The sequence below is a fragment of the Melanerpes formicivorus genome, unplaced genomic scaffold (assembly GCF_026170545.1).
Source record: "Melanerpes formicivorus ecotype bairdi unplaced genomic scaffold, bMelFor1.0.p_v2 SCAF_34, whole genome shotgun sequence".
In the NCBI taxonomy this organism is placed as follows: domain Eukaryota; kingdom Metazoa; phylum Chordata; class Aves; order Piciformes; family Picidae; genus Melanerpes; species Melanerpes formicivorus.
The window spans coordinates 3,514,249-3,580,737 of NW_027142386.1; the positions used below are offsets into that span (position 1 = coordinate 3,514,249).

Consider the following 66,489-nt stretch of genomic DNA (forward strand, 5'->3'; position numbering starts at 1 on the left):
GCAGGGGGGGTTGGACTGGATGCTCTCCAGAGCTCCCTTCTCACTCCCACCATGCTGAGACTCTGGGATACTTGTGCTCCTGAGGGACCTGCTCTAGTGCTGGGCAGGAGGCACCAAGCAGTGGTTGTGCTCTGGCAGGCACAAGGGGCTGGTTGCACAAGAGCCACTTGCCTCAGAGGGAGGTTTTGTAAAGCAAGGCTGAGTTCACTCTGTTGATGACCTGCACGGGACGACAGCAGGGATGGCAGGAAACCATCCAAGACAACACAGGCTGTGTGCATCTCTTCCAGTGTGATTGCCACCACAAAACCACCAGCCAGCCCAGCCTCCCTGCCCTCTTTTTCCTCCCCAGCTGATGAGTGATGTCCCTTCTCCATCACCATGGGAAATATCCTCAATCTCTGCACCTCTGTGCTGGCATCTCCAGCCACAGCTGCTCCTTGTGCCCCGGGGTGGCCCCTGGCATGCATGCAGGGCACAGAAAAAGAAAGGAAAGGTTTCTTCACGCTCCTCAGGGTTAAAATACAACCTGTTCCTACCGGGAATCAGCACCCTGTGCTTGAGGCTGATTCATCTCGTTCTTATTAGGGAGCACAGACCCAAGAGTGGAGGGGAAAGGGCTGGGTAAGGTAGGTGACATTAATTTCTCCACCCTCTTCTGCCCTGCCAAAAGCACTGTGAGGAGATTAGCTGCTGCTGGCTGGTGTTTATGGAGTAGAAAACCGAGATAAACGATGTGGAGCAACAGGGGAAAGTGTTCCTCTTCAGGTTTGCACTCAGGCGTTTCCTTGAGTAAAGCTCCCTCGGGAAAAGGAAGTTCTCCTGCCCCTGGGGGTGAGCATCACAGAATTGTCAGGGCTGGAAGGGACCTCAAGGCTCAGCCAGTTCCAGCCCCCTTGCCATGGGCAGGGACACCTCACACTACAGCAGGTTGCTCACAGCCACATCCAGCCTGGCTGTAAACACCTCCAGGCAGGAGGCTTCCACCACCTCCCTGGGCAACCTGTGCCAGGCTCTCACCACCCTCATGGGGAAGAACTTCTTCCTCACAGCCAATCTGAATCTCCCCACTTCTAGTTTTGCTCCATCCCCCCCAGTCCCTCCCTGATACCCTCCAAAGTCCCTCCCCAGCTTTCTTGGAGCCCCCTGCAGATCCTGGAAGGCCACAAGGAGGTTTCCTCAGAGCCTTCTCTTCTACAGACTGAGCAGTCTGCTGGGATTACCTCTGTGCACATGGCCCTCCAGCTCAAACAAATCAAACCAGCTGTCAGAGCAGGCACTCAGTGTAGTCTCTTGTGGAATCATACAATTGTCAGGGTTGGAAGGGACCTCAAGGCTCAGCCAGTTCCAAGCCCCCTGCCATGGGCAGGGACACCTCACACCACAGCAGGTTGCTCACAGCCACATCCAGCCTGGCCTTCAAAACCTCCAGGCATGAGGCTTCCACCACCTCCCTGCCTCTTAGTGGAGGCAACCAAGCTATGAGAATCCAGCTGGCTTCTGCCACTGGGCAAGCAAAGAGAAGGCTCCCGAGAGACCTTAGAGCGACCTTCCAGTACCTGAAAGGGGCTACAGGAGGGCTGGGGAGGGACTTTTTCTGAGGGCTCATAGGGATAGAATAAGGGGTAATGGATTGAAGCTTGAGGAGGGGAGATTTAGACTGGAGATTAGGAAGAAATTAATTACAGAGAGGGTGGCGAGACAGTGGAGCAGGTTACCCAGGGGAGGCTGTGGCTGCCTCCTCCCTGGAGGTGTTCATGGCCAGGCTGGATGAGGCCTTGGGCAAGCTGGGCTGGGGGCAGGTGTCCCTGCCCATGGCAGGGGGTTGCAACTGGCTGAGCTTTAAGGTCCCTTCCAACCCAACCCATGCCATGAATCTATGGTTCTAAGATGGGGAGGAGAGGAAGGAGGGATTCAGCAACTGCCATGGGACATTTCATGGTGCCCGAGGACTTGGTACAGGTTCTGCTTTCATAGATTCATGGACTGGGGCCGTCTGGGGAGGCTTTGGGGTACAAAGTGCTGCTCTACTCCAAGCAATGCCCAAATCCTACAGGAAAAATGCCACTTTTCCTTACGTAATGCCCACAATTGCCAACCTTCTTCCCCTCCCTGCCTGCCCAGCCGTGCCCCACGATATCCCAGAGGCACAGGTCAGGGTGCTGCTGGGGGTGCCCCCCCCAGAAGAACCCCCAGGGCCATGATGGGAGGTGCTGGGCTGCCTGCTCCAGGGTTCCAAAGACCCAAGGACACCCTGAGTGCTCTCCCAGCTGGGCAAGTTCTTGCAGGAGGATGCCAGGGTACGGTCACAGAGGGCTGTGCTTGCAGGGGGTGTCCGTGCCAGGGGCACGGTCAGGGAGGGGTACCCGGGGGTGCCCGCCGATGCCAGGGGCAGGGGCACAGAGTGGGACTACTCTTGCCCGGGGGCCACACTCCCACGGCTCCCCCACTGCCCGCGCACAGGCTTAGCCCCGCCCCGTGCCGGCCCAGCCAATCATAGCCCAATCATAGCCCACATCCCGCCCTCCTCTCCTCGCCATTCGCCCGCCTCCCTGCCAATCCACACTGTCCCTCTCCCTGTGACGTTACGCGCGGGGCCGCGGCGCGGCCCAACGAGGGTGGCGGGTGGCGGGCAGCTGCCTCTCGCTATTGGCTAGAGTGGGGCATGGGCGGGGCGTGGGCGGGGCGCCGTTGCGGCCTTTAAAGCGGGGCCGGGGCCGCCGCGTCCGGCCCCATCCGGTCCCCCGTAAACTGCTGTGTCCTGCCGGTACCGGGTGGATGGAGCTGAGCTGCGGAGTCGGGGGCAGCGCGGCGGCGCCTCCGGGGCCTGGGCCGCCCACCCCTGCCGCTGGCGCCGCCGCTCCCGGGCAGCCAATGGAGAGTGAGGACTACGAGAGCCTGCCCAGCGGCGCCTCGCTCGGCACCCACATGATGGCCGGGGCGGTAGCTGGCATCATGGAGCACACGGTCATGTACCCGGTGGACTCGGTCAAGGTGCGTGGAGGGCGGAGGTTAGGGGTGGCTAGCAGGACCTCCGGAATCGGCTGCCGATGTGCACGGGGGCAGATGTGCGAGCGGGGTGTCTGCACCGGCTACCGGCGGTGCTGAGCTGCGAGTGTGCATGGGGTAGCGGGAGTGCAGCGGGGGTGCCCGGCAGGACACGCACACGGGGTACCGGGGTGTGTGCGGCAGCGCAGCGGTGGTGCGTGCACGGGGGGATGCGCGCAGGGGGCACCGGGGGTGTTTGCATGGGTTACCGGAGGTGCGCAGGAGTGCACCGGGAGCGCTTGAGGGCTTGCGGTGAGTACCGGAGGTGTGCGGGAGTGCAGGGCATACCGGCAGTGTATGGGGATGCCCGGTAACGTGTTCACGGAGTACCGGAGGTGTACGGAGATGCGTGCACAGGGCACCGGAGACGTGCAGGAGTGCACCGGGGCTGCATGCACTGGGTCCCGGGGGTGCGTTCACGGGGTGCCAGGCTTTGCACTGGTGCCAGCAGGAGAACACGCACGGAGGTGAGGGAGATGTGTGAGGGGTGTTGGGGTGCACAGACCTCTAGAACGGGCTATGGTGCTTGGAGGCAGCAAAATTGGGACCGTGCTGTTAGGGAGTGTGCAAGAGGAGCTGGAGGTGAGCGAGGAAGAAGCTGCTGCAGTGTGGAAGGACCCCGAGGTGTCACCTCTGAGGTCTACAGTGGAAGCCACCCACCCTGGACCCATCCCTGCAGCTGCAGCATCCTTGGTCCCAGCCAGCTTTGCACAACCTGCGGTGTTGGAGGTGTGTGCTGGGCCTTGCAAAGTTCTTTGTGGGGCTCCCCAGAGCTGGAGCTGCCACCAGTGTCCCCCAGCGTGGGCTGCTGGGTGGTTCTTCCCTCCTAGTAGTGGAGTGTTGGACTGCCAGTCCAAGAGGGGAGAGCTGGTGGGGGTGGAGTGGTGCATCCATCTGCAAGTGGTGTGAAGGTGGCATTAGGTATGGTGTGAGCCTGACATTCGTGGTCAGGGCTTAGGAAGGGTCTTGCATGGCTGAAGATGTGCAGCTGGTGGTTGGCCTTTACTGCAGATCAGGTGCTTGAAGCTGACAAACAGCTCTTGGTGCTCAGGTGTGCAGGAGGGGAGCTCTCAGGGCATCACCTCTGTGGCAGGAAGGATCCTGAAGGGTGTTTCTTCCCTCTGCCCCCCCCCCCCCCATCACCTCTGGTGGCCTCAAAAACCAGAGAAAATAAAATTAGGAGAAGCCAGATGTCCTCAATGCTGTGGTGCTGGTCTGGGTGCAAGAATTGTTAGGGTTGGAAGGGACCTCAAGGCTCAGCCAGCTCCAACCCCCCTGCCATGGGCAGGGACACCTCACACTAGGTCAGGCTGCTAAGAGCCTGGCTTTAAAAACCTCCAGGGATGTGGCTTCCACCACCTCCCTGGGAAACCTGTTCCCATGGTCTCATTTCTACCCTGAAAGAGGAGAGGAGAGGCAATGCCTTTGCTTTAAGGCACTGGAGGTCTTGCCAGTGTGCTGTGCTAAGCTCTCAGATTCAATACTCTTTCATTTTTGGGTGGGTTTTGGGTGTTTTCCACAGGTCTGTGCTTGCTGGACCTAGCTCATAGGCTTGGGCTGCTCCTCATCTCAGGGTCCCCCCAAGCCCACCACACCAGCTCCTCTCCCAAATGAGCTGGGTGTTTTCTGCCCAGTTGTGGTCAGAAGGGGCAGTGGATGCAACCTGGAACCCAGGAGCTTCCACCTTGACAGGAGGGGAAACTGGTTTGGTGTGAGGGTGCTGGAGGCTTGGAGCTGGCTGCCCAGAGAGGTTGTGGAGTCTCCTTCTCTGGGGACTTTCAAGAGCCATCTGGATGCCTTTCTCTGTGACCTGCCCTAGGTGACCCTGCTTTGGCAAGGGGGGGTTGGAGTGGATGATCTCTAGAGGTCCCTTCCAACCCCTGCCATTGTCTGGTTCTGTGGTCAGAGCAGCATGTTGGCATTCTGGGCTTTGTGGGGGGAGCTGATGATGGCATTTCCTCTGCAAGGGAAAAGGGAGAAAGTGAAAGCTGTGGCTGGTTTCCCGGAGCAGGAGGTGCTTGTAGGGAAGTGGAGGTGCTGATCTCACCAGGCCCTTGAATTCCTTGTGTCAGAGCTGGCAGTGCCCATGTTAGGGGTTTGCCAAGGCACAGCCTTATACTGGGAACAGCCCTGCTGAGCACACTGCTGTGAGGTGCTCAGGAGCAGATAAAATACCTCAGCTGCTGGCTGGCTGCAGATCACTGGAGCTCAGCCAAGGTCACCCCACGTGTTGGGGGCAGAGTGGAAGCTGCAGGCTTTGGGTGCTGCTCTTGCTCTGTGCCCTTTGTGCCCATCTGCTGTGGGAAAAGAGGGGAATGACCCCCCCCAAAAGGGCTTTATTTTGTGGTGGGAGTAATCAAGCACCACCACCAAAGCTTGCAAGAGCAGCTGGCACTTCACCATGGGGAGCGTGGTGCTGTCCTGCAGGAGAGCAGCAGCCGAGCTCCTTCCTTCATCTGGTTGTTGGGATCAATCCTGGCTGAGCAGAGCCTATGGGAGCAGAGAAGGTCCAGGGATGTGGATGCTCCAGGGAGAGGCATTTCAGGCACTTGGCTTGAGATTGTGCTGTAGAGGAAAGGTTTTGGGTGCAGCAAGTTGTTCCCTCTGAAAGAGAAACTGAAACTGGGTTGGATTTGGGGAATGGTTTGCTTTTGGAGGCACAATTCCTGAGCTGGACAAGGCTTGGGAGAGGGCAGGCTGTGTGCTGGTGGGGTCCCATCGAGGCATGCAGTTAAAAACCAGTGCCCTGTGCACCTTGGTGAAGTTCAGGGATCGGTGTGGGACTCCCTGAGGTGCTGGGGGTGCCCCACGTGCTGGGGCATGATGGAGGAGGCATCTCTCTGGTGCCCATCTGGAGCCTCCTGCAGCTGCTGGCTGTGAGCTCCCTGGCCGGTGGCACTTTGTGGTTTGCAGCAGCGTTCAGAGGGGAAGTTCAGGACAGGTTGTAGTTGCCAACAAAAGCCTCAACTGGAGGCTTTTGTGGCTGGTGAGACTTGCTTTGATGTCTTTTCCTTCCCACCCTTTTCCTTCTGAGACCTCCTTGAGCTTCAGCCTTCCCTGCGCGCTGGCCTCTGCCTTCTCCACGTAACGCTGTGGTTGTGTTAGGTTGCAAAAGACCTTGGAGATCATCAAGTCCAACTCCCTGGCTTGGGCTGCAGGGGTTTTGATGTTTCCTTTGGTGCTTAGGCTTGTTTTGGTTTGTAGCTGCTGAGAATGCAGCTGTCCTGGCAGGCCTGACCAGCCTCCAAAGCTCTTTTGAATCATCAGCATGTTGAGGGCTACTTGTGATGCCAGCAGAAAAGGAGTTGCTGGAGGACTCCCCTGGAGCCTCCTCCTCCCTTCTCTTAAGGCATTTGGTGGCTTTTCTGCCATTCTGCTGGAGCTATGTTCCCAGGGTAAGGAAAGCAGCTGCCTTGAGGATGTGACAGAGTTGTCATCACCTGGAAACTGAGACATTGGGGACATCCCTTCCTGGCAGCGGGTGGCAGATGCACAGGTGACAAGGAGCCCTTGCTCCAGCCCTGATTATGTCTCAGGTCATCTAACCAGGGTGGTGCAGGAATCATAGAATCACAGAATTGTCAGGGCTGGAAGGGACCTCAAGGCTCAGCCAGTTCCAACCCCCCTGCCATGGCCAGGGGCACCTCACAGGGGCACCTCACACCACAGCAGGTTGCTCACAGCCACGTCCAGCCTGGCTGCAAACACCTCCAGGCAGGAGGCTTCCACCACCTCCCTGGGCAACCTGTGCCAGGCTCTCACCACCCTCATGGGGAAGAACTTCTTCCTCACATCCAATCTGAATCTCCCCACTTCTAGTTTTGCTCCATCCCCCCCAGTCCTGTCACTTCCTGACACCCTCAAAAGTCCCTCCCCAGCTCTCTTGCAGCCCCCTTCAGATCCTGGAAGGCCACAATTAGGTCTCCTCAGAGCCTTCTCCTCTCCAGACTGCACAACCCCAACTCCCTCAGTCTGTCCTTGCAGCAGAGCAGCTCCAGCCCTCTGCTCCTCCTCGTGGCCCTTCTCGGGACACCTTCCAGCACCTCCAGAAGTACGACTGAGGGTGGTAGATGAGCTGCTGTGAGCTGCTCTGCTTGGATGTAAACTTTGGGGTTAGGGATGCTTGGCTTTGGTGGGAGGTTCTGCATCCACCCCTCCCTCGAGCCAGCTCCAGGAGGAGCAGTTGCTCTTCTTTCAGCTGTTGGAGTTGAGGTGCTGCATGGCTGTGTGGCTAACCTGTTTGACCCTGCTCTCCCCTCCCCTGGGCACTTGCACATATTGGGGGGGAAGGAGGGGGGCACCTCCCCAAGTGTGTTGCCTGTCTGGTGAGCTGGGAAGCAGCCTAGCAAGAAAGAGGAGGGACTTCAGAGCTTGAGCTCTGGGTGGTGCAGCAGCAAAGCCCTCTCTGGTCAGCAGGCTCTGACCCAGTTGCTGCTGAAACGCTGCTTGCTGCCTGGTGAAGGCATCTTGTGTTCTCCAGGGCTTTTGCTAGCTGCAGGGAGCCCAGGCTGGGTGCCTGTCACACGAATGTGCAGGCTGAACTTGGAGAGGGCCTGCAGTGGGCAGGGAAGAACCCAAGGTGAATCAGATCCCAGGTTGTGTGCACAGCGGCACAGCAAACCGGCGAAGCCTTTAGGGAGAATCCACCGAACTGCAGACCTGACTCAGCAGTGCTGGAGAGCCAAACCTCTCCTGGCAGCAGGGAGGTTGGGTGCTCTTCCCCCAGACAGCATCCCTGAAGCTGGTGCTGGTCCCCCAGCACCTGGTGAGGCTGAAGCTGGGGGACTTTTGGTGTTGCTCCTGATGCCCAAACTGAAACCAGGACGATGCTTGTGGTTGCTGGGGAGCTCCTGCCTTATGCAACGAGGATTAACCTAAGTAGGTGGAGAAGTATTTCTTGGCTGGTGAACAAGAGGGGGGTGAGGCTCCTGGAGCAGCTTGTTGGCTTCAGATAGGTGGCAGGAGCCTTGTGGAGGGGTGAGGACTGCATAGCTCATCCTTCACACCACGATAAACTTCTTATCCTGCCTGGAACAGAGCTGAACCTGTTTGCAGCAGCAGCCACACAGCAGACCTTGGGTCTGGTTACTTCTGGGGCTGTTGGTCCTGTTTGTGTCCACAGAGCTAATGAAAGGTGCAAGCCTGGTGGTGATGCAAAGCGTGGGGTGCCTGAGGTGGGTCCAACACCTGCTCTGGGGGGGGACAGTGTGAGCTTCTGAACCCTTCTGGAGTGGCTCAGATGATCCAACAGACAAATAGATGTTGGTGTTTATCCATTGTGATGTGGAAGCAGCTGGACCCTTCAGTAAGGGTGGAGACACCCAGGGTTGGTTGCTAACAACACAGCACCATGGCTGTGATCCTGCATGTGTCACCTTCCTGAGGAGCTGCTGCTGCTGTGTGTTTGGAGTCCTTGGAATCACTGCCCACCAGGTTGGAAGGGACTTCAAGGATCATCTGGGCCACCCCTTTCTGGGAAAGCATGGTCATCATTTCTCCCCAACCCCTTCTGCTTCCATCTCTGGGGATGTGGTTTCCTACCCACCCAAAAGGGTTTGGGAAGGATGAAACCAAAGAGCAGCACCTCCAATCCCCCAGCCCAGCCCTGCAGGAGAGCTTGGCTGCCTTCACCTCCTGCCAGAATGCATCAGATGTGGATGGAGAAGGTGCTGCACTGGAGTGGGGGCTAAAAACCAAACCCCAGCACCTCACAACCCCCAAACTGGGGGGGAAAAGAGTGAATTAAAAATCAGACCCCCCAAATCCAGAGATTGTTTCTGTGGCACAGAGCAGCAGTGGCTCATTGCCCTTTGGAACCTTCACTGCTTTGAAGGCATCCCAGCCACAGAGTGAGGTGAGAGGGAGAGCTCCTGGGGTCACTGCTGGGGTCTGGAGGAATGGCTTCAAGGTAAAACCAGCAGAGTAACCAAAAAAACCAACCCCCAAACTAGACCCTAAGCTGCCCCAAGCCCCAGCTGGATGAGAGCAGCTCGGCAGCAGGAGGTTGTGCTGAGTCACACTGACGGTGGAGCAGCTGCTGGGAGTTTCTCATCCGGAGCTGCAGCCTCTCCTGGTGAGCATCGGTAGGACAGGAAGGTCCAGAGGCCACGTGGAGGGGGCTGCCAGACCCCTGTGGCCACTCAGTGAGGGCTGAGAGCTGGGTGTGAGGGTGCTGGAGGGCCCTGGAGCAGGCTGCCCAGAGAGCTTGGGGAGTTTCCTTCTCTGGGGAGCTTCCAACCCCACCTGGATGTGCTCCGGAGTGACCTGCCCTGGGTGATGCTGCTTTGGCAGGGGGGGGTTGGACTCATCTCCAGAGGTCCCTTCCAAGCCCTCCCATTCTGTGATTCTACAATTCCATGGTTTGCCTCAAATCTTGGTGGACTGAGAGTTGGGTTCATAAGTCTTGGGTTAAGAGTGAGGCTCAGTGGTCTCAAAAGGCCTTTTCCAACCTCGATTCCTCTCTGGTTGTGGTGAAATGCCGCAAGCTGTTGGCTCAGCTTCACAGATTGCTTTCATAGCTTGGTTTTATGGCACTGGGTTAAAGTCCTGAGTTCAGCTCTGACCTCCTCCTCGCTCTCAGAATGTTCACCTGAAAGTGCTCCTCTGTTTCCAGCAGCTCTGGAGGAGGCTTTGGAGCAGTCGAAGGTCCCAACCTGCAGCGCTTCGATTGGCTTCGTCTTGCCCGAGAGCTGAGCTGTAGTATTACCTCCTGCCTGATGGAATTGATAAGCTTGGAGGGTTGTATCCCAATGAGGAAGTGTCTTGGAGGTGGCCTGGGCAGCCTTTGCTTTTCTAAGGGTTGCTGGAGCTCTGCCAAGAAGGGAGCTGCTCCTCTGGCTCTGCCTGGGGAGGCACCACGCTGGCATTGGCACGCCGTAACAACCTGTGGACATGGCACCTGGGGGCAGGGGTTAATGGCCATGGAGGTGTTGGGTTGCACTTGATGACCCCCTCCCTGCAGAGGGTTCAAGGCCAGGCTGGATGAGGCCTTGAGCAACCTGGGCTGGTGGGAGGTGTCCCTGCCCCTGGCAGGAGGGTTGGAACTGGATGAGCTTCAAGGTCCCTTCTGACCCAATCCATTCTGTGAGCTGTGCTTTCCCAACACTTCTGTGATTCTGTTCTGTGTCCTGGTCTTCATTCTGAGGATGGGATGGCCCAGCTGGTGGGGTGGAAGGCATCCTCCTTGGCAAACCCACATGAGCTCTGAGCTGCAGCTCTCCAGCTTCTCCTTGAGAGCACTAATTGGATGGAGCCTGTTGCAGGTTGCCAAACATTCATCTCCTGAGACTCTGCCCTTTCCCAGGAGAGCCCTTCTGTGTTTGTGGTTTGGAGGTGTGAGGCCACCACCAAAAGCTGTGCTCCTCCAGCCTGGTTTTGGTGGGGTGGGATGGGATGTATCAGCCATGCTGCAGGCCAGCAGGACCTGTGGGCTGCTCAGCAGGAGGAGGAGGAGCAGCAGAGCCTTTTGCATCTCGCTGCACTTTGCTGGGCTGGTTGCAGAGGTTTAAGCCCTCCCTTGGTGCTGGTAGGAGGTGGCTGGACTCCTGCAAGCACCCACTGCAGGTTGACATCATTGGAGCACTGCTGGGGTGTGATGGCATCAGTCTGTAGGAGCTTGAAATGAGCTAAATGAAGTGGTTTGGTTTGGTTTGGTTGGTGTCCCCCCAACCAGGATGTCATGAAGTGGCAGCACTGAGGTTCTTAGGATGCTTTGGATGCTAGCAGCTGAGCTGGCTTCAAAAAAATCTGTAGGGGAAAAGCCCACTGAGGACTGTTGAGTGAGGATGCAGATGAAAATGTCCAGCTCAGGCTCTTGGTGGCTACAGGGCACCAGGAGCTGGGAGGGAAGGTGTGGTGAAGCCTGGGGGTCTCTCCTCTCCAACCTGCTGGGGCCATCATCACCAGCTGGAGCTGCTTGGGTCACTGTGCAGGAGAAGGAGGTGACCTTGCCCTGCCTCTCCTTCCCCAGGGAGGTTACTGCAGGCATCCCACTTTCTCAGCCTGCCCTTCTAGGAAACCTGTTTCCCAATCATGGCCTGAGTCTGCTTGAGGAGAGTCACAAGCAGCTGAGCAACACCAGGAGCAACAAGCTGGGGCAGAGAGCTGGGAGTGGTGTGAGCAAGAGGCAATTAAAGACCTAACTGTGTCTTCAGCAAGCCCTTGGAACAACTGCACTCGCTGCATTCCCTGCTCCTTCCACCCATAAATGGGAGCAGAGGTCACACTTCCCTCTGAGAAGCCTCCTGGGCTCCTGGTGTTGCAATGGGGTTCACCTGGCTGGTCTGGCAGGTGAAGTGTGGAGAAAGAGTGTCCTGGCCCTGGCATGGACTCAGCTGTTTACCCTTCTAATGATCTTGGAAGTTGCAGATGGTCTCAGCATGGTTAGGGGTGGGAAGAGAGCTCTGGAGCTCTTACAGCCCAACCCCTTCTGCTCCAGGAGGGCACCCACAGCAGCTTGCCCAGCAGCACAATGCCCAGGGGGGGTTGGAAGCTCTCCACAACCTCTCTGGGCAGCCTGCTCATGGGAGACCTCCAGCACCCTCACACCAAACAAGTTTCACCTGTTCAGATGGAACCTCCTGGGTGCCACTTTGTGCCCACTGCCTCTTGTCCTGTCCCTGGGCACCACTCAGCAGAGTCTGGCCCCAGCCTCTTGCCCCCCACAGCTCCTTTAGCTCTTGCTGAGCATTGCTCAGCTCCCCTCTGGGGCTGCTCTTCTGCAGGCTCTCAGCCCCAGGGCTCTCAGCCTTTGCTGCTGCCAGAGCTGCTCCAGGCCCCTCAGCAGCTTCAGAGCTGCCACTGGACTCCCTCCAGCACTTCCCTGTCCCTCTTGAACTGGGGAGCCCAGAGCTGGACCCAGGACTCCAGCTGTTGGCTCACTGGGGTGCAGTAGAGGGGGAGAACAACCTCCTTCACCCTGCTGCCCACACTCTTCTCCATGCCCCCCAGGCCACCACCGAGGCCTTCTTGGCCACCAGGGCACGTTGCTGGGTCCTGGGCACCTTCTTGTCCCCCAGCACTCCCAGCTCCTTCTCCTTGGAGCTGCTTCTCAGCTGGTCCCCCCCTCCCCTGTGCTGCTGCAGGGGCTTCTTGCTCCCCATGTGCAGTCCCCTGCCCCTCGTGGAGCCTCAGGAGGTGAGGTGCCGGAGCTCTGAGTCGCGCCGGTGGCATCCCGGGTGGGTAACCCAGGCCTCTCCCTTCGTGTGCTTTGTTGCAGACAAGGATGCAGAGCCTGCAGCCGGACCCCAAGGCCCAGTACAGGAGTGTCTACGAAGCTCTGAAGAGGATTGTGCTGACAGAGGGCTTCTGGAGGCCTTTGCGTGGGATTAATGTCACCATGCTGGGGGCAGGCCCTGCCCACGCCATGTACTTCGCCTGCTATGAGAACCTGAAAAAGTCCTTAAGTGACACTCTCCAGCAGGGAGGCAACAGCCACTTGGCCAATGGTATTTGGGGCTCCTTGCCCAGCAAACCCAACTTGCTTGCAGTTAACAGCCTGTCCTTTGCTTGCTTCCTGCCCTTAGCCCCGGCCTCCTCCGCCGTGCTCTGCTCCTGGAAGATCTGCTGTGAGAGGTCTGTGTGTGGGAGGATGCAAGATGCAACCGAGCAAAGCCCGAGCCTGCAGGTCTCTCAGCACCTATCCTCTAGCTGAGTGCTTTGTCCTGGGCACCATCCTCCTCTGAAAAACTGCTAAGCCCAGTCTTAGGACCGCTGACTGCTCGGTAGCTCTGCCTGCCAGAGGAGAGAGGTGGCCTGGCTGCCTGCAGCAGAGCAGAGGAGGTCTTCCTGGCCTTGGAAGCCTTGGTGGCAAAGTTGTTGTGCAGCCTCCAAAGCCTTGGTCTAACCTAGGTTTCTGCAGCACTCCCTCATCAGATGATTCTAGCCTTGAGTAATCAATACTCTGGACAAGAGGTGCTGAGAGAGGCAGCTGGAGGCTGCTGTGGCTGGCTTGGCGTTGAAGGCACCACCTAAAACCTCTTGAGGTTTCAAGTAGAGGTTGTTCCAGATGTCTCCCTTGGAGCTCCAGCATGGTAAAGTGCACTGCATCCTCTGGTGTGCTCACATGCTTTGGTTAAAGAGTCTGCTCCCACCAGGAAGGCTTTTGGGGGTTTAGCTCCAGCAGTACCTCTGTGGGAGCAGAAAGGCTCTGAGTGAGCAGCCCCAAGGGTGTTACAAAAGGGTTTGTGCAGAAGGCAGCTCCTGATGGGGGATGGTAAGAATCCAGCGTGGTGGTGGTGGTTGGCAGGGACCTCTGGAGATCATCCAACAGCTCTGCTGAAGCAGGGGCACCCACAGCAGCTTGCCCAGGTGGGTTTGGAAAGCCTCCAGAGAAGGAGACTCCACAACCTCTCTGGGCAGCCTGCTCCAGGGCTTCATCACCCTCCAAGCAGTCAAGACACTTGAACCTGACCCAACCAACTCACTTCAGGGTATAGAGCATGGCACCACAGAACTGTTTGTGTTGGAAGAGCAGAGCATCATCAAGCCCCAACCTTTCAACCCTCTTTTCTTGGCTGGTTGCTTTTGTGCTGCTGACCTCCTTCCCATCTTTGCCTTCCCAGCAGCTCCAGGCTCTTGGTGCCAGCAGGAAAACCTCTCTTAAGAAATGACCAAAAGTCCTGGGGGCAAGAGGGAATTTGAGGTGGAAAGCAACATCAGAGGGGAAGGTGTGGCTCCAGAGGGCCAGCTGCAGGGTGGCTGTGCAGAGAGAATCAGGGAGGAGTGAAAGGGATTCCTCATGGATCTGTGAGCCTTGCTCCTTCCCCAGCCCAGCCTGGGTGAAGCTGGTGGTGCCTTGCATGGACAAAGCCTTTTGTGAGCAGCAGAGGTGGTGGTTGGTGATCCTGTGGGGGGGTGGGGGGAGCAGATCTTGGGTTGCTTTTCAAGCTGCTCAGCCTGGGTTTTTCCTGCCTTGGGAATGAGTCACTGGCTGCTTCTTTGGGCTTGCTGCAGGGCTGGGCTGTGCTCTGTGGTTTCTCAGTGGACCTCCACCACCTTCATCATCATCATCTGATGATGATGATGCCTGAGCAATAAAAAGAAACCCCAAGGTTCAGAAGCCAGGGCTTGAAGAGGATCTTCTTGTGTCTTGCAGGTATAGCTGGGAGCGTGGCCACGCTGCTCCACGACGCAGTGATGAATCCTGCTGAAGGTAACTCCCTGTGCTGGGGAGGTGCTGCACCCACCCCCTTAGCCTGGGGGAGGCACCAAGGCCACCCTGCACCACCCTCAGCAGCTTGAGCCCTTTGTTTTAGTCTTTTTTTTTTTCCCCCCACAAGCTCAGGCCAGTTGGATGGGATAAATCCTGCCTGCCTGGTTGTCTTCTGCTTGCCTGGGTGGTGCTTGGCAGGTTTAAAATGCAGGCACAGGTCTGTGGTGCCCATTTCAGACTTGGGGGGGGGAAGCCAAGTTGGGAGCTTAAGAACATCTCTGCAGAAGTTAATGGTGTTGGGTGATGATAGTTTGGGACTTGGTGAGCTCAAAGGGTTCATTATTGTGAGAGTCTCTTCCTTGCCAAGGGCTTGCACAGGGTCTCTGTGTGGTGCATCCAGCAAGGAGAAACTTCTTTGGTGTGAGGGTGCTGGAGCCTTGGAGCAGGCTGCCCAGGGAGGTTGTGGAGTCTCCTTCTCTGGAGAGATCCCAAACCCACCTGGATGTGTTCTGTGTGACCTGCCCTGGGTGATCCTGCCCTGGCAGAGGGCTGGGACTGGCTGATCTCCACAGGTCCCTTCCAACCCCTCCCAGGGAGGTGGTGGAGTCCCCATCCCTGGAGGTGTTCAAGAGGAGATTGGATGTGGCACTTGGTGCCAGGGTTTAGTCCTGAGGTCTGTGGTGCCAGGTTGGACTTGATGATCTTTGAGGTCTCTTCCAACCTTGGTGATACTGAGGCCAGGCTGAGGGAGCTTGGAGCAGAGGAGCCTGAGGGCTGCCTTCATTGCAGGGGATGAAGATGTGCAGGGCTGGAGCCAGGCTCTGCTCAGGGATGTCCAAGGACAGACCAAGGGGCACTGGGGACAAGCTGGAGCAGAGGAGCTGCCAGGGGAACAGAAGGGAAAACTTCTTCATTGTGAGGGTGCTGGAGGCCTGGAGCAGGCTGCCCAGAGAGGTTGTGCAGTCTCCTTCTCTGGAGAGATCCCAAACCCACCTGGATGTGTTCTGTGACCTGCCCTGGGTGATCCTGCCCTGGCAGGGGGCTGGGACTGGCTGATCTCCACAGGTCCCTTCCAACCCCTCCCATTCTGTGCAAGTGTAGGAGTGAAGCATTCCCATCTCAGCTGATTTTCATGTCTCAAGAGCTCAGGCTGAGATTATCCTATGGGATGTGTCTGCAGCAGCTCAGGAAAACAAGAGGCACAGAAACCCTGGAATGCTTGGGGTGGGAAGGGACCTTTCAAGCCCACCCAGTCCAACCCCCCTGCAGCCAGCAGGGACATCCCCAAGCAGAGCAGGTTGCTCAGAGCCCCAAGCAACCTGCCCTGCAATGGTGCCAGGGATGGGGCAGCTCCAACCTCTCTGGGCAGCCTGGGCCAGGCTCTCAGCACCTTCTTTCCTTCCTTCTCTCCCCTCTGAATCTCCCTCTTTGAGTTCAATCCATCCCCCCTTGTCCTGTCACAACAGGCCCTGCTCAAAAAGTCTCTCCCCAGCTTTAAGCAGGGAGGTTGGAGTGGATGATCTCCAGAGGTCCCTTCCAACCAACACCATCCTGGGATGGAGGCTCTCCAGGAGAACTGGTGTCTCCTAACATCAGGCTGCTGCCACTCTGCTCCTGCAGTGCTTGTGGGGGCTTTTTGATGAAGCTTTGAGCTGCCTAAACCAGGGGGAGCTTAGTCCTGTTGTAGAACAAGTGCAGAAGCCCCTGGGGGCCCTTGTGTGGCTTTCCCTGGCTAGGGCAGGTCTGGCATGAAGAGGACCAACAGCAACATGCAGCTGAAATGAAGATAATTAGCTGCACTGCCAGCTGGCTGCTGGTAATTGTGGTACCTCTGAGCTGGCCTGAAGTTGAGGTTTTTCTGGAGGGGAGGGAAATATCTCTGGGGTTCCAAATCCTTTGAATTTTCTCCTGATTCAAGGGATTACATGAACTGGAAAGTCCTTAAGTGAAGGACTTCACTTCAGGACTTGGCACTTTTAGGTGGAGTCTCTTCCACTTCCCAGGTCTGGAAGGTTGGTTTCAGGTCAGCCAGGAAGATTTCAGGGCAAGGTCAAGTGCCAGGTTCTGTACTTTGGTCACAGCAACCCCAGGCAGTGCTACAGGCTGGGGACAGAGTGGCTGAGAGCAGCCAGGTAGAGAGGGACCTGGGGGTAGTGATGGACAGCAGCTGAACATGAGCCAGCAGTGTGCCCAGGGGGCCAAGAAGGCCAATGGCATCCTGGCCTGCATCAGGAAGAGTGTGGCCAGCAGGAGCAGGGAAGTCCTTGTGCCCTGTGCTCAGCACTGGTTAGGCCACACCTGGAGTCCTGTGTCCAGTTCTGGGCTCCTCAGGTTAAGAAGGACATTGAGAGACTTGAAGGTGTCCAGAGAAGGGCAAGGAGGCTGGGGAGGGGTCTGGAGCACAGCCCTGTGAGGAGAGGCTGAGGGAGCTGGGGTTGCTTAGCCTGGAGAAGAGGAGGCTCAGGGGAGACCTTCTTGCTCTCTGCAACTCCCTGAAGGGAGATTGTAGCCAGGTGGGGGTTGGGCTGTTCTCCCAGGCACCCAGCACCAGAACAAGAGGACAGAGTCTCAAGCTGTGGCAGAGGAAGTTTAGGCTGGAGGTGAGGAGAAAGTTCTTCCCAGAAAGAGTTATTGGCCATTGGGATGTGCTGCCCAGGGAGGTGGTGGAGTCCCCATCCCTGGAGGTGCTCAAGAGGGGATTGGACGTGGCCCTTGGAGCCATGGTTTAGCTGTCAGGAGGTGTTGGGGGATAGGTCATAGGTTGGACTTGATGCTCCCTGAGGTGTTTTCCAACCTGGTGGATTCTATGATTCTAAGTTTCATCTCCTTTCTGCTCTTGGCCTCTTGTTTCTGCACACCAGCTCTGCATCCTGAGGGTCAGAGAAGCATTTTGGGTTAGAAAAGCCTTTCAAGATCATTAAGTCCAACCACTGAGGTCTTTGTCAGTCTGTCTTAATGACCCTCTAGCTAGAAGACAATTTCCTTAATTAAGCTTGAGGAGAGGAGTGAATCAGCCCATAGAAATGGAGAGCTGTTGAAGCAGGGCTGAGCTCTGACCTGCTTCCCTCACTTGCTGTGTTGGGTGGTTGGGAGGCACTGGGAGGCTGGGAGAAGGTTGGATGCACACAGCTTTGTGGTGAAAACCTGGCCCATGAGGATCTCCCCACTCCAGAAGTGCCTGGTTTGTGTGCTCCAGCCCTGGAACAGGCTGCCTGGAGAAGTGGTGGAGTCTCCATCCCTGGAGGGGTTTCAGAGCTGTGGAGATGTGGTGCTGAGGGCCATGGGTTGGTGCAGCCCTGGGTTAATGGTTGGACTCTGGAGGAGAGCACAGAGGAAGCCAGGAAGATGATCAGAAGAGGGCTGCAGCACCTCTGCTGTGGGGGCAGGCTGGGAGAGTTGGGACTCTTCAGCCTGGGGAAGAGAAGGCTCCAGGAAGACCTTCTGATGGCCTTCCAGTACCTGAAGGGGCTCCAGGAGAGCTGGGGAGGGACTTCTGACAAGGGCTGGATGTGTGTGGACAAGGGCTGGATGAGTGCCAGGATGAAAGACAATGGCTTTGAGCTGGGAGAGGAGAGACTGAGACTGGAGATGAGGAAGAAATTCTTTGCAGTGAGGGTAGGGAGAGACTGGAACAGGTTGTCCCCTTCCTGGAGGTGTTCAAGGCCAGGCTGGATGAGGCCTTGAGCAGCCTGGGCTGGTGGGAGGTGTCCCTGCCCATGGCAGCAGGGCTGGAACTGGCTGAGCTTTGAGATCCCTTCCAACCCAAACCATTTTATGACTATTTTAAGGGTCTGGGAGCAGGGTTGGGGTCTGGCTGGTTGGGGTCTGGATGGTGGGGTCTGGGAGCAGGGTTGGGGTCTGGCTGGTTGGGGTGTGGCTGTTTGGGTCTGGGAGCAGGGTTGGGGTGTGGCTGTTTGGGTCTGGGAGCAGGGTTGGGGTCTGGATGGTTAGGGTCTGGGAGCAGGGTTGGGGTGTGGCTGTTTGGGTCTGGGAGCAGGGTTGGGGTCTGGATGGTTAGGGTCTGGGAGCAGGGTTGGGGTGTGGCTGTTTGGGTCTGGGAGCAGGGTTGGGGTCTGGATGGTTAGGGTCTGGGAGCAGGGTTGGGGTGTGGCTGTTTGGGTCTGGGAGCAGGGTTGGGGTCTGGATGGTTAGGGTCTGGGAGCAGGGTTGGGGTCTGGATGGTTAGGGTCTGGATGGTTAGGGTCTGGCTGGTTGGGTCTGGGAGCAGGGCTGGGGTCTGGCTGGTTGGGGTCTGGCTGTTTGGGTCTGGGAGCAGGGTTGGGGTCTGGCTGGTTGGGGTCTGGGAGCAGGGTTGGGGTCTGGCTGTTTGGGTCTGGGAGCAGGGTTGGGGGTCTGGATGGTTGGGTCTGGATGGTTGGGTCTGGGAGCAGGGTTGGGGTCTGGCTGGTTGGGGTCTGGATGGTTGGGTCTGGGAGCAGGGTTGGGGTGTGGCTGTTTGGGTCTGGGAGCAGGGTTGGGGTCTGGATGGTTAGGGTCTGGGAGCAGGGTTGGGGTCTGGATGGTTAGGGTCTGGATGGTTAGGGTCTGGGAGCAGGGTTGGGGTCTGGCTGGTTGGGGTCTGGATGGTTGGGTCTGGGAGCAGGGTTGGGGTGTGGCTGTTTGGGTCTGGGAGCAGGGTTGGGGTCTGGATGGTTAGGGTCTGGGAGCAGGGTTGGGGTCTGGATGGTTAGGGTCTGGATGGTTAGGGTCTGGCTGGTTGGGTCTGGGAGCAGGGCTGGGGTCTGGCTGGTTGGGGTCTGGCTGTTTGGGTCTGGGAGCAGGGTTGGGGTCTGGCTGGTTGGGGTCTGGGAGCAGGGTTGGGGTCTGGCTGTTTGGGTCTGGGAGCAGGGTTGGGGGTCTGGATGGTTGGGTCTGGATGGTTGGGTCTGGGAGCAGGGTTGGGGTCTGGCTGTTTGGGTCTGGGAGCAGGGTTGGGTCTGGCTGCTGTGGTGAGCAGGCAAGATGTTCCTCAGCTAAGAAGCCTTTCTGTGTGCCTATGTGTGTCCTGCCTGGGGCTGGCTGTGCCCCTCTCCTGGAGCAGTGGTGAAGCAGAGGATGCAGATGTTCAACTCCCCCTACAAGTCTGTCCTGGCCTGCGTGAGGACGGTGCAGAGGACGGAAGGCTTTGGGGCCTTCTACCGCAGCTACACCACCCAGCTGACCATGAATGTCCCCTTCCAGGCCATTCACTTCATCACCTATGAGTTCATGCAGGAGCAGATCAACCCCCACCGGGACTACAACCCCCAGTCCCACATCGTCTCCGGCGCCGTCGCCGGGGCTGTGGCCGCCGCCGCCACCACTCCCCTGGACGTCTGCAAGACCTTGCTCAACACCCAGGAGAACATGGCTCTGAGCTCTGTGAACATCAGTGGCCACCTCTCGGGCATGGTGAACGCTTTCAAGACTGTCTACCAGCTGGGAGGGCTGCCAGGGTACTTCAGAGGGGTGCAGGCTCGAGTCATCTACCAGATGCCTTCGACGGCCATCGCCTGGTCCGTCTATGAGTTCTTCAAGTACTTCCTCACGAAGCACAAGCTGGAGAGGAGAACATCCTTGTGAAGGACTCGGCCCCAGGAGTCAACACCAGCCCCCTGGGGTCCTCCTCTGTGTGTGTCTGCATCTGCCTGTGTGCCTGCAAGCCAACCAGCCCTGGAGCTCTGCTTGCGGGCTCCTGGTGGCCTGACGGCTGATGTCCACGGGGCCAAAGAGCTCTGGAGATCTGTTTGAGGGCTGCTAGTGGCCTCACAGTTGATGTCCACAGGGCAATCCAGCCCTGGGGTCTGTGAGGGCTGCTGGTGGCCTCACAGCTGATGTCCACAGGGCAATCCAGCCTTGAGGCTCTGCTGAGGGCTGCTGGTGGCCTCACAGCTGATGTCCACAGGGCAATCCAGCCTTGAGGCTCTGCTGAGGGCTGCTGGTGGCCTCACAGCTGATGTCCACAGGGCAATCCAGCCCTGGGGTCTGTGAAGATTGCTGGTGGCCTGACAGTTGATGTCCACAGAGCCAACCAGCCCTGGGGTTCTGCTGAGGGCTGCTGGTGGCCTCACAGCTGATGTCCACAGGGCAATCCAGCCCTGGGGTCTGTGAGGGCTGCTGGTGGCCTCACAGCTGATGTCCACAGAGCCAACCAGCCCTGGGGTCTGTGAGGGCTGCTGGTGGCCTCACAGCTGATGTCCACAGAGCCAACCAGCCCTGGGGTCTGTGAGGGCTGCTGGTGGCCTCACAGCTGATGTCCACAGGGCAAACCAGCCCTGGGGCTCTGCTGAGGGCTGCTGGTGGCCTCACAGCTGATGTCCACAGAGCCAACCAGCCTTGAGGCTCTGCTGAGGGCTGCTGGTGGCCTCACAGCTGATGTCCACAAGGCAATCCAGCCTTGAGGCTCTGCTGAGGATTGCTGGTGGCCTCACAGCTGATGTCCACAGAGCCAACCAGCCCTGGGGCTCTGCTGAGGGCTGCTGGTGGCCTCACAGCTGATGTCCACAGGGCAATCCAGCCCTGGGGCTCTGCTGAGGACTGCTGCTGGCCTCACAGTTGATGTCCACAGAGCCAACCAGCCCTGGGGTTCTGCTGAGGACTGCTGGTGGCCTCACAGTTGATGTCCACAGAGCCAACCAGCCCTGGGGTTCTGCTGAGGGCTGCTGGTGGCCTCACAGTTGATGTCCACAGAGCCAACCAGCCCTGGGGTCTGTGAGGGCTGCTGGTGGCCTCACAGCTGATGTCCACAAGGCAAACCAGCCTTGAGGCTCTGCTGAGGGCTGCTGGTGGCCTCACAGCTGATGTCCACAGGGCAATCCAGCCCTGGGGCTCTGCTGAGGACTGCTGCTGGCCTCACAGCTGATGTCCACAGAGCCAACCAGCCCTGGGGTTCTGCTGAGGACTGCTGGTGGCCTCACAGCTGATGTCCACAGGGCAATCCAGCCCTGGGGTCTGTGAGGGCTGTTGCTGGCCTCACAGCTGATTATCCACTTCTCCCTCTCGAAGCCTTAAGTGATCCTCAGCCCTGGGCCCCTTCCTCCTTTGCTGCAACAACCAAACAGCTTCTAAAGACTGGAAAACCAAACCCCACCTAACCTCTTATTTAATAACTTGATTTTGGGGCAGGGAAATTGCTGACTGGTGGTGGTTTGGTGGTGGTTTTGTGTTGCTCTGAAGGAGCTGGGAAGATGATGGGGCTGACTCCTCACCAGAAGGTGACCCCAGCCTAGCCTGGGGGGTGGGGATGGGGGGAGTTGGGTTGGTTTAGGTTGGGTTTGGCTTTTCCTCTTTAACATCAAAGCAGCAAAACATCCTCAGAACTTGACCTTTTTTTTCTTCTAGGAGTATAAAATAGATGGATAATGTTTATCCTTTATTTTTCTATGTAGGCCTTGGGGGGGTGTGGATCTTTTGGGGGGGGGGTGTGTGTATATATATTTTTATTGAGATGCTGTGAGAGCTGCAGCTGTTGGGGGGTGGGGGGGGAAGGAGGGGGAAAGGGCTGGATTCTTCCCTCCTGTGTTAAGGGAGACACCAAACCATTTTGTTTTGATAGCCAGATTGGCTTTGATTGCACAGCAATTCCCTCCCCACCCCCACCCCACAAAGAGTGAGCTGAGTTCTGCTCTGGGTGGGCAAGGTACTTGGTGTAGCCCCTGGAGACTTGATGGGGGATGAGGGGAGAAGGAATTGGGGGTGGGAGGATACCACTTTGGGAAAGTGCAGGGCACACCCCCACAATCCTTGGTCACTTTGGGGAGGGGGGAGGAGAGGCTGGGGAGAGGGCACCTCAACTCTGTTCTCCTTTTTACAAGGAGGCTCTTGAAAAATGGAGATTGTAGAGAATGTTCCTCTTGGGCTTGCTTGGCAAAGGTACTTTGGTGTGGGGGTAGGAGAGCTGAGCAGCCCCCAGCCTCCCTCTCCCTTTAGGGGCTTGTGCTTCTGTGTCACCAAAGCCCTGATCCTGCTGAAGGAGCAACTCTGCACCCCTCAGGAGCTGGTGGCATCAAAGAGGGCTTGCACAGAGCTGCTCAGCTCCATGGAGGGCCCAGGGCTGCTGTTTACAGCTCAGCTCTCCTGGGTCACAAAGGGTCACAGCCTGGCCAGCACCAAACCAGCAGCAGGCAGTGAAAGTCTTCCTTGCAGAGCCAAGGCCACCTCCCAGCACATGCTTGGCAGTAAGCTGCTGCTCCTCTCTTTCTTGAGGAGCAGAAACCCCAACCTAGAGCCATGCTGGACAATTAGCTGCTGTTTAGTTCTCTCTTGAGGAGCAGAAAACACAACCTAGAGCCATGCTGGACAATTAGCTGCTGCTCCTCTCTCTCTTGAGGAGCAGAAACCCCAACCTAGAGCCATGCTGGACAATTAGCTGCTGTTTAGTTCTCTCTTGAGGAGCAGAAACCCAACCTAGAGACATGCTGGACAATTAGCTGCTGCTCCTCTCTCTCTTGAGGAGCAGAAACCCAACCTAGAGCCATGCTGGACAATTAGCTGCTGTTTAGTTCTCTCTTGAGGAGCAGAAACCCAACCTAGAGCCATGCTGGACAATTAGCTGCTGCTCCTCTGTCTCTTTGAGCAGCAGAAACCCAACCTAGAGCCATGCTGGACAATTAGCTGCTGTTTAGTTCTCTCTTGAGGAGCAGAAACCCCAACCTAGAGCCATGCTGGACAATTAGCTGCTGTTTAGTTCTCTCTTGAGGAGCAGAAACCCAACCTAGAGCCATGCTGGACAATTAGCTGCTGCTCCTCTGTCTCTTTGAGCAGCAGAAACCCAACCTAGAGCCATGCTGGACAATTAGCTGCTGTTTAGTTCTCTCTTGAGGAGCAGAAACCCAACCTAGAGCCATGCTGGACAATTAGCTGCTGCTCCTCTGTCTCTTTGAGCAGCAGAAACCCAACCTAGAGCCATGCTGGACAATTAGCTGCAGCTCCTCTGTCTCTTGAGGAGCAGAAAACCCAACCTAGAGCCATGCTGGACAATTAGCTGCTGCTCCTCTCTCTCTTGAGGGGCAGAAACCCAACCTAGAGCCATGCTGGACAATTAGCTGCTGCTCCTCTCTCTCTTGAGGGGCAGAAACCCAACCTAGAGCCATGCTGGACAATTAGCTGCAGCTCCTCTGTCTCTTGAGGAGCAGAAAACCCAACCTAGAGCCATGCTGGACAATTAGCTGCTGCTCCTCTCTCTCTTGAGGGGCAGAAACCCAACCTAGAGCCATGCTGGACAATTAGCTGCTGCTCCTCTGTCTCTTGAGGAGCAGAAAACCCAACCTAGAGCCATGCTGGACAATTAGCTGCAGCTCCTCTGTCTCTTGAGGAGCAGAAAACCCAACCTAGAGCCATGCTGGACAACTAGCTACTGCTCCTCTGTCTCTTTGAGGAGCAGAAACCCAACCTAGAGAGGTTGCTCAGGCCATGGGTTTGATTTTGCTGCTGCAGGAGCTTGGTGGTGGCCAGCAAAGCTGTGCATGCTCTGGAGGGGTGCCAGCCTTGCTGCACCCCCTGCTCCCCCTGGGAGAAGCCTTTCCAAACCAAAATGCCTCCTTCAGCCAATCCCTGGGGGGTGGGAATCAGGAGCTAATGAGAGGATTTAGGAGCCTGGATGTGTGGGACCCCAGCTGGCAAACCTTGTCCCTGTAGCAGCTTGATGTCTCAAGCTGGCTCCAGCTCCTTACTGGAGATGTGGCTTGTCTGGGGTCTGTGAGGGACAACTCTTTGGGCTGCCACATGTCCCTGGAGGGGTCCAGCAGCCAGGTGAGTTGTGTGGGATGCCACTAAGCAGAGCTCCTCCTCCTCCTGCTGTTGTCACCTGGAGAAGGTGAGTGGAGGAGCAGCTCTGTTGTGCCTTGTGCTGATGAACCTCTGTAGCACTGAGGGTGGTGGCAGCAGCTTCTTGGTGCCTTTTTGCCACTTCAGGTGGCTGTGTCACTGTGCCACATGCACCTTGTTTGTGCCTTAAAGCCTAACAGCTGTGAGCCTGAGGCCCCCTGGGCTTGGTGGGGCAGCTGGAGGGAGACCTCTCTTGCACATGGAGGCCCTCCAGGCTGGGGGTCTCAGAGCTGGCTGGCTGGCAGCCTTTGGAGGCCTTTTCCTGTTGACTTGAGAAGCTGGGGAGTCACTAATGAGGAACCACAACCTGCCCCACACGTTCCACTGGAGGTGGGCATGAACACCTAGGTGGAAATTTTGGGTCACTTTACTACTAAAAGAGGCAACCTAGCATGAGGTGGAGGGTGACAGCTTTGCAGGGTGGCTTCAGGAGCTAGGAGTCACTCAGCAAGAGGTCCCCAGCCCACCCTCCTCTTCCTCTGGTTGCTTAGCTTTAGTTTTGCCTTCACCTTGCACCTCCTGGGAGTGAACTTCACCTCCCATTGGGAGTAGCCTGTGAGTAGGTCTGGGCACAAAGGCTGGGCTTGCCCCAGGGTCTGTGGGCTTTGGCCAGCCTGAGCATCATTCATGGGGGAGGGAGGTGGTGCCCAGTTTTGCTCCCTAGCTGGGGGATAAAAGATGTGGTGTTCTGAGCACAGCAGCCATTATCAACCAGGTGCCCCTGGGAACCTGCTCTGCCTTCCAGCTGAGAGTGGCTGAGGAGCACCCAGGAGCTGCTGCAGCTCCTTGGGGTGTCTGATAAACCCAGACCAAGCCTTCTGCAGCTGGGGAGGTGCAGAGAATTGGCAGAGGTCTCCTAGATGTTGACAATGTTTCCTGCTGTCTGTAATGCTGGATCCCAGGTGCAAGGCCTTCCCCTTCCCCCCTTCCTCCCTCTCCCTCTGCCTTCCCCTTCCTCCCTCTCCCTCTGCCTTCCCCTTCCTCCCTCTCCCTCTGCCTTCCCCTTCCTCCCTCTCCCTCTGCCTTCCCCTTCCTCCCTCTCCCTCTGCCTTCCCCTTCCTCCCTCTCCCTCTGCCTTCCCCTTCCTCCCTCTCCCTCTGCCTTCCCCTTCCTCCCTCTCCCTCTGCCTTCCCCTTCCTCCCTCTCCCTCTGCCTTCCCCTTCCTCCCTCTCCCTCTGCCTTCCCCTTCCTCCCTCTCCCTCTGCCTTCCCCTTCCTCCCTCTCCCTCTGCCTTCCCCTTCCTCCCTCTCCCTCTGCCTTCCCCTTCCTCCCTCTCCCTCTGCCTTCCCCTTCCTCCCTCTCCCTCTGCCTTCCCCTTCCTCCCTCTCCCTCTGCCTTCCCCTTCCTCCCTCTCCCTCTGCCTTCCCCTTCCTCCCTCTCCCTCTGCCTTCCCCTTCCTCCCTCTCCCTCTGCCTTCCCCTTCCTCCCTCTCCCTCTGCCTTCCCCTTCCTCCCTCTCCCTCTGCCTTCCCCTTCCTCCCTCTCCCTCTGCCTTCCCCTTCCTCCCTCTCCCTCTGCCTTCCCCTTCCTCCCTCTCCCTCTGCCTTCCCCTTCCTCCCTCTCCCTCTGCCTTCCCCTTCCTCCCTCTCCCTCTGCCTTCCCCTTCCTCCCTCTCCCTCTGCCTTCCCCTTCCTCCCTCTCCCTCTGCCTTCCCCTTCCTCCCTCTCCCTCTGCCTTCCCCTTCCTCCCTCTCCCTCTGCCTTCCCCTTCCTCCCTCTCCCTCTGCCTTCCCCTTCCTCCCTCTCCCTCTGCCTTCCCCTTCCTCCCTCTCCCTCTGCCTTCCCCTTCCTCCCTCTCCCTCTGCCTTCCCCTTCCTCCCTCTCCCTCTGCCTTCCCCTTCCTCCCTCTCCCTCTGCCTTCCCCTTCCTCCCTCTCCCTCTGCCTTCCCCTTCCTCCCTCTCCCTCTGCCTTCCCCTTCCTCCCTCTCCCTCTGCCTTCCCCTTCCTCCCTCTCCCTCTGCCTTCCCCTTCCTCCCTCTCCCTCTGCCTTCCCCTTCCTCCCTCTCCCTCTCCCATGTTTGAAGCTGGTTTGTGAGCCATGCCCTGCTGCTTTGTCTGCAACCAACGCACAGAGTATTTAAGGGGAGGGGGGTGGGAGGGGGTTTGAGCAACTTTGCCGTTTTGGGGGGGTGGGTTTGGGTGGGGGTTTGTTTGATTTTGGTGGTTTTGGCCTGCCTTGGAAATTTCCTGTTGCCTTCACTGTGTCTTTAACACTGCAGGAGTTGCCTGGTGAGATGCTGCTACAGTTGTACCACTGGAGCTCAAGGAAATAAAGTATCCTGGTATTTTGGGGAGGGGTGTTGTGGTCCTTTCAGGGGGGTGGGGGTGTTTTTCTCAGCTGGGGGGGTGAGGCTGAGCGGCAAGGAAGGAGCCTGGGGGAGGGCTGATCCCTGGGTGGGGGGAGCGCTGATCCCTGGGGGGTGAGCGGTGATCCCTGGGGGAGTGCTGCCTTCTGCTGGTGCAGGGACACCGGGCAGGCTCAGCACCTCCGGCTGAGGCAGATGAAAGCCTTGCCTCGGCAGGCTGGAGGAGGGGACAAAAAGCTTCTGGGAGGGGTTTCTGCCAGCTCTGCACCCTGGGCTTGCAGTCCTCTAGGAGCCGCTGGAGCGCTGCTGGCCCCGAGGTGGCTCCGCAGCTCCCCACAGCAGTCCCCCAGGCTGAGGGCTTCCACACGGGGAGCTTCCAACCCCCACCCCTGGGGGGAAAGGAAAAAAGCCCTCAGGGGGTGAAGGGCAAAGAGGGCCTTTGGCCACGGCAACCCCAGGCAGAGCTACAGGCTGGGGTCAGAGTGGCTGAGAGCAGCCAGGCAGAGAGGGACCTGGGGGTGCTGATTGACAGCTGCCTGAACATGAGCCAGCAGTGTGCCCAGGGGGCCAAGAAGGCCAATGGCATCCTGGCCTGCATCAGGAACAGTGTGGCCAGCAGGAGCAGGGAGCTCATCCTGCCCTGTGCTCAGCACTGGTTAGGCCACACCTGGAGTCCTGTGTCCAGTTCTGGGCTCCTCAGTTCAAGAAGGACATTGAGAGACTTGAAGGTGTCCAGAGAAGGGCAATGAGGCTGGGGAGGGGTCTGGAGCACAGCCCTGTGAGGAGAGGCTGAGGGAGCTGGGGTTGCTTAGCCTGGAGAAGAGGAGGCTCAGGGGAGACCTTCTTGCTCTCTCCAACTCCCTGAAGGGAGGTTGGAGCCAGGTGGGGGTTGGTCTCTTCTCCCAGGCACCCAGCACCAGAACAAGAGGACACAGTCTCAAGCTGTGCCAGGGGAAGTTTAGGCTGGAGGGGAGGAGAAAGTTCTTCACTGAGAGTTGTTCTCCCTTGGAACGTGCTGCCCAGGGAGGTGGTGGAGTCCCCACCCCTGGAGGTCTTCAAAGAAGGCTTGGATGTGGCCCTTGGAGCCATGGTTTAGCTGTCAGGAGGTGTTAGGGGATAGGTCACAGGTTGGACTTGATGATCCCTGAGGTCTCTTCCAGCCTTGGTGATTCTGTGAAGAGGTGAAGCTGCTGGAGGTCTCACCGTCCCCCTTCAGGAAAGAGGAAAAGGCAGCTGTGTTGGTCCAGGTTCTGCAGAGCACTGGGCTGGGAGCAAGGAAGTGCTGCCCATAAAGCTGGGCTGAGCAGCATGGGGTTAATCAGAGCTACTGAGCTGCCCCCAGGGCTCTGAAGAGGGAAAAGTGTCTCTGAAGCAAGATGCTCCTGAGGGAACTTAACTCTGCTGCTACCCAAAAGGGATGGAAAGTTGAGCCCGGTTCTGGGCTCCCCGGTTCAAGAGGGACAGGGAACTGCTGGAGAGTCCTGGGCAGGCTGGGAGGATGCTGAGGAGCAGCTCTGTGAAGAGCAGAGGCTGAGAGCCTGCAGGAGAGCAGCCCCAGAGGGGAGATGAGCAATGCTCAGCAAGAGTTAAAGGAGCTGTGGGGAGCAAGAGGCTGGGGCCAGACTCTGCTGAGTGGTGCCCAGGGCCAGGCCAAGGGGCTGAGGGCACAAAGTGGTACCCAGGAGGTTCTGTTTGCCCCTGAGGAGAAAGTTGTTTGGTGTGAGGGTGCTGGAGGCCTGGAGCAGGCTGCCCAGAGAGGTTGTGGAGACTCCTGGTGTGGAGAGCTTCCAACCCCCCCTGGGCACTGTGCTGCTGGGCAAGCTGCTGTGGGTGCCCTGCTGGAGCAGGGGGGGTTGGACTGGGTGCTCTCCAGAGCTCCCTTCCAGCCCCCCACTAGGCTGGGATTCTGTGGTTCTCTCAAGCAAAGCCCTGAGGGCATCCCCCCAGCTCCTCCATCACCTCCCAGCTTCCAGGAGGGTTCCCTGGGCGGAGGAATGAGCTGCTGGAAGTGCCACCTGTGGGCGTGTGGCCCTTGCCAGGAGCTGTGACAGCGCTGTCCCCATCTCCCTGAGGGCTGGGTGGCATTTTGGCCCGGGGAGGCACCCCACTCTCTGAGTGACACTAATGGCTCCTTTGGAACCAGTTCAGATGCTTGGGTAAATACCTCTGGAGGGGATTACTTTTTGCTGTCTCCTATTTACTTGCAGGCCATGGCAACTCCTTCAACCTGCAGGGCCTTCTGCTGGGGAGACCTGCAGGGTGATGAGGGTCTCATAGATATCTCAAAGCCTTGGCTTGGTAGCAGCAACAGGAGGGAATTTTCCCTCCTCCTGTGCAGTCCATGGTTTATAAACTTCCCCACAGGGGTCTCTAAATATAGAGGACAAAGTGGGGGGGAGGGGGGGAGGAACCACCACAGAACACCTGAGCAGCAGCTTAATGTTAATGATACTTAATAGCTGTTGTTTATTAGTAGATTTTTCCTCTCTCTTAATATCTCTTGGTGAAAAATTGAATAGCCAGCTGGCAGTTTGCATAGGTGAAAGGATGGAGGAAGAGCTGAGGGCTGTGTGCTGGGGAGGGGAAGATGCACCCTAAGCATCAGACGTGGTCCCAGCAGGCTCACGTGGAAAAGAGCCTCAGGATCCTCCTGTCCAATCATTCTCCAGCTCTGCCCAGGCTGGGGCTGAACCATGTCATAGATGCATAGAATGGGTTGGGTTGGAAGCCACTTCCAAACCCCTGCCATGGGCCCATGTACAGGGACACCTCCCCCTAGAGCAGGTTGATCAGAGCCTCATCCAGCCTGGCCTTGAGCACCTCCAGGCAGGGGACATCCACAGCCTCCCTGGGCAGCCTGTGCCAGCCTCTCCCCATCCTCACTCTCAAGAATGTCTTCCTCACCTCCAGTCTAAATCTGCCCTCCTCAAGCTTCAGTCCATTCCCTCTTGTCCTGGCACTCCCAGCCCTCCTGCAGCCCCTTCAGGTACTGGAAGACTGCTCTGAGCTCTCCCTGGTGCCTTTTCCAGGCTGAACAGCCCCAGCTCTTCCAGCCTGTCCCCATAGGGGATGTACTCCACTTCTCTGGAACCCCCTCCCTGGGCAGCCTGTTCTAAGCCTTGAAGATCCTTTCAGTGAAGAAGTTTCTTCTGCTGTCCAACCTAAACCTCCCCTGGTGCAACCTGAGGCCATTTCCTCCCCTCCCAAAGGGATGAATCCTCCCTGGGGTGCTGACAGTGGCCACGTTCTGGGACAGTGCCTGGAGCTACCATCCAGGGGGACCATCTGGCAGAGGGGTTGGGGGACAGCAATGAGTGCAAGGCCCCCAAAGGAGAGGGACCTGGGAGTGCTGGTGGATAACACATTATCCACAGGCCAGCAATGTGCCCTGGGGGCCAAGAAGGCCAATGGGATCCTGGGGTGTGTTAAGAAGAGTGTGTCCAGCAGATCCAGGGAGGTTCTCCTCCCACTCTACTCTGCCCTGGTGAGATCTTATCCTGAGTCCTACATTCAGTTTTAGGCTCCCCAGTTCAGGAGGGACAGGGATCTGCTGGAGAGGGTCCAGCAGAGGGCTATGAGGATGATGAGGGGGCTGGAGCACTGCCTGGGGAGGAGAGGCTGGGAGCCCTGGAGTTGGTTAGTGTGGAGAGGAGAAGGCTGAGAGGGGATTTAATAATGTCTCTCAATATGTGAGGGCTGGGGGTCAGGAGGGAGGGGACAGGCTCTGCTCAGCTGCACCCTGGCACAGGCCAAGGGGCAATGGATGTAAGCTGCAGCACAGGAGGCTCCATCTCAACACAAGGAGGAACTTCTGCACTGTAAGGATCACAGAGCCCTGGAGCAGGCTGCCCAGAGAGGTTGTGGAGTCTCCTTCTCTGGAGACTTTCAGGACCCATCTGGATGCGTTCCTGTGTGACCTGAGCTGGATTCTCTGCTCCTGCTCTGGCAGGGGGCTTGGACTTGGTGATCTCAGGGGAGACCTTCTTGGTCTCTACAACTCCCTGAAGGGAGGTTGGAGCCAGGTGGGGGTTGGTCTCCTCTCCCAGGCAACCAGCACCAGAACAAGAGGACACAGTCTCAAGCTGTGCCAGGGGAAGTTTAGGCTGGAGGTGAGGAGAAAGTTCTTCCCAGAGAGAGTTGTTCTCCATTGGAATGTGCTGCCCAGGGAGGTGGTGGAGTGCCCATCCCTGGAGGTGTTCAAGAGGGGCTTGGATGTGGCACTTGGTGCCATGGTTTAGTCATGGGGTCTGTGGTGCCAGGTTGGACTGGATGACCTTTGAGGTCTCTTCCAGCCTTGGTGATACTGTGATCTCTTTGGGTCCCTTCCAACCCCTGACACCCTGGCATCCCCTAGGTGCTCCATGGGCCGTGGGTGCTCTTCCCTGGCACCATCCCAGCCCCAACCTTTCCATTTCTGACTGCAGCCCTTGGATTAATCCAGGATCTGGGCTGTGTTTGTTCACCGCATCTGATTATTATCTTTGGTGCTCTTCAAATATTGTTTCTGCTCCAAGGGGCAAGGAACATAAAGGCACACACACACACACCCCAAAAGAAGAGAGCAGCTCTCACCTTTTCCCTCTTGAAACCTCATTACCCTGTCTTGTTTACCTTGGATGCCAAGATGCAGCCCCGTGAGGAGCGAAAGGTTTTTCCGGCCCCACCTTCGCCTCCTCTCTCAGTCTGCCCACAAAGGGAGTGAAAACATTTGCCTTTAGCCACCAGCCTGAAGGTGCTGAGAGAAGGGAGCCTTTGGCAGAGCAGCTGAAGTGCTCTCCCCTGGGCTCTGCAGGTGCAGCCCTGGTGTGGTGCACAGCAGCAGGGCTGAGCAGGAGCTGGATGGGATTCTCCCCCCAGAAGCCCAGGATGGGTTGGATGGAGATCTGCCAGTCTGCACATACCCCCACCCCCTCCACCTCTGCTCCAGCAGGGCACCCACAGCAGCTTGCCCAGCAGCACAATGCCATGGGGGGGTTGGAAGTTCTCCACACCAGGAGACTCCACAACCTCTCTGGGCAGCCTGCTCCAGGCTCCAGCACCCTCACAACAAACAACTTTCTCCTCCTCTTCAGGTGAAGCCTCCTGGGTGGGAGTTTGTGCCTATTACCCCTTGGCCTGGCCCTGGGCACCACTCAGCAGAGTCTAGCCCCAGACTTGCCCCCACACAGCTCCTTTAGCTCTTGCTGAGCATGGCTCAGCTCCCCTCTGGGGCTGCTCTTCTGCAGGCTAAGCAACCCCAGCTCCCTCAGCCTCTCCTCACAGGGCTGTGCTCCAGACCCCTCCCCAGCCTCCTTGCCCTTCTCTGGACACCTTCCAGCATCTCAACATCTTTCCTAAATGGAGGAGCCCAGAACTGGACACAGGACTCCAGGTGTGGCCTAACCAGTGCTGAGCACAGGGCACAGTAACTTCCCTGCTCCTGCTGGCCACACTGCTCCTGACCCAGGCCAGGATGCCATTGGCCTTCTTGGCTGCCTGGGCACACTGCTGGCTCCTGTTCAGCTGCTGTCCACCACTACCCCCAGGTCCCTCTCTGCCTGGCTGCTCTCAGCCACTCTGACCCCAGCCTGTAGCACTGCCTGGGGTTGTTGTGGCCAAAGTGCAGCACCTGGCACTTAGATGTGTTCAATCTCCTGCCCTTGGACTCTGCCCATCTGTCCAGCCTGGCAAGGTCCCTCTGCAGAGCTTGCCATCACTGGAGGTGTTCAGGAGGAGACTTGACAGGGGGCTTGGTGCCATGGGTTAGTTGATTAGGTGGTGTTGGATGACAGGTTGGATGTGATGATCTTGAAGGTCTCTTCCAACCTGGTCTATTCTATTCTATTCTATTCTATTCTATTCTATTCTATTCTATTCTATTCTAACTCCTACTCCCAGCTTGGTGTCACCTGCAAACTTACTGATGATGGACTCAATCTCCTCCTCCAGATCATCGATTTCTTGAACACCTCCAGGGATGGGGACTCCACCACCTCTCTGTACAGCCTGTGCCAATCAGAGAATCACAGAATTGTCAAGGTTGGAAGGGACCTCAAGGCTCAGCCAGTTCCAGCCCCCCTGCCATGGGCAGGGACACCTCACATCACAGCAGGTTGCCTACAGCCACATCCAGCCTGGCCTTCCAAACCTCCTTGACCACTCTTGCAGCAAAGACATTTTCCCTCATCTCCAACCTCAGCCTCCCCTGGTGCAACTTGAAGCTCAACAGGGCTGTGGGAACCTGATCTAGGTGAGGATGCCTCCTGCTTACTGCAGAGGGATGACCTTTGGAGGTCCTTTTCCAACCCAGACCCTTCCGCGCTTCCCTCCGAGTGGCGAAACTCAGTCAAGTCACTGCCTGGAGGAAGCTGAACCCTCCAAACCCCCTGCTCCTAGGTGTTGCTCTGCAAAGAGGCAGCCCAGCCACTGAGGAACCGAATCCTCAAGTGTCTTAATCCCCTCCTGTTTTCCATTTTCTGTTATGCTATTTGCTTTCCAGGATGGTTTAGGGCAAGTGGTACACGAGGAGCGTGCGGCGATCGCTGCCCCCGGGGCTGCTCCGCAGGGCAGGCGAAGCCTCCCGGAGAACGAGAGTGTGGTGGATAAACAAATAGAGCAGTAATTCCTCCTCTCACCAGTGCAAACAGAGGATGAGGAGGGTTGGAGGTGCTCTCAGCACTCCCAGCACTCACACACACACACAAGCCACTCAGAAGGAGGGGTGGAAATGTTGACCCTTCGTTAAGCAATACCCAGCGGATGGGAGGCTGAGGATGGGGAGACCTGGGAGCGGGAGGGAGGCTGCAGAGTGCTGCTTCCATTGCTGGTGGCAAGGTCTGGGTGGGCATTGAGTAGGTCTTGGTGTCACCAAAACAAACAAATCAATCAATCAATCAATCAATCAATCAGTTCTGTAGTCCCTCTTCTGCAGCCTGAGAGCTCCAGGCCCTGGATTAGATGATCACAGACTCAGGGGATGGCTCAGGTTGGAATAGAGCTCAGAGATCATCTGCTCCTATTTCCCTGCCATGGGCAGGGACAGCTCTCAACTACATTTGGTTGCTCAAGGTCTCATCCAGCCTGGCCTTCAACACCCCCAGGCAGGAGGCAGCCACAGCCTCCCTGGGCAGCCTGGGACAGGCTCTCACCACCCTCACACTGAAGAGCTTCTTCCTCAGCTCCACTCTAACCCTGCTCTGCCTCAGCTTCAAACCATTCCCCCTTGGCCTGGCTCTAGACACCCTCAGCAAAAGTCTCTCTGCAGCCTTCCTGCAGGATCCCTTCAGCTCCTGGCAGGCAGCTCTGAGGTCCCCCCTGGAGCCTTCTCCTCTGCAGGCTGCACAGCCCCAGCTCCCTCAGCCTGTGCTCACAGCAGAGCTGCTCCAGCCCTTGGAGCATCTTTGTGGCCTCCTCTGGCCTCACTCCACAGCTCTGTGTCCTTCTCCTGCTGGGGACCCCAGAGCTGGAGGCAGGATTGGAGGTGAGGTGTGAGCAGAGCAGAGCCCAGGGGCAGAATCCCCTCTGCTGCCCTGCTGCCCACCCTGCTCTGGCTGCAGCCCAGCACACAGCTGCCTTGGGGCTGCAGGAGGGCACTGCTGGCTCCTGGGGAGCTGCTCAGCACCCTGCACCCCCAAGGCTCTTTCTTCAGGGCTGCTCTCAACCCATTCTGCCCCTAGCCTGGATCTGCATCATGCCCTGGTGCTTTGCTGACCCTCTGGTACCTAGGCATGGAGCCAGATCTTGCAAAGCCTCCTCAAAAGCTCCCCAGCTCCTGCTCCAGGATTTTTGCCCTAAAATGCTCTATTTGCCTTCAGGTTGAGATGAAAAAACCCAACCCAAACCCAAACCCAAACCCAACCTAGCAAACCCTTGGTGCTTCCAGGCTGCCTCTGGTGATGGGGGCAAGGCTGTGGCTTTGGGGTGCAGTCCTGGCTCTGGGAAGTTTTGCTGCTGCCTTTAGTGGTCCCCATGGCCTCCTGCTCCTGAACTGAGGTAGGGGAATGACCCAAACCATCCTGAATTTGGTACCATTTCCTGCTCCTGTCCTCATGGTTCTGAGGAGCAGTGAACTGAGCCCCTGTGGTGGTTTTTTAATGGATGCCTGGGGGCTTCCTGGGGACCTGCTGCAGGATCAGTGCAGGATTGGTGCTGACTTGCAGGTTATGTCCATCCCTTCTTTTTTCAAAGGCTGAAGGATGAAGCCTGAGGAGTGGAAGCTAGTTCTGGGAGACAGAGCTGATGCAGAGAGTTGCTTGCTGGGGACCAGGATGGATCTCCAGGCTAAGACAGTGGTATTTGGGGGGGAAACCCTCAACTTTATCATGGCAGAGCTGATGCAGAGAGTTTCTTGCTGGGGACCAGGATGGATCTCCAGGCTAAGACAGTGGTATTTGGGGGGGAAACCCTCGACTTTATCATGGCAGCTTGCCTGGGAGCTGAGCAGCCTGCATCCCCCAGCCTCCTACGTGACCATACCTAGCACCAAACAACCCCACGAGGTGCTGGCAGGGCTCCCAGCCTCTCAGAGTCCAGAATAAAAGGATTAATATTATCTAGCTGGTACAAAGGGAGCCCACAGCCTGCCTGCTCCAGACCTGGCTCCGGGGGAGGGGGGTGGTGGGGAAACATCTGTACATGCTCCAGGGGAACGCCTGGAGCCTCCTGAAGCCTCTGGGTTCTTCTCTACACCCAGGCTGGGGAGGAAGCTTCACCCTCACCAGTTGGCACAGCCATTGGGCTGATGTTTGCCAAGCACTGGGACATCCTTCTGCAGAGGAAGTTCTTCTGGGTGGACCTCAGGGTTCCTCTGTCCTCTGTAAATCCTGCAAACAACCACCCCAGAAGCCTGGGCGCTGCCAGCCCCCATGAGAAAGTGCCTCCAAGATTACAAACTGCTTCTCCAGGGCTCTGCTGCTGCCTTTCCCCAGTTAGCCCAGTCATTTATTCTCAGGGGAGTGGTGAGGAGCCCTGTGTGCCCCCACCCAAGCTCTGTTTGCAGAGGGACTTGAGCTAATCCCTTTGCTTTCCGGCGTGGCGCGAGCAGGACCCCGCGGTGCTGCCTGGGCTGGGCCATTCCCTGCCTGGTGGAAAAGTACCACAGGAGGCTTTGCCCAGAGCTGAGATCCCTGATTTTTACCCCCTTGGGATCAAAGGCTCTTCAGGGTGGGGTCTTTTCCCCCCTCTCTGCCCTGTTGCCACTGAGAGCCCTGGAATCAGAGAGCTGTTGAGGCTGGAAGCTGTCTTTGGCCAAGCACACGATGCCAACACTGCCACTGGAGCACAGCCCTCAGCACCACATCCACACAGCCTGCAAACACCTCCAGGGGTGGTGACTCCACCACCTCCCTGGGCAGCCTGTTCCAGGGCCTGAGAACCCCTTCTGGGAAGCAATTTTTCCTGATACCCAGCCTGAAACCTCCCCTTGGGGCAACTTGAGGCCACTGCCTCTTCTCCTGGCACTTGTTGCGTGTGGGAAAAGACCAACCCCCACCTGGCTCCAGCCTCCTCTCAGGGGGTTGTAGAGAGCCAGAAGCCCTCCTCTCAGCCTCCTTTCCTCCAGGCTGAACACCCCCAGCTCCCTCAGCCCCTTCTCTTGTTTTCCAGACCCTTCCCCAGCTCCCTTCCCCTTCCCTGGCCCTGCTCCAGCACCTCAATGTCCTTCATGGAGCAAGGAGCCCAACCCTGACCCCAGCACTCAAGCTGTGGCCTCAGCAGTGCCCAGCCCAAGGGCACAATCCCTGCCCAGCTCCTGCTGCCCACACCATTGCTGCTCCAGCCCAGGCTGCTGCTGCCCTTCTTGCCCACCTGGGCACCCCCTGGCTCATCTTCAGCCTCTGTCAACCAACACCCCCCAGGTCCTTCTCTGCCAAGCAGCTCTCCAGCCAACCCTCCCAATCTTCCACCCTGATCCAGCCTCAGGCGATGCAAACTGTTGGACACAGGGGATGTGGCATCAAATTGTCCTGGAAATGGATGAAACCTGGGAATATCTCTCTGGGAGAGGCTCAGGCTTGGCAGTCAGGGCTTGATGGGGGCAGCCATGGCCTCACCCTGACCTTATACCACCCTGAGGCTAAAACCTTTCTTTCCTGGCAATCTCTGTGCCTCAAAAGGCTCTGGGTGAGAAGAAGAGCTGAGGAGACCTTGCCTGGTGGGAAACCCAATCCCTAGTGCTGGGAAAAGCCCAAAGTGGGAGCAGAACTGGGCAAAGCCAACAGCTACAGCACTGCACACCTCCCCTGCTGACTCTGCAGGGATCCCCCTCCCCCCCTCCCCCCCCCCTGCTGTCCTCTGGGAATGTCCTGTCAGGGCCAGAGCCTCCCTGATGGCCTTGGTGTCCCTGACAGCTCTGGGAGCCAACTCCCCCATGCAGGGCTGGAGGCAGAGCCCAGCTGCTGCAGCTCCCTTCTGTGCCTCTCACAAACCCAGGAGGACATTGCTGGGGGGGGTCTATGGTGAGGCTGTGGGGAGGTGACCATGGATACCACACTTAGTGCCCCTCTAACCTTCCACTTGCCCATCTGGGGCTGGGGGGATAAAGCAGCAAGCCTGAGACACCTGGCAGCTGGCTCCAGACTCCTTTTTCTTTGCCCCATTTCCTTTTTCTTCCAGGGCTGGAGCCTTTCAGCACAAAGCCACCCAGGTTTGCTGCCCCCTCCTGACCCCTCTTCCTGCAGAGCTGCTTCCCTTATCTCCTGACTTTCCCTTCTGGGAGTGGGCCGCCATCCATCACTGCCAGCAGGCAGCTTTGGAAGCACTTCCAGGGCTGTTTGCTGTGGATTTCGCTCTGCCTTTGCTTGTTCTTCCTAAATGGTGCCCAGACCAGGGCAGAAGGCAGAGGAGGAATGTGCCTTGGCTTTTTGTGAGGAGCAGGGAAGGAGTTTCCCATGGGAACACGAAGCTCTGGAGCTCTCTTTCGCCACACCTCCAAAATACTTCTCTTTCCTGGGGTTTTTCTTTGGTTATTCCTCTCCTCTTTTCCTTTCCTTTCCCCCATGGTCTCTGCATTGTGGTGAAGATCTGCCTCAGTGACTCTGCCACAGGGCTTCCCCCTGGGCTTCCCTGACCTCCCTCTGACTTCCCTGACCCCCTGCTAGGATGACCATCAGCTGCTCCAGCACCTCAAGGTGCAACTCTGCTGCAGGACAGCCTTGCCCCCGAGGCTCTGGCTGAGTTAGGAGGAGGAGAAGCACAGAAACATAGAGTCAATAAGGTTGGAAAAGACCTCAAAGATCATCAAGTCCAACCTGGCACCCAACACCATCTGATCAACTAAACCATGGCTCCAAGGGCCACATCCAAGCCCTTTTTGAAGACCTCCAGGGATGGGGACTCCACCACCTCCCTGGGCAGCACATTCCAATGGCTGACAACTCTCTCTGGGAAGAACTTTCTCCTCACCTCCAGCCTAAACCTCCCCTAGCACAGCTTGAGACTGTGTCCTCTTGTTCTGGTGCTGGGTACCTGGGAGAAGAGACCAACCCCCACCTGGCTACAACCTCCCTTCAGGGAGTTGTAGAGAGCAATGAGGTCTCCCCTGAGCCTCCTCTTCTCCAGGCTAAGCAACCCCAGCTCCCTCAGCCTCTCCTCACAGGGCTGTGCTCCAGACCCCTCCCCAGCTTTGTTGCCCTTCTCTGGACACCTTCAGGAGTCTCAATGTCCTTCTTAAATTGATAGGCATCTCTGTGGGGGAGAAGAGAATCCATTCTAGGAGTAAAAATGTTTAAAGCCCTCAAGGGTTTTGAAGAGTGCTTTGGGGCTTAGTTTGCCTCTCCCCTTGGGGACCATCCACACATCCCAGGGAGCAGCTTGCCCAGGGATGTGGTTGAGGCTCCATCCCTGGAGATATTCAAGAGCAGGCTCCAGAGGTCCCTTCCAAGCCCTACCATGCTGGGACTCTATGGTTCTGCACTCACTTTGTTTCAGAAGGTTAAATTGGATCCAGCAGAGCCAGCTGAGAAAAAGCAGTTGGTGTTGCTGGGGGAACACTGGAACAGGTTGCTCAGGGAGGTGGTGGAAGCCTCATCCCTGGAGACACTCAGGATCAGGTTTGATGTGACCCTGGGCAGCCTGATCTAGTTGGAGATGTCCCTGATAGCTGCAGGGGGCTTGGACAAGATGATCCCTGAGGGTCCCTTCCATCCTGATGCCATCTGGGAATGGTCCTTAGCTATTTTATCCAGGTCACCTCTCCCAGGCTGATGCAATCTGTGACTCTGAACCCCAAAGGCACATCCCAGGAAGGACATGGAGCTGCTGGAGAGGGTCCAGAGGAGGGGCACAGAAATGCTCAGGGGGTTGGAGCAGCTCTGCTGTGAGGACAGGCTGAGGGAGCTGGGGGCATTCAGCCTGGAGAAGAGAGGGCTCCAGGGAGACCTAATAGCAATCTTCCAGTAGCTGAATGGGCTCCAGGAGGGATGGAGAGAGACTGTTTGCAATGGGCTGCAGGGACAGGACCAGGGGCAATGGCTTCAAACTAGAGCAGAGCAGATTGAGATTGGATGTGAGGAACAAGTTCTGCACCATGAGGGTGGTGAGAGCCTGGCACAGGTTGCCCAGGGAGGTGGTGGAAGCCTCATCCCTGGAGATATTCAAGGTAAGACTCAAGGAGGCCCTGGGCAACCTGATCTAGTTGGGCATGTCCCTGCTGGCTGCAGGGGGGTCAGACTGGCTGAGCTTTGGAGGACCCTTCCCACCCAGACCATTCTGTGATTCTGTGGTTCTAGGATTCTAATTCCCTGATTCTGATTCTCTGCCTCTGATTATCTGATTCTGATTCTCTGATTCTCTGAGTCTCTGATTCTCTGAGTCTCTGATTACCTGATTCTGCTTCTCTGATTCTGCTTCTCTGATTCTGATTCTCTGATTCTTATTCTCTGATTCTGATTCTGATTCTGATTCTCTGATTCTGATTCTCTGATTCTCTGATTCTGATTCTCTGATTTTGATTCTCTGAGTCTCTGATTCTGATTCTCTGACTCTGATTCTCTGACTCTCTGATCCTCTGATTCTCTGCTGAGAGACCCCCTGCACTTCCCCCCTCCACACCCCCTCACCCCCAAGCCTCTTGGCTACCAAACCTGGGGGGGGGGGGGGTGGAAATACAGCTCTGATGCGGGCTGGCCCTTGGGGGTGCCTTGACCTTTCCCACCCCCTCTCCACCTCTCTGTAGCGAGCTCCTTCCCACTGCTCTGCTTTGCACATGTGGTGCAGGGCAGGCTGGAAGGTTTCTCCTGGCTGCAGCCCCGAGGCTGCCTGCCAGCTCTGTGGTTTTGTTGCACGCAAATGTTGGCCAACAGTTACGCTCTCCCAAGGCAGCCTTGCTTCTGCTCCTCCTCTCTGCTTCCCTGGCTGCTTTTCTGCCTTTTCTCTCCTTTCCTCTTTTTTTTTCTGCTTTCCCTTTCTCCTGGCCTGATCTCAGTGCTTTGGCACAAGGCAGTGTAAATGTTGTGGCAGCCTCAGCCACTCTTGAATGTGGCTGGATCTGCTGGCGGCGGAGCGCGGGCGCTGACCGACAGAGGCGAGGGGATGCTGCCTCGCTCCTAGCTGCCCCCAAACAGCAGCTCTGCTCCCTTAAGCCTGCTTCAAACTCCACTTCTCACAGCCAGGATGGGATGGGTTGGGGTTTTATTTGGTCTTGGGTTTTTTTCCCTTTGGGCTGTCCTGTGTCAGTCAGGGGATGTTTAGCACCGGAAAACCTGCCCTGCTCCTTCCCCTGGGGGTGATTAATGCTCCCAACGAGCTCTTGGGTGGTGTGGTTATCCCACTGGGGCAGCCCTTGGCTTGCCCTCCTGCTTTTGTGCTCGGGGAGGAAGGGAAAAAGAGGGGAAAACCCAACTGGAAGTCTGTTTTCTGTCCATAAAGAAACGGGAAGGGGAGGAGGAGAGGAGAGGAGAGGAGAGGAGAGGAGAGGAGAGGAGAGGAGAGGAGAGGAGAGGAGAGGAGAGGAGAGGAGAGGAGAGGAGAGGAGAGGAGAGGAGAGGAGAGGAGAGGAGAGGAGAGGAGAGGAGAGGAGAGGAGAGGAGAGGAGAGGAGAGGAGAGGAGAGGAGAGGAGAGGAGAGGAGAGGAGAGGAGAGGAGAGGAGAGGAGAGGAGAGGAGAGGAGAGGAGAGGAGAGGAGAGGAGAGGAGAGGAGAGGAGAGGAGAGGAGAGGAGAGGAGAGGAGAGGAGAGGAGAGGAGAGGAGAGGAGAGGAGAGGAGAGGAGAGGAGAGGAGAGGAGAGGAGAGGAGAGGAGAGGAGAGGAGAGGAGAGGAGAGGAGAGGAGAGGAGAGGAGAGGAGAGGAGAGGAGAGGAGAGGAGAGGAGAGGAGAGGAGAGGAGAGGAGAGGAGAGGAGAGGAGAGGAGAGGAGAGGAGAGGAGAGGAGAGGAGGCCTCACTACAGGGCTGAGCCACCCAAGAGGCTGTGGAGGAGCTAGAGCTGCTGCCTGCATCCCTACCTGCAGCCAGCACCCATGGCAGTGCCAGGACCTGGGTGCCAGTTTGTGCCCATTGCTCCTTGTCTTGTCCCTGGGCACCACTCAGCAGAGCCTGGCCCCAGCCTCTTGCCCCCCACAGCTCCTTTAGCTCTTGCTGAGCATTGCTCAGCTCCCCTCTGGGGCTGCTCTTCTGTAGGCTCAGCAGCCCCAGGGCCCTCAGCCTTTGCTCCTCCCAGAGCTGCTCCCATTTTTTAAGCATCTTTAGCATTTTTGTCATCAGCATCCTCCTGGCTCTCCACTGGGCTCTCTCCAGTAGTTCCTTTTTCTTCTGGAAGTGGGGAGCCCACAATCTAAGGCACTAGGAGCTCCCCTAGGACCTCATTTGGCTTTGATTTTTAGAGGGTTTCTTTAGTCATCTGATTTTAAAGCTACCAAACTGGGAGCAGTGGTTGCTTCAGCTCCCTTTCCACTGGGCAGCAGTGACTCCTGCCAACAGCAGAGGTGAGGGAGTGTGTGGATGGCCAGGCTGGGACCCAAGGTCAGTCCCTCTCCACCTCCCTCTGAGGGAGGATGTGTTCACCAGGCAGCTCCCAGGAAGAATTCATCTTCTTAGGGTGCTGTGGAGCCCAGCACTGCCCCTGGCTGTGCTGATGTGCTGCAGGGCTGGAAAGCACAGGCAGAAATATCAGCTGGGACCCAGTGCAACTCTGGAGGCCACTGGGATTGGGTTTAAGTGGGACTGGGGGGGGATGGAGCAAAACTAGAAGTGAGGAGATTCAGACTGGATGTGAGGAAGAAGTTGTTCCCCAGGAGGGTGGTGAGAGCCTGGCACAGGTTGCCCAGGGAGGTGGTGGAAGCCTCCTGCCTGGAGGTGTTTGCAGCCAGGCTGGAGGTGGCTGTGAGCAACCTGCTGTGGTGTGAGGTGTCCATGCCCATGGCAGGGGGGTTGGAACTGGCTGAGCCTTGAGATCCCTTCCAACCCTGACAATTCTGTGATGCTGTGAAATATCAGCTGGGACCCAGTGCAAGTTTGGAGGCCACTGGGATTGTGCTGAAGTGGAGGGACTGCACTTTGGGGGGGACCCAGACAATACTTCCCTCTAGAAACTCTTACTTTGGGCTAGAGTCAGCTGCTTGGTGCTTGGGCAGTAAATGGGACTAGAGGCTGCTCAGTGGGACTCCATCCCGGGCTGGATGAGTGGGGGGAGCAGCACTGGGTGCTGAGCACCTAGAAGCAAGTGCTGAATGTTGATTCACCACCTGCAGAGCCCTCAGGAGCTGCTAGGGGCTGTGACAGCTCCCTGGAGCCCAACATCTGCAGCAGCTGCTGATGTGGGAAGCTGCTGCTGCTGCTAGAGGAACACTTGGGGTCACTTGGTGGCAGAAAGGAGGACTGAAGGAAAATCCAAACCCAGGGCTAAGAAAGCCACAGAGGCAGCTTGTTGGTGCTAAAGCCTCTGTGCTCTTCATTTTCCAGAGGACAATGCATGGCAGATGATAGTATCATGGTAGTATCAGTCAGGGTTGGAAGGGACCCCAAGGATCATCCAGTTCCAACCCCCCTGCCATGGGCAGGGACACCCCACACTAGATCAGCCTGGCCAGAGCCTCATCCAGCCTGGGCTTAAACACCTCCAGGGCTGGGGCCTCAACCACCTCCCTGGACAACCCATTCCAGGGCTTCACCACTCCCATGGGGAAGAACTTCCTCCTCACCTCCAGCCTGAATCTCCCCACCTCCAGCTTCATCCCATTCCCCCTAGTCCTATCACTCCCTGAGATCCTGAGCAGTCCCTCCCCTGCCTTCCTGTAGCCCCCTTCAGATCCTGGAAGGCCACAATGAGGTCACCTCGGAGCCTTCTCTTCTGCAGACTGAACAGCCCCAACTCCTTCAGTCTGTCCTCACAGCAGAGCAGCTCCAGCCCTCTGCTCATCCTTGTGGCCCTTCTCTGGACACCTTCCAGCACCTCCAGATCCCTCTTGTCATAGGGGCTCCAGAACTGGAGGCAGGACTCCAGGTGGGGTCTCAGCAGGGCTGACTAGATGGGGAGAATCACCTCCCTTGCCCTGCTGGCCACACTTCTCCTGATGCAGCCCAGGCTCTGCTTGGCTCTCTGGGCTGCAAGTGCACACTGAGAGCTCCTGGTGAGCTTCTCCTCCCCCAGCACCCCCAAGTCTCTCTCCTCAGGGCTGCTTTCCAGCCAGTCCCTGCCCAGCCTGGATTTGTGCCTGGGGTTGCCTCGACCCAGCTGCAGGACCCTGCCCTTGGTCTTGTTGAACCTCCTGAGGTTGGCTTGTGCCCACCTCTCCAGCCTGTCCAGGTCCCTCTGGATGGATCCCTTCCCTCCAGTGTGTCTGCTGCACCACACAGCTTGGTGTCATCAGCAAACCTGCTGAGGGTGCACTCAATGCCACTGTCCATGGCACCCACAGAGATGTTGAACAAGCCTGGGCCCAGGACTGATCCCTGAGGAACTCTGCTTGTCCCTGGCCTCCACTGGGACATGGATTCATGGGCAGCCACTCTTTGGGTGCAGCCATCAAGCCACTTCTGTATCCATGCAGTGGTCACCCATCACACCCATGTGTCACCAGCTTGGAGACCAGGTTTGTCAGGCAGGATTTGCCCTTGGTGAAGCCTTGCTGACTGTTCCCAGGTTAAATAATATCCCCCCCAAACACCCCCCAAAGAATGTGCAAAAAGATCAAGTACTTGCACTGGGTTTGCTTTGTGGCAGCAAAGTTCAGGGCAAGCAGCTGGGTGTGGAAGAGACCAGAAGGATATTTCAGGTTGCAAACCATCAGCAGGGTGGGAAAGGGGAGGGGGAGGGGGAAATAAAGCAGCTGTGACACCAAAGCAGCAGCCAAGAAGCTCAGTTGATGTCTAATTTGGGGTTAGACCTGAGTTCCCCCCCCAGCCCAGCCCAGTCCTTCCCACTCTCCCAGAGGCACAGAATATCTTTGGCTGGAAGAGACCTCCAAGAACTTCTAACCCAACCTTCAACCCACCCCTGCTGTCTGTGTGGAGGACACAGAGTGACCCCTGCCCAGGGCTGGGCAGAGCTGCTGCTCCAGCCCTGCTTAGTGCAAATGTTGTGTCTCTGTGCTGCTTTGAGCAGCATCCCAAGGAGCTGGGTGAGCCCAGGGGATTCCAGCAGCACCTCCTGCCCTCAGGGGGTTGGGGGGATAGGGGAATGGGGGGGGATGCATGGCCTAGAGGGGCTCAGCTTTGAGGCCAGAAGGGCTTTCTGTTGGGTTCCCAAGCAGGGGATAAACAAAAGTGCAGAGTGGGTGAGCTCAGGGCTGGGTTTGAAGCACAGAATCCCAAAATCAGGGAAGTGATCACAGTGGGAAAAGCTCTCTGAGATCACCCACTCCAACCATCAGCCCAGCACCACCACAGCCCCTAAACCACAGCCCACAGTGCCATGCCCACAGGTTTTTTGATCCCCTGCAGGGATGGGGACTCCACCACCTCCCTGGGCAGCCTGTGCCAGTGGCTGACCGCTCTTGCAGGAAAGGAGTTGCTCCTTGTGTCCAACCTAAACCTCCCCTGGGGCAACTTGAGGCCATTTCTTCTTGTCCCATCGCTTGACAGCAGGGAGAAGAGACCAACCCCACCTTGCATGTGGGAAAAGATCAACCCCCACCTGGCTGCAGCCTCCTTTCAGGGAGCTGGAGACAGTAGTGAGGTCTCCCCTCAGCCTCCTTTGCTTGGGTTCCCCCTGTCCCCCCTGCTCTCCAGGCAGGGCAGTGGTGCAGGGGAGCTGCCTCCACCCAAGCTGCAGCTGGGAGGGAACAGGCTGGAGGGGGCTGCTCAGCATCCCAGAGCAGGAAATTGTTATCTCAGATATTAAGAGTTACTTTCAGGCAGTTAGAAAGCAACTGGTTGTCCTCCAAGCAGCTTTGATAGGAAGAACAAGGAGGCATTCACCACAAAGGGGCTCAGCTTTGTGTTCTCCTCTCCCTGCCCTCCCTTCCCCCTCATCCACATCCCCCCTCCCCCCCAGCAGCCAAAGGCTCTCTGGGGCTGTGTGCTTGCAAGATCTGGAGCTGCTGGCAGAGCAAAAGAGCAGTTTGCAAGTAATCTGCTTACAAGGGACAGATCTGAGCAGCTCTGTAAGCCTTGCAGAGATGTGGTGCTGAGGGGAATGGAATGGAATGGAATGGAATGGAATGGAATGGAATGGAATGGAATGGAATAGAATAGAATAGAATAGAATAGAATAGAATAGAATAGAATAGAATAGAATAGAATAGAATAGAATAGAATAGAATAGAATAGAATAGAATAGAGCAGAGCAGGTTGGAAGAGACCTTTGAGATCATCCAGTCCAACCTATCACCCAACACCGTCTGATCAACTCAACCATGGCACCAAGCACCCCATCCAGTCTCCTCCTAAACACCTCCAGTGATGGTGACTCCATCACCTCCCTGGGCAGCACATCCCAGTGGCCAATCACTCTCTCTATGAAGAATTTCTCCCTAACATCCAGCCTAAACCTCCCCTGGCACAGCTTGAGACTCTGTCCTTTTGTTCTGGTGCTGGCTGCCTGGGAGAAGAGACCAACTCCCACCTGGCTACAACCTCCCTTCAGGGAGTTGGAGAGAGCAAGAAGGTCTCCCCTGAGCCTCCTCTTCTCCAGGCTAAGCAACCCCAGCTCCCTCAGCCTCTCCTCACAGGGCTGTGCTCCAGACCCCTCCCCAGCTTTGTTGCCCTTCTCTGGACACCTTCAAGTCTCTCAATGTCCTTCTTGAACTGAGGAGCCCAGAACTGGACACAGGACTCCAGGTGTGGCCTGACCAGTGCTGAGCATCAGACTTGGGAGAGGCAGAGGATGGTTGGGCTCAATGATCTTGAAAGACCTTCCCAGCCAAAGCCATTCTGTGATTTGCTTGCCTGGATTCCCCAGCTGCAGGAGAGAGGTTTGAGACCTCTGTGATGTTTCATGGAATTGTCTGAGTTGGAAGAGACCTCTCAGATCATCAAGTCCAACCTTCAACCTTTTAGTTCTCTTCCACAACCCCAGGACCATTTCTGGAGGTCCCCAGGGAGAAAAACCTCCTTGTAAGAAGCAGCCTCAAACCCACCTGGATGTTGTGAGCCTGGAAAACCTGACCCAGGTGCCCCTGCTTGAGCAGGGAGCTTGGGCTGGAGGATCTCCAGAGGTCCCTTCCAAGCCCTACCATGCTGGGACTCTATGGTTCTGAACTCACTTTTTTTCAGAAGGTTAAATTGGATCCAGCAGAGCCAGCTGAGAAAAAGCAGTTGGTGCTGCTGGGGGAACACTGGAACAGGTTGCTCAGGGAGGTGGTGGAAGCCTCATCCCTGGAGACACTCAGGATCAGGCTTGATGTGACCCTGGGCAGCCTGATCTAGTTGGAGAGGTCCTTGATAGTTGCAGGGGGTTTGGACAAGATGATCCTTGAGGGTCCCTTCCATCCTGATGCCATCTGGGAATGGTCCTTAGCTATTTTATCCAGGTCACCTCTCCCAAGCTGATGCAATCTGTGACTCTGAACCCCAAAGGCACATCCCAGGAAGGACATGGAGCTGCTGGAGAGGGTCCAGAGGAGGGGCACAGAAATGCTCAGGGGGTTGGAGCAGCTCTGCTGTGAGGACAGGCTGAGGGAGCTGGGGGCATTCAGCCTGGAGAAGAGAGGGCTCCAGGGAGACCTAATAGCAATCTTCCAGTACCTGAATGGGCTCCAGGAGGGCTGGAGAGAGACTGTTTGCAATGGCCTGCAGGGACAGGACCAGGGGCAATGGCTTCAAACTAGAGCAGATTGGGATTGAGATTGGATGTGAGGAAGAAGTTCTGCACCATGAGGGTGGTGGAACACTGCAACAGGTTGCCCAGGGAGATGGTGGAAGCCTCATGCCTGGAGATATTCAAGGTAAGACTCAAGGAGGCCCTGGGCAACCTGATCTAGTTGGGCATGTCCCTGCTGGCTGCAGGGGGGTCAGACTGGCTGAGCTTTGGAGGTCCCTTCCCACCCAGACCCTTCTGTGATTCCATCTTTTCTCTCTTGGGAATCTCCTTTAGATCCACATTTTCTCCTGTGCTGGGAGTTGGAAGGAACCTCCAGACATCATCCAGAGTCCAACCCCCCCCCTTGCCAGAGCAGGGTCACCCAGGGCAGGCCACCCAGGAACAGCTCCAGGTGGATCCTCAGTGGCTCTGAAGTTTGGAGTTATGATTAGTCACCCCAAAAAAGCCCCAAACCAAACACCAACTCTTTGCCCTTCTGCTGGTGGAGATATTTATCTCACTACAAAACATATTAGTGCTGGAGAGGAGATCCCTGATGCCTCCCTGCTGGGAGTGGGGCTGGCTCCAGGGGCAAACTGGGAGCTTGGTGCTTTGGAAGGTGCTGGGCAAGCTGAGCTCTTGGAGCTGCTGTAAAGAGCTCAGGATGGGAAGGTTCCAGCAGCCTCACACCCGGATATGCAAAACTCATCTGTCAGTGAGCTATTGTCCCTGTTCCCCAGGCTTGCTGGCTTGGCATCTGGGCTGTGGAAGGGCAGAGGGAGGGGTTTGGGTGGGGGCAAAGCTGGCACAGCTCCAGCCCAGCCGGGGCAGCCAGCTGGTCCCAGCCTCCTTCCCCCTGGTCTCAGCCACCTTCCCCCCCTGTCCCATCTGCCTTCCCCCCAGTCCCAGCCTCCTTCCCCTGTCTCAGCCACCTTTCCCCCTGTCCCATCTGCCTTCCCCCCAGTCCCAGCCTCCTTCCCCTGTCTCAGCCACCTTCCCCCCTGTCCCATCTACCTTCCCCCCAGTCCCAGCCTCCTTCCCCTGTCTCAACCACCTTCCCCCCTGTCCCATCTGCCTTCCCCCCAGTCCCAGCCTCCTTCCCCTGTCTCAGCCACCTTTCCCCCTGTCCCATCTGCCTTCCCCCCATGTCCCAGCCTCCTTCCCCCTGGTCTCAACCACCTTCCCCCCTGTCCCATCTACCTTCCCCCATGGCCCAGGCTCCTTCCCCCCTGTCTCAGCCACCTTCCCCCGGTCCCAGCTTCCTCCCCCCCGTCCCAGCCTCCTTCCCCCTGGTCTCAGCCACCTTCCCCCCTGTCCCATCTGCCTTCCCCCTAGTCCCAGCCTTCTTCCCCTGTCTCAACCACCTTCCCCCTGGTCCCAGCCTCCTTCCCCCCTGTCCCAGCCTCCTTCCCCCTGGTCCCAGCCACCTTCCCCCTGGTCCCAGCCTCCTTTCCCCCCATGCCAGCTCCCCCAGGCACTTCAGGTTGTTGGTGCTTGTGGCAAAAAGGGCTTCGATTCCCACCCCCCACCACCTCCCACCCTCCCTCAGCCCTGAATAGAGGCTGCCTGGCAGCAGGCTGAGATCTTGAAGGGGCTCTAAAACCCTCCTCTGGGGCCGCTAGGGCTGGAGGCACCAATGGTCACAATGCCAACGAGCTTGATTGTTTCCTCTCCTTAATGTGATTTTTAGTTTAAGCCTCATTTGGAGATGATTCATCAGCTGCTGGCTGAGCTGGGCTTAGGAGAAACTTCCCCACTGAAAGGCTTCGGAAAGCCTGGAACTGGCTGCCTGGGAGCAGAAAGTTGCTCTTTTCCTGCTGGATCTCAGCAAGGGGAAAGGCTTTAGGGAGGGGGGCGGACGGGGTAGGGTGGGAGGAGGCATAGGTGATTTAGGAGAGGTAGAGAGAGGCAATCGCTGTCCTCGGGGCTGGAATTGCTCTCTCCAGGGCTGGATCTTTCCTTTCTGACCCCAGCTTCCCCCACGAGAAGGGTAAAATAATAGGGGAAAGGTCTAAGGAAGGAGGGGGGGGAGGGGGACGACACACAAGGGAGATGCAGGTGGGGGGAGGCAAGGGAGATGCGGGGGGGGGGGGGGGGGGGGGGGAGGCAAGGGAGATGCAGGTGGAGGGGGGGATGGATGCCATATCCCTTTAAGTGTTGCTTCATCCCTGACAGTGTTCACGTTCAGGCTGGGCAGGGCAGGGCTTTGAGCAGCCCGGCCTGGGTGCCCCTGCCGGTGGCAGGGGGCTTGGAACCGGCTGATCTGTAAGACCCTTCCCAACCCGTTCCAGGCTTCTGTGAAGGAAGCTGCAACGTGTTTTCCAGCCCCAGAGCGGTCAAATCAGTCGGTTTCCAGGCACGTCCGGCTACGATAGCTTTTTGTGTTCAGAAGGAGACTTGCTGGGGTGCTTGGTGCCATGGGTCAGCTGTTTGGGTGGGTTGGATTGGTTGATGGGTTGGACACGATGATCTTGAAGGTCTCTTCCAACCTGGTTTGGTTTATTCTAATAAAGTTTATTCTATTCTAATAAAGCGTTGGAGGGGTTTGGAGGGGGATTTTATTGTTCTGCTCTTTCAACTGTCGGCGAGGAGAGGTTGGGGCAGCGGGCGGAAGGTGCTGCTCCCACCGCCGGGCGGGGACCTCTCCCTCTCCTAATTAGCACTACAAATTGCCACTCGGCATGACAAAACTACGCCTTCGAAAGAGAAAAATAATATCCACGCTTTGCTTAGGAAAAAAAAACACCCCAAACCCAAATAAAACAAAGGCCAAAACCCCCCCAAGCAAAAGCAGCCCCCCGCAAAAGCCATCACCACCACGAGGCGCTCCAGCCGTTCAAGTAGTAGAGGCAGGGCAGGTACTGCCAACCCCCCCGCAGAGCCAGCAGGGATGCTCCTGGCAGCTCCGCTGCCTTCTGCCCGGCCAGCCCCGGGTCCAGTCTGCTGAGTTCCGAGGCCACCTGTTTCCTTTTGGTCTTGTACCTCCTGTTTTGGAACCAGATTTTCACCTGGGTCTCGGTGAGCTGCAGGTTCTTGGCCAGGTGGGCTCGCTCGGGGGCCGAGAGGTATTTCTGGTGGCTGAATTTCCTCTCCAGTTCGATCACCTGGCTGTGGGAGAAGGCGGCTCGGGAGCGCTTGGGCTGCCTGGGGGGACGCTGGGGGCCGGGAGGGGATGGCAGGGGCGGCGGCGGCGGGGCGGCGCAGTCGGGCGGCTGGGACTCCGGTGCGGCATCTGTGGGAGGGGAAAAGAGGGTTTAGCCGGTTGGAATTTGCCCGGATCGTTTGGGGTTTCCCCTTCCCGGAGAGCAAAATAGTCATGGTACAGCGGTGAGGAGCAGCTGAGGGACCTGGAAGTGTTGAGCCTGAAGGAAAGGAGGCTGAGGGGAGAGCATCTGGCTCTCTGAAAGGAGGCTGAAGCAAAATAGTCATAGTGCAGTGGTGAGGAGCAGCTGAGGGACCAGGGAAAGTGCTGAGCCTGGAGGAAAGGAGGCTGAGGGGAGAGCTTCTGGCTGGAGACCTTCTGGGTCTCTGAAAAGAGACTGGAGCAAGATATTCATAGAACACTACTGAGGAGCAGCTGAGGGACCTGGAAGTGTTAAGCCTCAACAAAAGGAGGCTGAGGGGAGAGCTTCTGGCTCTCTGAAAGGAGGTTGGAGACAGATGGGGGTTGGTCTCTTTTCTCAAGGAACAAGTGATAGCAACAAGAGCAAACGGCCTCAAGCTGCCCCATGGGAGGTTTAGGTTGGACACCAGAAGAAACTTCCCCACTGAAAGGGTTCTCAAAGCCTGGAACAGGCTGCCCAGGGGGGTGGTTGAATCCCCATGTCTGGAGCTGTTTTAGAGCTGCAGAGATCACAGAATTGACAGGGTTGGAAGGGACCTCAAGGATCCATCTAGTTCCAACCCCCCTGGCACAGGCAGGGACTCCTCACACCAGAGCAGGTTGCTCAGAACCACATCAATGTGGTGCTGTGGGCCATGGTTTAGCCTCAGCCTTGGTCTAGTTAGGGAGTGGTTGGGGTGAATGATCTGAAAGGTCTTTTCCACCCCAAAATGATTCTGTGGTTCTGCATTAGTGGTCATGGAGGTGTTGGCTAGAAGGTTGGGCTTGATCTTAAGAGATCTTTTTCCAACCTTACTGATTCTGTGATTCTTTATTCCACCCATAGCTATCACACAATCTCTCTCTATAGATATACTCATACTATATCAATAGGTATTCACATGATAGCCACCTAGGTTCAGCTACTCACACACTCTGTTATCCCCATGCATTATTCTCCACACCTGGAAGTGTTCAAAGCCAGGCTGGATGAAGTCTTGAACACCCTGGGCTGGTGTGAGGTGTCCCTGCCCATGGCTGGGGGGGGTGGCAACTGGATGCTCTTTAAGGTCCCTTCCAACCCTTTCCATGATATTGATTCACTCTTCCTCTGTGTTCAGCACTCTCCTTTTCACTTCAGGGAGTCAACACCACCTTGAAGCCCTACAAGGGAGCTGTGGGGTTCCCCCTCCCTTCCTAACTCACACTTTCTCGACTGAGATCAGCAGCTGTTGACTTAAGGGCATGCACCCAAGGGGCTAAACTGCCACAGAGCAGCTGATTTTTGCAGGGCTGCTGGAGCCTCGTGGTGCTGTCCTTGCTCACATTATGGCCAGGAGAGCTCTCGAGGCTTTTAGTGCAGAATTCCTGCCACTAGGCACATCCTTGGAACATCCTCTCTGCCGTGCCTAGGGGAAAACCCCTGATCTCCCCAAGGGAAACCAGCTTCAAGCTATGGAAAAATAGCTCTGAGATGGGAACTCAGAGCAGAGTAAAGCAGGCTGCAGCTAGAGAGCAGGGCTGGGGGGGGGTGGGAGGGTGTAAGTCCTCCCTTTTTCTTGGTGGGTTTTTTTTCCCATGACTCCAAGGCAATGCCATGAAATGTTGGGGCAGGTTTTAAAACCTGCAGACCCGGGCTGGAGTTGCAGCTCCAAAGCAGCACAGAATCAGGCTTGGAAGGGACCTCAGGGATCAGCCAGTTCCAATTCCCCTGCCATGGGGCTTTTTAAAACTCTGCTTTGACTAAGAGACCTTAGCCCTCAGCAGCAACAGAAGATCATCTGCTGTGAGCTATGGAACCACAGAACTGTCAAGGCTGGAAGGGACCTCAAGGCTCAGCCAGTTCCAACCCCCCTGCCATGGGCAGGGACACCTCACACCACAGCAGGTTGCTCACAGCCACATCCAGCCTGGCTCCAAACACCTCCAGGCAGGAGGCTTCCACCACCTCCCTGGGCAACCTGTGCCAGGCTCTCACCACCCTCCTGGGGAAGAGCTTCTCCCTGACATCCAGTCTGAACTTTCCCATTTCTCAGCCTTTGACTTTTTTTCCTCATGGCACCATCCACACTGCTGGACCCCAGCCCAGGAAGGTGCTGAGCTCCCTGGGAAGTGTCACCTGGACGTGTTGAAACTTCTTCAGGTCCATTTATTTGGGCTGATAGCTCCTCCTCTTTAATTTTGCTATTCATTGCCCAGCTCAGGATGGAAAGAAGCCAATTTGTTGCCCTCTGCTAGTGATTCCTTAGTGTATTCTCTTTGGGTGTGGACATCCTGCTCAAGACAGAGACAAGAGGCTTCGTTCCCAGTTTGTGGAAGTCCTGGGTGTCCCAGTGAGAGTCCCTGGACCAAGGCTGAGCTACACTCACCACTTGCTGGGGGATTTGGTGCAGCTTGAAATGATTTTGATGATCAGCAGCCTGATGGCTGCTCCTCAACTTGCTTTTATGTAGGAGCTTCTTTTAATAGAATTGAGACCCAAAGCCAAAATTCCCCTGGCAAAGGCCCTCCCAGCGAGCAAGAGCCAGCCACTGGAGACTTGAAAATTGCTTTTTTGGCTGTTGCAGCTCAGCCCAGGACAGTTTGGGCATGGGAAGGGCTGAGCACCCTCCTTCAGCCCCAAAGCAAGAGGCTTTGGTCAGCCAAATGACTTTGGGCTTGGTTTCTTTGGTGTCCCGCTCCTGCAGGTGTTGCCTGCAGTGTATTTAGTGATGGGGTGCTGGGGCCAGAGGAGCAGGATCGGTGCTAGCACAGCACAGTGGGACAGGCAGGAGCACCCCATGAAAGTGGTGCTGAGCAGGCTGGAGGTGCTGAGCCCTGCTGCCCACAGCACAAATTCAACCCAGGGTCTTCCTAAATATCCCCAGGTTGGGGGCAGCGAGGGGCTTGGCACAGCACACAGGGTGGGCACAAGCTGCCTCTCTGAGCTGGCACCCAAAGGTGTCCTTGCTGGGGACCTTTTCTGCTCGGAGGAGAACTTTATTTCCCAGGATATCACAGAAAGCCATCGACTGGGGGGGGGGTGGGGGTTAAATGGTGATTTAGGCAGGTTCAGCCCTCTGGATTATTTGAAGCTCCTGGTGGAAGGTTTGCAGGCAGCTGCTCTTTCCCTTGCTGTCCTACTGCATGGGCAGAGATATTCCCTGGCATTTAACCCGGGATCATTTGGCCCCAGGGTGCTCAAGGCAGCCAGGTCTGGACCTTGGCTCCCCCAAACACATCCCTCGCTGATCCCTGCCCCGGCCAGCAGCTTCCACTCCCTTACCTGCATCCTCCGTGTGGGGTGTTCCTCGATCTTGGGGTGCTCCTGGGGGATGAGTGCTCCTGGGGGGATGCCCTGGGGCAGCTCCTGGGTCCTCGCTGCCCTCCACCGCGGTCGCCTCCGTGTCCGTCGGGCTGCCAAAGCCCCCGCTCTTGCCGCGCTCTGGCCGCACTCCACCCCAGAGGATATCTTGGATAAGGAAGGACGTCCGGGGCCTGGAGGAGACAGGCAGGGTCTTCTGGGCTGCCATTGGGGTCTGGCTCATGCCCTCTGGGGTGCTGCTGGGTGCTGTCTGCCGCCTCACGGGGAGCACCCCGGCGCTCATCCTCCTCTTCCTCGCCCTGCCCGGAGGCACGCTGGCTTCCCAGCCTCCTGGCTCTGCACTTATAGGGCAGCCAGCCAAGCCTCCCGGGCCTGATTGGAGATCCCTGGCAGGAGTCTACGCCCTTCGGTTGTGTCTTGGCTCCCGTGGGGTTTTCTGCCTGCTTGGTTCTCTCCCACTCACTCAGGATGCTCTTCCCCACGGCTCCTTGGGGTCACAGCCAAACCCCAGCCTCCCTCTTTGCCCTCTTGTTGCTCCCTTGCTGCTAAGTCACCTCCTGAGCTTTGGAGATGAGGAGAAAGCTGCCTAAGAGAGTTCAGCCTTTTGGGGGGCATCAAAACCCCCTCAGGGTGGAGGGTTTGGGGAGAGGAGGGGGGAGCAGCAGCATTGCCTTGGAAGGATGCTCTGCAAGGGGACAACTTCTGTGTCCCCCTGCCCCAGCCCCAGTGAGCTGGGACTCTGCTTGCTCCTGGTTGTGGAAATCAATTGTACCCAGGGCTAATTCCTAGAGGGGTGTTTCTGGGGGGAGAATGCTGTTTTCAGAGGGGAAAAGTGAAGAAAATAGAAGGATTTGGGCTACTTGCTTTATTTTGAGGGGTTTCTTCCAGACTTCCCACCTGGAGGCACTTTCAGTTTGCTGGGAAAAGGGGACAAATGTCAAAAGATTTCCAGCAGCTGTGCTGAGAGGTTTAAAAGGAAAGCTGAGCTACCACGGGGAGGGGGAGAAAGCTGCTCCAGAGGTGAATGCTTGCACAGAAAGGGGCAGAGGCTTCACCTGAATATTTCAGCCTAAACCTCAGACTGATTCCTCAATCAGCTGTGGGATGGGACAGCCTCAGTTCCCTCAGAGCCCACCCTGCAAGGAGCAAAAGCAAGGGGCATAAAACAGCTCCCCTTCCTGAGTCCAAGAGGAGCCCTGAGCCAAGCTCTCTGCTAGGACAGGTTTCTCTTCAGTGAGGATCTGTTTGATTTGTAGCTGCCCTTCTAGGGTTTCTGTTTGGAAAACAGAGCTCCCAGCTCGCCACACAAACAACCACAACCCCCCCAGATGTGATCAGGACATGATGAAAAAATCACCTTGCCCCATGGCAAGGCAAAGCAATCTGGTGGGGCAGGCCCCTCGGGAACAGGACTTGGCAGTGTGGCTACAGAGGAGCACCCTCTGAGCGCTGGGACTCCCAAACTCCTCTTGCTGCTGGGGCTAAGGGTGGCTCTCCTCAGCTCCTCCCATCCCCAAGCCCTCACTCAAACCCAGCCCCTCGTCCTCAGCCAAGAAGTCAAGGCATGTGTGGGGTGGGTTTTTTAGGTGGTTCTTTTAACCTTAACGAGAGGAAACCACATCCCCTGAGGACTTGGCTGCTTTTATAGGGGGGTGTTTGGTCACAGCAGCCCAAAGCTCGGAGCAGGTTGTGCCCCAAATTCAGCTTTTTAACCTTTTCCTCTCATTCTTTGACCCTCTGGGTCTCCTGTCTTAGAAAACACTCCCTCTGCCTTAGAAAATGTTCCCCTCTACATTCCAAACATCCCCTCTGCATTCACACTGGCTGCTTGGAAAGCTTCAGCAGCTTCAGTAACGCCACCTCGCTGTCCTCCTCTAGTCTGAAACCCACAGAAAGGGAGAAGGACATTTAGAAAGATTTATGAAGCAACTGGAGCCCCAAAGTATTATAGCAGCCGTGCCCCAGCCACTGGACCCCTAACCTCTGGATCTCTCCTGCAGAGCAGATTAGGAGCTGGTGGAAGGTGCTGGTGTGGCCACGCTGGGTGGGCTGCCTGCCCACCTGCTCTAGCACTTAATGTGGGTCCCACTGTGCTGCCCAGGGGGGTTGGGACAGAGTGAGAGCCCCCCAGTCTTAATGACTGTTGGATTCTAAGGCTTGATTCTGACCCTCAAAAGGAGCTCTCAGCCTTATCAGGACAGCCCTGGGGATGCTGACCTTGGCCCAGGGCTTTCCTTGATGCTGGCAGCACTGCTCAGTGCAGGGACCCTGCTGGATCCCAGAGTGGGAGCCCCAGTCTTAATGATTCTTTGATTCTATGGCTTGATTCTGACCCTCAAAAGAAGCTCTCAGCGTTATTAGGACAGCCTTGGGGATGCTGATCTTGGCCCAGGGCTTTCCCTGATGCTGACAGCACTGCTCAGTGCAGGGACCCTGCTGGATCCCCTGGCTGCTCCACAGGCAGGGCAGAGACCTGAGACTCAGCTGATTTGGGGGTAGATATCCCCGAGTGAGTGTGGATGGATGAAGAGGAGAAGGGGCAGCCCCAGCACGACTCTCCCCTCACCCAGTCACTTCCAGGATCTCGGTGGGGCTGCAAAGCCTTGGGGCAGCAGGGCAGTGAGAAAGATATCAACCTGAGAGGGATTTTCTGGCTTGATTTGGACGTCAGGGGTGTCCCATTTGGGAAGTGAGTGACCACTGGAGTGATGGGGCTGAGTGGGATTAGAGATAAAAGCTTTAATTGCCTCCTGCAAGTCTCTTTTAGCCAAGCTCTGGGAGGATAAGAAGCTGTTGGGAGAGGAACAGGGAGGAGTGGGCATGGAGGGGAGCGAGGGGGGAGATGGTGCCTGTCCCATGGGCTGGGATTTGTCTGCAGGTTGCAGCCTGGCTCCATCACTGGAGGGTCTTTTGGCACTGTAGTGAAAAGGTCTCTCTTAGAGCAGCATTTGAGCTTTGTGTGGTTTTCCCCCCTCCCCACCACAAGTAAAGCCTACACTGGGGGGGAAGCTGTGGGCAGTCCAGTGAGTGGACACAGTCTGGGAAGGTCTCCTTGGGTTTGTTCTGTAGGGGTGAGGCTGTGGACTCCTGCTGCCTCTTTGGGATGTGGTGGTGCTCCCCAAAGGGCAGCATCCTGCCCTCCTGCATTTCAGCAATGCCTATCAAAACAAGCATAGGGAAAATATAGGCCCAGCTCTTCCACCCTGCTAAGCTCCTGGTGGTGCTGGATCCTGAGCTGGGGGTCCTGCACCTCACCCTCTTACCTGCAAACCTGTTTTCCCAGTAAAGGAACAGCAACAGGGAGCTGGGAAGAGCAGCAGGGAGCTGGGAAGAGCAACAGGGAGCTGGGAAAAGCAACAGGGAGCTGGGAATGCTTGCCAAGAGTTAGGGAGGGGGCCAAGAGTTAGGAGGGGGGGTGAGGGGAGGTTAAACCTGGGGAACTCCCCCCAGCTGGAACCACAAAAGGGATTCTCTCTCTGGGTTGATTATCAGTATTGAGATTGGCTTGGGTTGGCTGCTTGCTTGGAGGTTTTTGTGGTTTGGATGCCCAGGTGGAAGCTGTGGGTGGGAAAAGTCAAAGCAGCCAGGGAGGGAGCTGGGGAGCACATTCATCAATTAGGCTTTTATTTGCAAGTAATAATTAATAATAACCACTCAGAATGAAGACAGAAGCAAAGAGCTGTGCTGGCAGATATTCAGCCCCAGGAATCAAAGGATCTCAGAGGCACTCAAAGCATGAAATCCTGGCCTTAGAGAAAAAAAAGAGAAGGCACAGTGATGTGCACAAGCCCCTGCTTCCCAGCTGCCCTGAGGAGCAAAAGCAGAGGCTGTCCCTTCTTGGCATCCTGCAGGAGCAGATCCTCTTGGGTGGGTGGTCAGGGAAGGGCCAAGCTTCCAAAGGTTTGTGTTCAAATAAATAAATGCCCTCAGCCCTTGGCTCCCCAAAGTCACAGTGCTGGAGCGGCAGCGTCCCCCTCGCTCCTGCCCTGCCTTGGTCAGAGGTGTGGGAGGGATGCTCTGGAGAGGTCCTGCTGGCCGAGGTGGCAGGCACACTTTGGGTTAGGCTCCCATCCTGAAGAGGCTCTGGAGCAGGAGGGGGTTTCCTTCAGTGCTTTTCAGGCAGTCACAGAATCACAGAATTGTTGGAAGGGACCTCAAGGCTCAGCCAGTTCCAACCCCCCTGCCGTGGGCAGGGACACCTCACACTAGATCAGGCTGCTCTGAGCCACAGTCCTGCTCTCCGTGGCCACCTACCAAGCCCTGATGCCTGTTTGCACGGTGGCTTGCAAGCAGGTGGGCTGGTGCTGGGCACCACCGGCTGTGCCGAAGCTCACGTTCACAGCAGGGCTGCCGGGGGTGGCGCCGGGGGGCACCCCAGCGTAGCTCCCCCCATAGCCAGCGCCATAGGGGCTGCTGCTGTAGGCACCGTAGTAGGAGCTGTAGGGGTAAGGGCTGGCGGTGATGCTGTACGGGGCTGGGTAAGGCTGGGAGCCCCCCAGGCAGGGTTTGCCGTCCCTGACCAGCACGGGCACCGCCACCCTGCGCGGGGGCGGCGGGCGGGCAGCCAGCTCCAGGGATTTGTCCTGCCGTTGCCTCTTGCACTTGTACCTGCGGTTCTGGAACCAGATCTTCACCTGGGTGGAAGTGAGCTGGAGCAGGCTGGCCAGGTGCTCCCGCTCCGGAGCTGAGAGGTATCGCTGCTGCTTGAAGCGGCGCTCCAGCTCCAGCACCTGAGCCTGCGAGAACAAAACCCGAGGCTTCCTCCGCTGCCGCTGCCGGGGGTGGTGGTGGTGGCAGGGCTCGGCTGGCTTCTCCTCTGCCTCCAAGGGGTGGCCGAGAAAACGTTTTCCTGCCGCGAGAAAAACCCCAAAGCGAAGTGAAACCCAAGTCCGGTTCTGTTCCCAGCATGGATGTGATTCCTAAGGAGGGGTCAAAGCGGGAATGGGATGGAGTAGGAGTGATTCCATGGGGGCTGAGGCACCTGGAGGTGTTCAGCCTGGAGGAAAGGAGGCTGAGGAAAGAGCTTCTGCCTCCCTGGAAGGAGGTTGGAGCCAGGTGGTATTATAAAACGGAGCAGGGTGAGAGCTGGAAAACTTCACGTGAATTTTCCTGTGATGTTTAATGGGAATCCAAGGAATTCCCTGGTCTGGAATGGAATTAGTTCATGATATGGATTTTGGATGATGTTTCCTCCTGATCCCCGCTCTGCTGGTGGTGGTGATAGCCTCAGCCCCCAGCGTGGTACACAAGATCCACGTACCCCAAAATGCAAATCCCCTTCCCCATTCTCCTGCTCGGGAGGGATGGAAGCGGTGGCAGTCAAAGCTCCAGTGGGGTTTACCTCCAGCTCCCATGGGGAAGGGGTATCCACAGCTGGGGGAGTTTGGACAGACCCAGGAGAAAGAAGCAGCTGGGAATGGGGCAGGAAAGGTTTGGAGGTGAAAGTAGAGGTTGAGGGCTTTGGGTTTTTTTCTCTTTCGTTTTGCTCTGCAGTGGGGGCAGCTGGGGGTCCTGGGGGACTGAGATGCTCTTCGGTACCCCAAGGACTCTGGGGAGGGGGTAGAGAAATGGGATGCTGCGGGGCTCTGTCTGCAGGGGTGAAGCGGCCAGGAAGCTGTTCCCGGGCTCCTCTCACCCTTCCCGCGCTGCTTCCACCCTTCCCCATCTCTCTAGCTCTGTGTTCCACTGACTCCCAGTGCTCATGCCCTGGACTTACTGGTTTCCCCGTTCGTCCGGCGTTAGGGAAACACGAGCGAAGAAAACTTGGTCAGATTTGGACAGCGGGGAGAAGGGTCCCATCCGACCACCCCCACCCCGACACACACTTCGACAGCCGCATCCCCGCTGCCGCCGCCGGCTCCGCGCCCCTGGGATCGGTCATGCCTCAGCGCCTCTGCCCCTGTCCCCAATTTACGGAGCATCGATTCCGGGGGCGGGGGGGTTGTCTGTCACCGAAAACGGTGCCGAGTTGTGCTTTTGGGCAGAAAGAATCCCAACACGGCTGCATCCAACCTCCAGCCGCGGCCGTTTCGTTTCCCCGAGGGCAGCGGGGACAGACGGGGTGGGATGCGCGGCTGCAGCGTGGCTTGCTGGGATGACTGGGAATGATCCGAACACTCCCAAAATCACCAGATATGGTGGGGGGAAAGGGGGCGGGGGGTGTGGAAAAAAAACCATGAAGGTGGGAGAAAAAAGGTTGGGAAAAAAACAGTGTGTATGTGGGAAAGAGAAAAAGGTGGAGAAACAAAAGGTGGGAAAAAAAGAGGGGGGGAAAGGTGAGGGGGGAAAAAGGGAGTGGAGGGAAGAGAGGAAGAAAGGTGTGAGGGGAAAGGTGGGGAAAAAAAGGGGGAAGAAAAAGGTAGGGAAATGAACGGTGGAGAAACAAGTGAGAAAAAAATGCGGAAAAGGAGGGGGGGGAAGATGGGAGAAGATGGTAGGGGGCGGAAAAAAAGGTGGGGAATAAAAGTGAGAGTGGGGGGAAAGGTGGGGAGAAAGAAAGGTGGGGGGAAAAAAGGAGGAAAGCGGCGGCTGGAGCCGGGAGCATCGCGGGCGTCGGGCCCGCGGGCGGCCGGGGCAGGGATGCCACGGGCGGCTCCTACGCCCTCGGTTTTCCATCCCGGGGGAACGAGAACGGCTCCAGCCACCCCTTCTCTCCACCACCACCACCACCCCCCCAGGCCCACTGCCCCCCAGGGCACTTACGGGACGCAGCCGGTTCGATCTCCCCACCTGGGCTACAGGCGGTGCCGGGGGCGGCGTGGGGACCCCCGGCTGCTCCCAGTCGCTCCAGCTTGAGGATGTCCTTCACCGAGAAGGGGGTGGGCAGCATCTTTCAGGGCTGGGGGGATGGGTTGGTGAGGGTGTTGGGGGGGTGCCAGGAGCCCGCAGCGGGTTTGTGTGCTCCGGGACCCGCTCCCGGCTCTGAGCCTCCTGCTGTCGCCGGGCCAGGCACCACCCCCGGTCTCCGAGCTCGGCAGGGGGGGTCCCCTGGGGTTGGGGGCAGCAGGAGAAGGCGGGTCGGTCCCCTTTGGTGGGGGTTTCCCTGCTGGGATGCTCTATTCCGGACACGGCTGCCCCTCCATTCAGCTCCAGGCCCCTTCCCATCTGTATCCAAAACAGGGGGAAGCGAGAAGAGGGGGGGGGGGGGGGGGTTAAAGAGGTGGGAGGGGGTGTTTGGACTAAGCGGCAATAAAGCAAATCAAGTCGATTTCAGCTCCATTAAGGTCACATTAGCGAGTGGCTTTGGGAGATAAGGGCTGATAAGGGACACAGACCACCAAGCTCCTGCGGACAGGGCTGGGGCGGATGCTGTAGGAGCCTCGGCCAGCAGGAGCTGCCCACCGACAGCAGCTCTGGGCCCCACCTCCCTCCCAGTGCTGCCCTGCTGGATGGGCACTGAGCTGGCAAACCCTTCGCTGGGTCAAGGAGTAGGGGCCAGGGACTCCTGGGGCACGCTGCTAAGCCCTGGGTAGCCCCTGTGGGGCAGTGGGGAGGCAGTGGGGGAGCCCCAATAGTGTCTGTGGGGTGATGCTGAACCTTATCTGAGCCCAGGGAGCAGCTCTTTCAATTAAAATTCCTGGCTGGCCTCAGGGCTGGTGTTTGCTGATGGCCCTGACAGAGCAGAGCTCAATTTCGTCTGGGTTGGGTCGGTATCTCCTGCACCACCAAAATAGCCAAACTGGAGGCTGAATAAATAAACTCCCCAAATGCAGGCAAGGAAGTGAGGGGCTGGAACAGGAGGGAAAAATAAATAACAGTGGCTTGAGGGGGGGGGGGGGTGGGCTTGGGAAGTGCTGCCAGCACATCTCCCAGAGGGCTGGGTTCACTTCCCAGCCCTTGCAGGATGTGTTTTAGCTTCATGCACTGATGGCCATGGGACATCCCTGCACGTGGTGCCTTGTTTTGCCCTGTAGAGTGGGAATTGTGGCTGAACACATCAGGAGAGGCACTGAGCTGACCCTCCCCAGAAGGGTTTCTCAGTGGGTGGTGATGCCTCTGCAGAGCCACAGCTCAGCCCTGCTCCAGCATCTGTTAAAGCCCTTTGGTGCGGGCACAGCTCAGGCCCTCCTTGGGCCATTTCTTTCGTGCTGCCCTTCTAGAGAGTCCTCACTCCCCCCACCCCGAGATGGCTTCAGGGTCTATAGTCCCTTGTTGTGGGCCTGATCCTCCTCTTTCCACCTTTGCTAGGGGAGTGAACTTTTCAGTGTGTGACTTTAGCCTGCTGAAGTCTGGAGCCTGCTGAAGCTGGAGCCTGCTGAACCTGGAAGTGAATGTTTTTATACTGTGGGTTTGGGGCACTTGCTGCTCAGACCCCAACATCTCTCTTCCAATCCAGGAGAGACACTGCAGCCACCTAAACCAGCACAGGCTCCTTCACCTGGAGCTTCCTGCCCATCGCGGGCTCATTGCAGCCCCTCACCATGATCCACATGGACACGGTTAGCTCCTGCCAGCCCCTCCAGGGTTGTTCCCTATTCCCAAAGCCCTCTCCCAGTCCCTGGCTGAATTCATTGCCATGTCTAAATGGCTTGTTTGGGGCTGGACACGGCAGAAAGCAGAGCAAACAGAGTAACCTTACACCTTGGCTGGTGGCGGAGGGAGGGAGGGAGGCAGCCGGCGCCGAGGTGAAATGCTTGGCTGGGATGGAGAGGAGCAGGAAGGAATTGGGGGAAGGAGCTGCCTCTGCCCCTAATGACTCGGTGTGGCTGAGATTAATGGACAGCCTGGAGTGTGGCTCTCAGGACCTGTGGAGAGAGGAGGCACTGGATGGGTCACGTTGGGTAAAAGGGAAGGCAAATGGAACTTCAGAGCAGGCAGCTGGCAGCGGGGCAGGATTAGTGCTCACCATGGCTGTGGGGCTGTGCTGGCTGCTCTCCATCCCACTCTGTGTGTCCCCACGGGTCACATCCAGCCCTTTCCTGATGGCAGAGCAGTGGAGCCCAGCCTCCAAAGGCTTGCCTGAGGCTTGTAAATCATCTCTGCAGGCTCTCCCCTCCCAAAAGCTGCCATCAAGCCAGCCCCAGCCCCAGCCCAGCTCCCTGACCTATTTCCAGAAGCTTTCCTAGTGCCTGAACATCGACACCCATGAGGGCTCAGACCCTCTTCATGGCGCTGGGGATGGTTTGTGGCTCTTGGCTGTTGCATTTTGGCAAGAGGAGGCCACTGGGGGATTCCTGGGGAGAAGACTAAGAGGGTCTCTCAGAAGTGATGATAAATCATCAGCTTCTTTTGGACCAGCAAGTTAATTTGGTTACAAGGCCCTGGGGGCATTACTCCTCTTGTTAACTAGGTTAGATGAAACCAGGAGAAAGCTGCTTCTGGCCACCATCAGATGTTTGGGCAGGGGGATTTCTGTGGCTGCAACACAGCTCCCAAAGTATCCAATTTCTGGCAGTTATCACTGGGATGCATCAGAATCCTGCTGCGATGGCGGAGGAGCATCCGAGGCCCTGGAAACCTGACTCTGCCTGCTGGGAGCAGGATGGGGCAGGCAGCATTGCAAGGCACTCCTTGCCCTCCCAGGAGGTTTTGGGGGTTTAAAGTGCTGAGTGTTAGGGAATAATGGGAATATTAACTCCTGGGAATAATGGGAATGTGATGGGAATGATGGTGGATGCAGGAGGGGGCTGTGAGCACAGAGCATGTGTAGAGACATCTCGAAGGAGCTTGTGAGTTCTGGAGCCTCTGTTACAGGAAGGATCTGGAAGGTGCCCAGAGAAGGGCCACAAGGGTGAGCAGAGGGCTGGAGCTGCTCTGCTATGGAGACAGACTGAGAGAGTTGGGAATGTTCAGTCTAGAGAGGAGAAGGCTCTGAGGAGACCTCATTGTGGCCTTCCAGGATCTGAAGAGGGCTGCAGGAAAGCTGGTGAGGGACTTTGGAGGGTGTCAGGGAGGGATAGGACTGGGAGGGATGGAGCAAAACTAGAAGTGGGGAGATTCAGCTTGGATGTGAGGAAGAAGTTGTTCCCCATGAGGGTGGTGAGAGCCTGGCACAGGTTGCCCAGGGAGGTGGTGGAAGCCTCCTGCCTGGAGGTGTTTGCAGCCAGGCTGGATGTGGCTGTGAGCAACCTGCTGTGGTGTGAGGTGTCCCTGGCCATGGCAGGGGGCTTGGAACTGGCTGAGCCTTGAGGTCCCTTCCAACCCTGACAATTCAGTGATTCTATGACCTTGTTTTGTTTTCTCTATTATTCCCAGATTTCTGGGGACCTGTTGCAAGGAATTCGATGGAGAGAAGGTTTCTCAGCTGCTGCTCCAGCAGCACCTGCTGGCAGGCGACGTTTCCGGCGCTGGAAGGACTTCGGGATGGATTTAAGCCCCGCTCCTGTGAGCAGAGCTCCGGCTCAAACCATTAGGCAGCAGTGCCCTCTGCTTGGACGCCGGAGATGCGCAGCTTGGCTTCCCTCGATCCCAAAGCTGAGCCATGAAAAGGGGGACCCGTTCCCCCATGCTCCTTCACCCGGGGTCGTAGAAAGGAGTGGATCAGTGGTGGCTCCAGGAAGGAGCTGCTGGGGTTTAAGCGTTTGGTTTGTTGGGTCGCACCTGAGAGGTGAAAAGCCTGGCTGGGGTTAAAAGTGCTCTCCCAAACCTCTGGGCAGAGGAATGGCTTTCAAATGGGATTCTTTGATGGAGCATCAGGAATAATTCGATGTGTGTGTGTGTGTGTGTCCCCAGTGCTGGCAGGGATGAACTCAGAGAACTCCTGTCTGGGCACTTCTCTCTCAGTCCTCATAACGAGACAGCTGTAGGGAGCATCCTGCACCAAACCATGGTGCTCCCTGCTCCTTCCCCTGGGTACTTCTGGGATGAAGAGTGCAGAGGGCAGGAAAAAAACATGCTGCATTTGTGCCTGTGATCACATCGATGTGCAGGGCTGGTTGACAGGGCTGGAGGCAGCCATGGAATGAAGATGCTGGGCAAGAGCAGAGTCTCCCCGTGGAAGGTTGGAAGCAGCTGGGTTGCCCCTTCCCAGCATTTGGCCCTGGCAGATTTAGGCTGATGTTTGTGTTTGACCATCAGAAAGGTCTTTCCCAAGCTGAATGGTTCTCTGAATGGCTCTTCAGGGCTTGAAGGGGGTGATCAGCACTTGCAGCCCAGAAAGGCAGCTACATCCTGGGCTGCAGTAAGAGAAACATGGCCAGCAGGGCCAGGGAGGGGATTCTGCCCCTCTGCTCCACTCTGCTGAGACCACAGCTGCAGCTCTGGGGCCAGCTCTGGAGCCTCTGTGCCAGGAAGGATCTGGAGGTGCTGGAAGGTGTCCAGAGAAGGGCCACGAGGAGGAGCAGAGGGCTGGAGCTGCTCTGCTGTGAGGACAGACTGAGGGAGTTGGGGTTGTGCAGTGTGGAGAGGAAAAGGCTCTGAGGAGAGCTCATTGTGGCCTTCCAGGATCTGAAGGGGGCTCCAAGAAATCTGGGGAGGGACCTTTTAGGCTGTCAGGGGGTTGGGGGAGGCAGAAAAAACTACAAGTGGGGAGATTGAGATTGGCTGTTAGGAAGAAGTTGTTCCCCAGGAGGGTGGTGAGAGCCTGGCCCAGGCTGCCCAGGGAGGTGGTGGAAGCCTCCTGCCTGGAGGTGTTTGCAGCCAGGCTGGAGGTGGCTGTGAGCAACCTGCTGTGGTGTGAGGTGTCCCTGCCCATGGCAGGGGGCTTGGAACTGGCTGAGCCTTGAGGACCCTGACAATTCTGTGATCAGAAAGCTGAGCTGGGGACAAGCTTCTTGGCAGGGCCTCCTGTGACAGGACAAAGGGTGATGGGCTGAGCTGAAGGAGGGAGATTTTGATCTGATAGAAAGAAGAAGTGTTGTTTAAACTGAGGGTGGTAGGAGCCTGGCCCAGGCTGCCCAGAGAGGTTGGAGCTGCCCCCTCCCTGGCACCATTGCAGGGCAGGTTGCTTGGGGCTCTGAGCAACCTGCTCTGCTTGGGGATGTCCCTGCTGGCTGCAGGGGGGTTGGACTGGGTGGGCTTGAAAGGTCCCTTCCCACCCCAAGCATTCCAGGGTTTCTGTGCCTCTTGTTTCCCTGAGCTGCTGCAGACACATCCCATAGGATAATCTCAGCCTGAGCTCTTGAGACATGAAAATCAGCTGAGATGGGAATGGATGAGCTTTAAAGGTCCCTTCCAACCCAACCCAGTCTGTGATTCCATGACTCCACCATCCTATATCTGGACATTTTGGGCAGCCCGTCCCTGCTGCTGTTCTCTTTCCCTGTGAAATTAGGTCTGGATGCAGCTGAGGTGAAGCCTTCCCCATCCAGCTCTGTCCCTGGCACCAGCTGGGTGGCTGCAGGGAGGATGACCAAGGAGCAGAATTTTCTCAGAGGCCAAAGCCTTTGTGGGATTTAGGTGAATCCCAGAGGATGCTTTCTAGTCGGGAGGTGGCTGCAGCAGCCAGGTGAAGGGAGAAGGTACCTGGGGGTTCCTGGAGGGGACAGGGTGGGTGCAGGCAGGCTGAGTGGGTGCTAAGTGGAGACTGCTGCGACGTACTGGAGCCGTGGAGCCAGCAGCCTTTGGTCAGCAGATGGCACAAGAGCTGTGTCTGAGCGGCTTGGGCAGGGATCTGAGTGCTGGGGGAAAAGAGAAGTGGATCACAGCTTGGGAACCGGCAAGGGCAGGGCAGGAGGCATTGCAGGTGACCGATGCTGCTCCCTGCCAGTCTCCTCCTCAGCTCCCCAGGGAGTCCCAGCTGGAGGCCAGTCCATCATCCCCTCCCCCAGCAGCTCCCTTGGGGTTGGAGCATCCCAAACTCATTCTCAAACTCTCCACAGATGCATCCTGCTGGGCAGTGAGGCTGGGGAGCTCCTGGCTGGGGGATTCAGGTGGGAGCTGGGGTGGTGGTTATCGACCTCCTCAAGGAGCAGGGGGCTGAGGGGATTTGTGAGCCACAGAAGAAGGCTGTGGCAAGGAAAATGGATGAGACAGGATGGGAACTGCATGGGGGTGGGAGGCAAATGCTCCTCAGGGAAGGGGGGATATGGTCTGTGCCTGTTGGAAGCTCAGTGTGCAGAGTAGCATCTCAAAGGCATCACAGAGGTTGCCCTCCCAGCCTTGCAGCCATGCCAGGAGGATGTGAAATCCTCTATCAGACTCCAAGACCCCTGTGAGAGGCAGCTTGGGAAGATGGGGGAAAGCTGAGCTTGTTTATCCTGCCCACCCCCACCCACCTCCCAATTTCACCTCCCTGACTTCCAGCCTCACCATCCTCACTTCAGAAAAGGAGGTCCCTCCTTCATGCCATGCTCTTCACATGTCCCCACCACCAGAAGCTCCTCAAGTGGTGGAGATCAAGCACTGTGCAAGGTTCATGGGGTGGATGGAGCCTGGCAGATGAGCTGGGGCTTGGGAAAAGAAGTTCTTTACTGTGAGGGACGGTGGAACACTGGGACAGGTTGGGAGGTCATGGAGGTCCCCACCC

General features: G+C 57.2%; 4 protein-coding genes across 5 annotated transcripts; 2 read left to right on the top strand and 2 right to left on the bottom strand.

The window, feature by feature from the left end:
* The first annotated feature begins 2,716 nt into the window (after positions 1-2,716).
* SLC25A37 (solute carrier family 25 member 37) lies at positions 2,717-21,547 on the top strand. Of its 2 annotated transcripts, XM_068156514.1 has the most exons (4): positions 2,717-2,994; positions 12,266-12,494; positions 14,144-14,200; positions 19,242-21,547. In XM_068156514.1, the coding sequence occupies exons 1-4, from the start codon at positions 2,779-2,781 to the stop codon at positions 19,760-19,762; spliced, it is 1,023 nt and encodes a 340-aa protein (XP_068012615.1). In that variant the 5' UTR covers positions 2,717-2,778; the 3' UTR covers positions 19,763-21,547. The 2 variants fall into 2 exon arrangements, with proteins under 2 accessions (XP_068012615.1, XP_068012616.1); XM_068156515.1 differs by lacking the exons at positions 2,717-2,994; positions 12,266-12,494 and adding an exon at positions 12,851-13,079.
* A 64-nt stretch (positions 21,548-21,611) lies between these two features.
* LOC137450212 (uncharacterized) lies at positions 21,612-26,125 on the top strand. Its single transcript, XM_068156512.1, has 2 exons — positions 21,612-24,915; positions 24,950-26,125. The coding sequence occupies exons 1-2, from the start codon at positions 24,893-24,895 to the stop codon at positions 26,022-26,024; spliced, it is 1,098 nt and encodes a 365-aa protein (XP_068012613.1). The 5' UTR covers positions 21,612-24,892; the 3' UTR covers positions 26,025-26,125.
* A 22,771-nt stretch (positions 26,126-48,896) lies between these two features.
* Positions 48,897-53,388, bottom strand: NKX3-1 (NK3 homeobox 1). The gene is made up of 2 exons (XM_068156524.1): positions 53,046-53,388; positions 48,897-49,690 (listed from the first exon to the last, which is right to left on the bottom strand). Exons 1-2 carry the CDS (start codon positions 53,365-53,367, stop codon positions 49,269-49,271), a joined length of 744 nt encoding a protein of 247 aa, XP_068012625.1. The 5' UTR covers positions 53,368-53,388; the 3' UTR covers positions 48,897-49,268.
* Positions 53,389-57,334: 3,946 nt separating this feature from the next.
* Positions 57,335-59,913, bottom strand: NKX2-6 (NK2 homeobox 6). The gene is made up of 2 exons (XM_068156149.1): positions 59,787-59,913; positions 57,335-57,933 (listed from the first exon to the last, which is right to left on the bottom strand). Exons 1-2 carry the CDS (start codon positions 59,911-59,913, stop codon positions 57,335-57,337), a joined length of 726 nt encoding a protein of 241 aa, XP_068012250.1.
* Between the last annotated feature and the right edge of the window lie 6,576 nt (positions 59,914-66,489).

Excerpts from the sequence above, each read along its gene's own strand:
- SLC25A37 (XM_068156514.1), top strand. The coding sequence starts at position 2,779 with ATGGAGCTGAGCTGCGGAGTCGGGGGCAGCGCGGCGGCGCCTCCGGGG. Across the intron at positions 2,995-12,265 it reads ACCCGGTGGACTCGGTCAAG|ACAAGGATGCAGAGCCTGCA; the intron begins GTGCGTGGAGGG and ends GCTTTGTTGCAG. Across the intron at positions 12,495-14,143 it reads CAACAGCCACTTGGCCAATG|GTATAGCTGGGAGCGTGGCC; the intron begins GTATTTGGGGCT and ends TGTGTCTTGCAG.
- NKX3-1 (XM_068156524.1), bottom strand. The coding sequence starts at position 53,367 with ATGAGCGCCGGGGTGCTCCCCGTGAGGCGGCAGACAGCACCCAGCAGC. Across the intron at positions 49,691-53,045 it reads ACCCCACACGGAGGATGCAG|ATGCCGCACCGGAGTCCCAG; the intron begins GTAAGGGAGTGG and ends CCCCTCCCACAG.
- NKX2-6 (XM_068156149.1), bottom strand. The coding sequence starts at position 59,913 with ATGCTGCCCACCCCCTTCTCGGTGAAGGACATCCTCAAGCTGGAGCGA. Across the intron at positions 57,934-59,786 it reads GATCGAACCGGCTGCGTCCC|GAAAACGTTTTCTCGGCCAC; the intron begins GTAAGTGCCCTG and ends TTCTCGCGGCAG.
- LOC137450212 (XM_068156512.1), top strand. The coding sequence starts at position 24,893 with ATGCTGGATCCCAGGTGCAAGGC. Across the intron at positions 24,916-24,949 it reads CTGGATCCCAGGTGCAAGGC|CTTCCCCTTCCTCCCTCTCC; the intron begins CTTCCCCTTCCC and ends CTCTCCCTCTGC.